Raw genomic sequence first — 72089 nt, forward strand, 5'->3', positions numbered from 1 at the left:
TTTCTGTTAAATGCATGGCAATCAATTCTATCTCACAACTCTCAGGCAGATTAGTTTCTTTTGAAGGGCTCTCTATCTCCCCAACCTCCTCCACCCTCACCTCCAACAATACATTAATCTCACAGAGTCTCTTTGTGACTATGAATGAGACAATCTGATCAACTGCTTCTTTCCCAACTCCTATGTCAAGTTGGATCTTGAACTCCCCTTGCTGCAGTTGTGATTCTGCATCATTGTACAGTGTTGCTCGTATTTCATGTCTTGGCCTATCAGTGTTCATGATACTGCATGTAGTACATAGGGTCAAGAGTGCAAGAGTTTAGCTCTTTCCTTCCAACAACAGCAGTAGAATTGTACTCCAGCAAAACTTACAGAATCACGGCCCCCCATTTTCCCCAACTTACCTCATGCCATCAAACAGAGTATCAATCCTCATTCAACTGAGAGAATTCAGGAGGGCATGTCAGTGACAGCAGCATGAATGAGGTGTTAACCTGATGAAGTTCCCAAAGAGGGCTACTTGTGCCTAACAGCATAAGCAGCAAGTGATAGACAGAGTGAAGCAATCCGGGAAACAACAGAACAGATCTAAGATCTGCAGTCCAGCCACATCCAGTTGTGAATGAAGTCAGAGCACAGCTGGAGTTCTGAGGACAGTTCTCTTCAAGACATTAACCAACAAGAATGTCAGACTGGGTTAATTATCATAAAACTCAAATCTGTTTGATATTCATATATTTACAATCAGTTTTCAATTCACCAAATGTAGCTGAAGGTAAAGATAATCTTCAAGTGATTGTAACAGTGGAGACATCTGAATAGTTGGATCAGTAACTTAAAGCCTGTTGTGTTTAGATAGTAATAATTTTAAAGTGATTTTAAAAAGGTGACTTGAGCAGCTGATAATGTTGTTTTAATCTGAAGTTAATTTAGGATTAGTTAACAAATAAACACATGGTAGGGAATCCCAGCCCCATGGAATGCACATCCAGTTCCATGTGGGAAAACCAGGACACTTCTTGTCTGAGCGACAACCACAAGAACACGGACGTGACACGGGAAATGTCAGGAACACTCGTTTGACTGCGGTTAAAGTACTGCACACACTTCTGATCCCCTTATTCCAGGGTTGATGTGATCACACCAGAGAGGGTACAGAGGAGATTGATCAGAATGTTTCTACAATTGGAAAATTTCTGCTCTGAGGAAAGGTTGGATAGGCTGGGGATGATTTCCGAGGAGGATGAGGTGAGATTTAATTGAAGTGATAAAATGCTGAGGAATCCAGATCGAGTGGATAGGAAGGAGCTATTCATTAACTGAGAGGTCAGAAACTGGAGGATTTAGATTGAAACTAATTCCCAGAAAGAAGGGGAGGGGAGAATTCATTTCACTCAGAGATGGTGGGGAGCAGGAACTCATTGATGGGGTGGCAGAGGCAGTAACCAGCATCACATTAGAATAAAAGGACATGGATGTAACTGAGATGCTGGAACATGCAGGGCTGTGGACTAAAGTCTGCAGAATGGGGTCATTGTGATTTATTTAACATTTCTCCAGAATATTAAACTCAAGTCCAATTTGAGAATTTATGATCATCTGACCTGAATTCCAAATGTCCGAATAAATTTATCAGAAAGTTACAGCACAGATCGAGGCCACTTGGCCTATCCTGCATGTGTTGGCTGTAATAGAATGACCCAGGCTTTACAGCGTTCTGTACTCACCAATGAGAGCAACAATTTCAGACTGTGTACTCTGCCCTCTATGTGGTTATAATCTGTTTTTTCAATGTATTTCTTTCACAGCTGCTCACCTTGTTTCCTGGTTTCTTTCCCAGCCCTAAATCCATTCCCCATGGCCTTGAGGGACTACCATTTCTGCATCTTAATCTCTCCTGCCTTCCCCCGTGTGACAGACTGTCTTTTTGTCCTTGTCTCACTCCCACCTTGCTCACAACTTGTTACATTTCTGATGGTTCCCAGACCTCTGTGACTTCACTGCGCCCCCTGGGTCAGTGGCACGAGTTTTGAATTCTCTTCCTCATGAGATAATCGGAAATCTTTCTGGCTGCAATATCCTCCAGATTTTCTTTTGAAAATAAAAGAGGATTTGCGTCAGAGTCAAGTATTTGCGATCCTTCATTCACAATCCTGAGCACTTAGATATAATATGTGACCCTCCCACAGATGTGCAGGTTTGATGGATTGGCCGTGCTAACATGGCCTGTAGTGTGTAGGTTAGATGGGTTGGGTTAGCCATGCTAAATGTGGGGTTATGGAGGTAGGGTGGGACAGCAGGTCATTGCAGACTTGATGGACCGAATAGTCTCTTTGTGCGCCTAAGGGATTCTGTAATTCTAACTAGTTGTGATTGTTGTCACATTTTCCTAAGTCCAGGTTCATTCAACTCAGGTACACATGCTATCTTTTGTGTTTCTGTGTGTGCCCGAAGTGTTAGGTAAGGGGTAAATGTAGGGGTATGGGTGGGTTGCACTTCGGCGGGTCGGTGTGGACTTGTCCACAGTCTCCATGATTGTGCAGACTCAGTGGAGCAGCCATGGGAAATGCAGTGTTAAAAGGATGGAGTGCTCCAGGTGGGATGCTCTTTGGATGGTTGGTGGGGTTTGATGGGCCAATGCTGTCCTGCCACACTGTTGGGATTCTATTCTATGATTGAGGATAAAGCAGGGTGTCCTTGGAGAGCAGCAATTGGTATGTATCAATTGGTATGGGCATCGCAGGGGATACAGTGCTTTATCTCCACTGCTGCCCCCTCACCCCTAACTCTGATTTGGTCCCTTCCCACTCTGTCATTTGTAATGGTTTGCTTTGCCTGTAATGGGCTTTTTTTGTAAATATTTGATTGGTTACATGGGTGGTTTACTGCTGGTGATCATATATTAACAAAAACCCAAAATGGCGAAATGATGAACGTGGGAAGGTTGCTCAGCTGTGTGAGATAACCTCTGAGGGGGGGGGGGGGGGGTGGGGGGGGGCGCGGAGAAAGAACGCTTCACAGCTCAAAGGAGAACTGAAAAGAAGTTAAATCAAACCAAAGGTTCAGACAGGGAGGGAATATTTCCCTGCAGCTGGAATAACTGGAAAGTGATGGCGTCCGGGAATAGACAGGATTTTGTTTCACACGGCGTTTGAAAATTTTAAAAACTGCTATGTTCAGATAGTTTCATTTCTTTTCTTTTAGTTTTATTTATTGTGGATTAAATAGCTACAATATTTTAATATCATATTCACAAACCTTCTGTTAAAGACAAATGTGAAATAAAATCCATCAAACCAACCCTCACAGAAAACGGATGTCGAGGTGCAATCTCCTGGAGAATCCCTGCCTACTTATTCCTACGCGGGCTCCATGGCTATATACAGACCTGGAGATAGCAGGAGGCCATTCGGCCTTTCAATCCTGCTCCACCATTCAAGGGGAAACAGGTGACCATCCAGCTCAGTCTCCTTTTCTTGCTGCGTTCCAATCCCCTTTTATGACTTTATCTCTAAGAACTATATCTATGTTCTCCTTTGGCTTCACTGCTTTTGTTCCAGTGATGTTGCTGTGTTACTGTGTGGGTGTAGGCAGGGGTAATGTGCTGCCTCCTGGAAGACGCACTCAGCGTCCCTCTTCATCCTGCAGTAACAACAACTGGATTTCAGCAACTAGAGATAGAAACCATTTCCAGGATGTGGGCATCACTGGCTCAGCCAGCATTTATTCCCCATCTCTCGTTACCCTTGAGAAGATGGTCGTGAGCTGCTGTCTTGAACCATTCACAGTCCATTTGGCGCAGATAGACCGACAATCCTGTGAGGGAGAGTGTTGCAGGATTTTGGTCAAGTGATTCTCCATCTTTGGTTCTTCAAATGCTGGTTAACTTTATCATGATCGGCACATGAGTTTGAGATTTCAGTCAGCAAATCTTCACCATCTAGCACCCTGTATAAAGGAATATGTACAGGTTAGAAATTCAGAACAGACAATTCTAGCTTCTCTGGAATATCCTTTCCCCCTTTCTTCCGCCAAAGCTGTAATGCTCCAGCCCACTTATTACTCTCTCCCACCATTCTGCCTCTGCTGTCCCTAATGTACCTGCCCCCATTCTCATGGAGTGACTGGTAAACAGACCCATGCCACCACTTCCCGTCCCTGGATAGACTCTGCACCCTTTCTGGGTTCACTCCATTTCCCTTCAGTTACTGCAAGTCAATAATGTAACAGGAGAATAAATCAAAAGGAAACAGAAAGGGAGGTAGCAGATCCTGTACAGAAGAGGAACCTTCAGTCTGGGAGAATGGGTAAGACCCTTCTTTGTTTCCCATTGGTCGATTCCCAGCATTATGACAAGTTGGGGATGGAACTTGGGCCCATGTGGGTGTGGTGACACTTTGACCCCCCCAACCCATCAATACTACAAGCTGATACGTTCCTTCTCCAGGAAATCACAACGTCAAATGCTTTCCGCTAATTACCCCAAAGCACATGCTCCAAAATCCGCCCATATTCTGTACATGTGCAGTGCTAGGCTTCCCCACACACGCGTGGTCCCTGCCTCAGGGATTGTGGGAGATGTAGCCCCCATGAAGCCACTGGAGATATGTTTATTGATAGTGAATGAAAAGTGAGGGATGGAGGGTCTTGTGTATAGGATCCCCATTCAGACACGGGCTGGTACTGGATTTTACTGAGACATCTGCTTCCACAACCTGATTTCTGACATAAGGAACATTGATTTAGCCAATTGCGGAGTGGGGAGGTTAATAAGGGGTAGCAGATTTTATGCAGATGTAGCTCAGTGGTTAGCACTGCTGCCTCACAGCATCAGGGACCCGGCTTTTATTTCAGCCAGAGTCGACTGTGTGGAGTTTACACATTCTCAGCATGTCTGGGTGGGTTTCCTCGGGTGCTCGAGCTTCCTCCTACAGTCCAAAGATGTGTAGGTTAGGTGGATTGCCTATGCTAAACTGTCCACAGTGTCCATGTTTGTGTCGGTAGGCCATTAGCCATTGGAAATGCAGGGTTACAGGGATAGAGTGGGTCTGAATGGGATGCTCATCATAGGTTGGTGTGGACTCCATGGATGAATACCCTGTTTCTGCACTATAGGGACTCTATTATATTCTCATGAAGAAGAATGTACTTGTCTCAATGTGTTGCAAATCTGTGGAATTCCCTATTCAAAATGCGGTGGACGCCAGGACAATGAGTAGATTTAATGAAGCGATGCAGATGTTTATTTTGCAATGAGATGAAGGGTGAGAGAGAACAGGTGGGAAAATCCAGCTGAGACCGAGGTGAGCTCAATCATCACCGTATTAAATGGTGGAGCTGGTTCAAAGGGCTGCATTGCCTCCCCTGTGCCCAGGGCTTATCTTCTTACGGTAATAACTGGAATGCTGAATTAAAACTCACCATCTTCACCAAAGGAGATTTGGGAAAATGCAGGATAGTCAGGTGGATTAGCGTTCCAAATTTAGGTAGTGAGGAAGCATATAGGAGATAATGATTTTGCAATTTTAAACTGAGGGGGACAGTGATTTATAGTTTTCGACTGTGCAGTACATTCACACCGTCCAGAATACTCTGTTGTGAATATCTATCCTATACTTTACTACAAAGCCAAGGTCTTTGAGAATGAAATGCAAAACACCCAGGTAACATTGTCGCACCTCGTAATCTGATAAAAGACTTCTGATAAATCTGGTTGAATTTAGAATACAGCTGGAATGCCGGAAGATTAGATCCAATCCCAAGATCCAGTGCTTAAACAAAGGAGACTACAATAGGATGAGGCAGGAGTTGGCTAATGTAGACTGGAAGCAAAGGCTTTATGTATGGGAAAGTTGTCGGACAGTGGGGGAATACCAAAGCAATTTTTCAAAGTGCTCAGCAAAAGTATATATCGGTGAAAAGGAAGGACTGTAGGAAAAGGCGTAATCTGCCGTGGGTTTCTGAGGAAATAAGGGAGTCTATCAAATTGAAATAGAAGGCATACAAATTGGCAAAGACCAAGGAGAAACTAGGAGATTAGAAAAACTTTAAAGATCAACAGAAAGCGAAATGGGATTGGGGGAGAAAAAAGTGATGAGTAACTATCCCCAGGGCTGGAATAGCTGCTTACACTGCCAGAGGGGAACCTATTGTGTGTGGAACATATGGCCTCTGTAATTGTTGAAGCACTTAACTGTTACCATAGAGATAATCCTGATTAAATTAAAAATCACACCACACTCCAAAAGCTTGTACTTCCAAATAAACCTGTTGGACTATAACCTGGTGTTGTGTGATTTATAAGTTTGTCCACCCCACCCCACCACCGGCTCTTCCACACCAGAATCCTGAGAGATACCCCACTGAAGCTGAAGCGTCTGTCAGATACTTGAGGGAGCCACAGGGGTGTGGGGGTGGTGTGTGTGTTTTAACCACAAAGTGCTAAACTGAACTGGACTTTCTAACTGCCGTTGCCATGGAGATAATACTGAGAGACAGTCTCTATTCAAAGTCCCAAACCACAAAGGTATAAGAATGGGAGCCGTACATCGGACAGGCGGGGAGTTACCTGATGCTGCCTGGAGGTGTTTTGCTTGTACACTATCCATGTAACTGCCGTGTTTCATCAATAAAGACTCAAAGAAGACCTCTCAGAGTTCTGTGCCTAGTTATTCCTATCCAGCAGGGTTCAGGAAGATGAGGACACAGCAGTCAGTCTTCACAGTGGAGGATATGAAGAACATGCCAGTAATTGATAAGGAGACTGAGGAAGGTGAGGACCTAGATAATAACCATGATCGTGAAAGAGTTAGAGCTGGGCAAGCTAATGGAGTTAAAGGTACACAAGTCTCATTGCCCTGATGGAATCCATCCCAGGATACCAACAGAGTTAGTGGGAGAAATAGCAGATGCACTTAGAGTCATAGCATCCTGCAGCAGAGAAAGGCCCTTTGGCCCAAACTGGCCCATGCTGACCAGAATGTCCATCCACACTAACCCCATTTCCCTGCACTTGACCCATCTGCTTATGAACCTTTCCTATCCATGTATTTGTCCAAATGTCTTTTACCTGTTGTGAGTGTACCCACCTCAACCACTTCCACTGGCAGCTCATTCTATATTCATACAACCCTCTGTGTAAAACAGTTGCCCCTCAGCTTCCCTTTTATTCTTTCTACTCTAACCTTAAACTGATCCAATCAAGCCGTCCAATCCTTGAGTTCCTGGGAAAAAGACTGAGTGCATTCGCCTTATCCATGCCTCTCATGGTCTTATACACTTCTAGAAAAGAACCCCCTCAGTTTCCTCTGCTCTAAACATAAAATCCTCACTTCTCCAACCTCTCCCTATAACTCAGACCGCTGAGCTCTGGCAACATCCTTGTAAATTGTTCTGCACTTTTTACAGTTTAATAACTGAAACCTACATTACATTCATCATATTTCCAGTGTTTCCCCACAGCGCTGGAACCAACGTGACAATGCCAATGGATTACAATCCATGCTCGAGAATGAACTCCTTGACAACAATCCTGCTTTCATAGTGCTTCCCATGGTGTAGGTATCCTTGTGTCTTTAATGAACCATGCAGCCAGAAAGACTTGTCCTTCTACAAAGTAAAGTTGTGGCTTAATTGTTCCTGGGAAATGTGGCATGATTTTCCAGACTTTCAAAAGCAAATGAAATCTCTCTCCACACTCACCATGCTGACATGGACTTGGCAGTGTCTCAGTACTTTTCCAGTCACACTGAGATTTGAAATATTTGCCCACAGACAGAATGCACACCTTTCCTTCCAGATGAAAAGGCCAATGATATTCAGATCGGCACAGATCAAGTAACCATCAGATCTGAACATGAAGTTCAATTTGTATTTCTCATCTGCAAATCCACCCTTTCAGTACCATACAACAGAGCACACAAGTTACCACTGTTAATACAGGATGGAAATTCATAAGACAATCGTAGTATTAAACTGTAGTTTCCTTGTTCCCCCAAAGCTTTAAACCGCAGTCTCACAATTTCTCTCTTCTGTGAACTGAAATCCAAACCAATCCCCCCACTCCTTTCCTCCACACCCAGTTCTCACACACACTTTCTTCGAACTCAGTTTCCTAGCTCCTGATGAGAACCATCCTGCATACACTGCTTCCTGCTCACTCTGGCCAAGACCCATCTTACTAAAATGAGTCAAATTAGAATTTTAATTGCAGGCCCATCCTTGTCTCTTTCCATAACAACCCTGAATCTTCACAAAAGAGTTCTGATAACTTTCTGCAAAACGCTGCACCACTGATAGTCTGATCACATGTCAGGGTAGCAAGAAAGGGGCCACTCCCCTGGGTCCTGCTCCCAGAGGGATGAAGCTGCTAATGATAGATTAATTCCTCACACCCACAGCCTCCTTCCCAGGCACTGACCCATATTGCGCATACTCCCACAATTGCCAGCACTGCACCCGTGAACTGGTCTCCCCTCCTACAGCACGAGCTCCCGATCATACAGGAGTCTGGGTGATTGACAGCAGCTGCTGCCCAATATATCAGAATCCCTACAGTATGGAAACAGGCCCTTCGGTCAAACAAGTCCATACCGACCCTCCAAACAGTAACTTACACAGACCCATTCCCCCTAATAATGTAACTAATACTATGGGCAATTTCAAATGGCCAATTCACCTGCCCTGCACATCTTTGGATTGTGGGAGGAAACCCGCTCAGACACGGGGAGATTGCGCAAACTCCACACAGACAGTCGCCCGTGGCCGGAATCGAACCCGGGTACCTGGTGCTGTGAGGCAGCAGTGCTAACCACTGAGCAGTCTCTATAGAGTGGAGGGGGCGGGGCGGGAGGACTGGGTCAATGGGATTGTGAACAGTGAATGAAAGTGGAGGACACTGGGCGATGGACAGGTCAGTGAGGGACAGGATCAGTGCAGCAGCAGGAGGAGATCCTGGACAAACTGAGCAATGGGAGAGTCTGACAGGAGAGAAACTACAGGAAGGTTCTGATTGGAGACTCAGGCAGGGACAGCTGGGAGACTGTATGGCCTGGGGGCTTGGGCAGGTTTACTAATCAGCCTCTTCAAAGATGCTGTTTCTCAACTCTGAGACTGATCCTCCTAGTCCAGAGGTAAGGACACCACCATTTCCTGGTGGGCAAGGGATAAAGAGACTGCCTTTCAAAAGGAACTCACCTGTGTTGGTGACATTAACAAGACTCAATACAGAGTCACTGACAAAATGCTGGTGTACTTGAACTTCATCCAGAATATTAACACCTATAACTGGGCAACGCAGACCCCAATGTACAGAGTTAAATCCTGGATACTAATAACAGCTTTGTGCATGGGAAATCATATCTCATGAATTTGACTCAGTTTTTTTGAAGAAGTACCAAAGAGGATTGCTGAGGTCAGAGCATGGACATGATCTACATGGACTTCAGTAACGTGTTTGACAAGGGTCCTCATGGGAGACTGGTCAGCAAGGTTAGATCGCATGGAGTACAGAACTGGCCCGAAGGTAGAAGGCAGAGGGAGCTTTTCAGGCTGGAGGCCTGTGACCAGTGGAGTCTCACAAGGATTGGTGCTGGATCCACTACTTTTCATCATTTATATCCATGATTTGGATGTGAACATAAGAGGTATTGTAAGTAGGTTTGCAGATGACACCAAAATGGGAGGTGTAGTAGACAGTGAAAAAGATTACCTCAGAGTACAAGAGGATCTGGATCAGATGGGTGAATGGGCTGAGGAGATCAGTTTAGAAAAATGTAAGCTGCTGCATTTTGGAAAAGCAAACTTTAGCAGGACTTATACAGTTAATAGTAAGTTCCAGGGGAGTGCTGCTAAACAAAGAGTCCTTGGAGTGCAGGTTCATAGTTCCTTGACAGTAGAGTAGCAAGTAGATAGGATAGTGAAGGCGGCAGTTGGTCTGCTTGTCTTTATTGGTCAGAGCATTGAGTATAGGGGTTGGGAGGTCATATTGCGGCTGTACCGGACATTGCAAAAGGTGCCGAATCAATATACCATAGAATTCTGTTCTCCTTCCTATCAGATGGATGTTCTTAAACTTTAAAGAGATCAGAAAAGAAGTATAGCATGTTGCCAGGGTTGGATAGGCTGTTTTCCCTGGAGCGTCAGAGGCTGAATGGTGACCTAAAGAGATTTTTAAAATCAGGCTGGGCATGGATAGGGTAAATAGACAAGATATTTGCCCTGCAGTGGGGGAGTTCAGAACTAGGGGACTGGGAGGGAGGATAGGCAGGTAGACAGGGGGTGGGTGGGTGGAGAGGGGTGGGACTGAAATGGGTGGGGAAAGAGAGGGGGGACAGAGAGGGGTGACATAGAGACAGATGAGGACAGAAAGTGGGATTAGAAGGGAGGGGAACAGACAGGGGGAACAAAGGGGGGGGCGAATGACAGAAAGGGGAAACAGACCCGGGGGTGGGGGGAGATGGCAAGAGGAACAGGCCGACAGAGGGGGAAAAACAGGCCGACGGGTTGAGGGGAATGTGGACAGGCCGACGGGGGGGGGGTGGAGAGACAACCAACAAAGGAGGGAAGTGGGGGGGCAGAGGGAACAGGCCGACGAGTTGAGGGGGGAGAGACAGGCCGATGGGGGGGGGGGGGGGGGGGGTGGGACAGCAGACAGAGCAGGGGAAGATGCGGAGAAGATGGAGAGTTATTTTATAGATCTAAAACTCAACCCTGTTCCTGTTTTCTCCTCCTCATCTTAATTCCCTCTGAAAGTCTCAGAACAACTGCGTAGTTCTTGGAAAGTAGAGTTTCAGGGAGATCAGGTGCTCAACGTGGCATTTGGGACACTACCATTGAATGGAATGTGCTGATCAATAAATGTACTCTGGTTCGATTCCACTGTCTGTGTGGTGTTTGCACATTCTCCCTGTGTGTCTGCGTGGGCTTCCTCTGGGTGCTCTTAATTTCCTCCCACAAATCCAAAGACATGCAGGTTAGCCGGATTAGCTATGGGTAATGGCAGGTACAGAGTTAGGGTGGAATGCTGTTCCGATGGTTGGTATGGTTTCATGGGCCGAAAGGCCTGTTTCCACACTGTAGGGATTCTGTCACTGAGTATAGGGATTAGGAGGGCACGTTGTGACTGAGTAGGGCATTGCTGAGGCCAGTTTTAGAATACTGTATTCAATTGTGGTCTCCCTGATTTCAGAAAGATGTTACCAGAATAGGACTCAACGTCTTAATGACAAGTTCCTGGGAAGTGTTGACAGACAAACAGACCATGCAGTGTGGGTTGATAGTTCCTTGAAAGTGTGGTTGAAGGTAGACAGGTCGGTCAAAGTGGTGTTTGGTATGCTAGCTGTTATTGGGCAGTGCATTAAGTATAGGAGTTGGGAGATCATGTTTCGGTTGTACAGTTTATTGGCTCAGCCAAATTTGGAATCCCCAGACTGCTTTCAATTCCAGTCTCCCTGCTATAGGAAAGACGTTGGGAAACTTGCAAGAGTTCTGAAAAGTTTTTCCAGGGTGTTGCCAGTATTGGAACATTTGAACCATAGGGAGAGGCTGAATAGGCTGAGGCTATTTCCCTGCAGCACTGGACACTTTAGGTGGCTTTATTGAACTTTATAAAATTATGAGGAGCAATGATAGCAATGGTTTCTTTTTTTTCCCCCAGAGTAGGGGAGACCAAACAAATGCGAATCTTTTTTCCAAGGTGGAAATGACAAATTCTAGGGGAGAGATGGCAAGTTTAAAGGATGTGAAAACCGAAACCAACTGAAGATGCTGTAAACCAGGAAGAGAAACAGAAGTTTCTGGAAAAGCTCAGCAGGTCTAGCAGCACCTGTGAAAAGAAATTAGACTTAAGGTATCTTTAACTTTAACTGATTTTTCTTCACAGATGCTGCATGACCAGCTGAGCATTTCCAACAACATCTGTGCAAGTTTAAAGGGAGTTGTTTGGAGTATATACCTGAGAGGAACTTTATAAAGTGCGAGTCAGACCACATCTGGAGTAACGACAGAAGGTTTGGTCCCTTTATTTAAGGAAATACATCATTCCATCAGAGGCATTTCACAGAAGATTGACTGGGATGAACCCTGGTTTACAGGGATTATCTTTTAAGAAAAGGCTGAAGACGTTGGGACTCTACTCACTGGATTTGGGAAGAATGAGAGGGGATCTCATTGTAACATGTAGGATTCTTAAGGAGTTTGACAGGGTAAATACGGAGAGGATGTTGCCCATCATGAGGGAGTCTGGAACCAGATTCTGGGTCAGTCACGGAATCACGGATTCTGTTTTGGATTCGTCAAGTTTGAGGCAACACCGACACAGGTCAGGGGTTTCAGTTGCAATGGAGCTGGGGTGAGGTGGAGAGAAGCAACATTTTAAGAGATTGGAATTCCTGGTGTTTGTGATTGTGTAAATGTCTGATCATAAGGTCACCTTGGGGTCAGATATGAGAGCAATATTGTCAAGAGTGTGGTTCTGCCTCAGATAGCTCCCAGGGAGAGAGAGGGGCTCAGCAGTAAGGGAAAGTGATTTGTAATAGCAACTGAAGGCAATGGGTTTAACCATTGCAATGTTCCATTGCAGGAAATTGCAGCCAATCGCGTAGTGGGAGCGTGATGAGCAGTTTGATAACTGATTAATGGAGAGGGATGATGGGGAGGGAGGGCTGGGCATTGTCAGTGTACATGTGAAACCTAACACGGTGCTTTTGGACGATGTCACCTCCTGGCAGTATGTAGGTGAGAAACAGGAGGGACCAAGGAGAGATCCTTAAGGGACACCAAATACAGGGAATTCAGAAAGGAAAGGGAGAGTCGGGATGGAGTAGGTTTTTCCAACAACGGTGGGGTCAAATATTAGTTTGTAGCAGAATGGGAGAGAAGGACATAACCCGAAAAGACAGACAGACAGAACAAGGAACAATATCTGTGAATTGGGGAGGGGGGGGTGATGAGGAGGAGGAGCAGCCCAACTCCAAAAGCACTATTCCTACATCAGTGACATCACCCAACTCCACCCTAGTCTCAGCTCATTTACTGAAATACTCGTCCATCCCTGTGTTATCTCCAGACTTCATTATCCAAACACACTCCTGGCCAGCCTCCCACATTCAACTTACATATAATCTCAAGAGTATCTAAAACCCTACTGCCCAAGTGCTCACTTGTACCAAAACTTGTTGATCCATCAAAAGGCTCCTATTAACAAGCAACAATTTAAAATTCTCCCCCTTGATGTAATTCCTGGCTGTGAACATCCCTGTCTCCCTGCACCACACAACCTGTGAGATCCCGACAACTCATTTTCTTTCAGACTCCCAACGATGAGTTTATTCATTGCTTCACCTGTCTGGCTGTTTCTACTGTTGCCAAGGCAACACGGTCTGGAATTCCCACCCTAACCCCCTCAGACCTGCTTTCCTCCTTTAAGGTATTCCTGAAAACCTGCTTATTAGGCAATTCCTTTGATCACCTGACCTAATATCCCCATCTGTGGCCTTATGTCAGAAGTTCTCAATAGTATTTCTGTGGAATTATAGCCATGATAAAAAAAAAAACTGTTGTTGATTTGCACATGCATTGTCAACTCTTCAATGTTACTGAGTGAATAATCTCTAACAGCTCTTACCCAACCATATTGTGGGGGCACCTTCACCACACGAACTGCAGCAGTACTTTGAAGTCAAACATCACCTTCTCCACAGGCAATGGGGCTTTGGCACCGATCACTGGTATCTGTGGAGGGAGAAACACAGTTGATATTTCAGGGAATGCAAAATGCATTATAGGGAGGGAAAATGGTGCAGAATTTGGATTTTCAAATTTGTGTTTTACAACGTGCACTAAGTTCTGTAAAACCTCTCATCCCATACCATGAAAATTCCCTTCTCTTCCTGGTCAATATGTCTTTCCTTTCCCCTGCCCTTCACCTTCACACATTTCCAATGCCTTGGCCACAACAACACTGTGCTGTCAGTGAAGTTTATCACGTGGTTGAGTATTGTCCTGCCCCTCATTCACTCCGATTGGTTGAAGGACCAACTAGCACCTCTAGCTCCCGTTCCCCCACTCTTATTGGTCCTGCGCTGATATCAATAATCCGAGGCCCATTGTGGGCTGGAGCATGCTCAGTGCTTCCTGATTTTGTTGCTGTTCATCAGGTATGAAAGAGAGAGGGCTCATCTCAGTTTCTCCTAATGTCAGACAATAACAACAACTACCTGCATTGTATGGAGCTTTTCACATTGACAAATCTCCTAAAATGCTTCATAAATGATGGAAATGTTGATTAAAGAGAACGATTTTTAGATACATCTTTAAGGCAGAGAGAGGGAATTAGGGATGATATTCCAAAGGTTTGTGTCCTCGGTAGCTCCAATCGTGGAGTGATATAGGTGGGGAACAGCTTACAATGGAGACAGTTAGTGGCTAACCATAAGTTAACAACCTCATGTCATAGCCCTCCATCCAACACACCAGGCCTCGTTCTCACAGCCTGTCATTACACACTCCCTATGGTTAGCCACTAACAGTCTCCATTAACAGCTAATCACCCTCCCCCACTCCTTTACCCAACCGTTCTTCTCACTCTATCCCCACCTATCCTTTACTCCTTTTATCCTCCCACACACTAACTTCTGCACATAAACTGACTTTTTTTCTCAGTAACATCTGTTCTGTGGAAGGGACACCGGATCTTAAACTTGAACTCTGATTTCTCTTCACAGATACTGCCAGACCTGCTGAACTTTTCCAGAACCTCCTGGTTGTTGTTTCTGATTTACATCTTCTGCAGTTCTTTTGGTTCTAATTTACCGGGAGTTTGTAATTCATGTCCCACAGCCTCTGTCCCAGTCTCTGCTGTCTCTCCCAACCCCAAACAGTGACACTGCACCTGCACAGCTCATGGACAGGTGTTGTCTTGCTGGCCACACCCCTCATTCACTCCCATTGGCTGCAGGACCACACAGCCTCTCCTCCTATTGGTCTGGAGCTGCCGTCAATCAGCCGGGCCCCATTGTGATGAGAATGGAGGGCTAATCCCTCTTTCTGCCCTGGGATGAGCTTCATCATTCACAGTGAATGGGACAGTATCACAGAGCACAGGGCCTGGGGGCTATTCAGCCCATTGGGGCTGTACTCACTCCCTCTGGAGATGCTGCAAATCTGTCCCAAGTCCCCTCCCACGTGCCCATAGCCCCCCAAATCTTTCCTTAAAAAGTAAAATTCCAAGTCTGTTTCAGAATACCTGCTGAATCTATGTCGTTCAGACTGTTCCAGATGCTCAGAACTTACTGAGTAAAATAGTGTTCACATTTTCACCTTGTATTATTTGCCAATTACTTGAAAGTAGTTACTAAAAATTGTGACAGCGTTAACAATTCCTCTCTCTCTCTCTGCAAATTCAAGACCTTGGAACCAAATCTGCACCAGGTTAAAATCACTGCTTCACCTTCTCAGCTCCAAGGATAATTATCTGTGCTTCAGCTAGCTCTCCGCAAAAGAGAGGAATGCATCTTAATTTATTAAGATCAAAGAAACAGACCTTCAGTCCAATTCGTCCGTGCCAACAAGGAATCTTAAACTAATGGATTCCCATTTACCATCTATTGGCCTGTATCCATCAAAACCCTTTCTACTCATGTACCCAACTGGAAGCCTTTTAAATGTTGTGATTTTATCAGCCTCCACTACTTCATCTGGTAGCCCCTCCCATACACACACCACACTCAGCTTGAAAACGTTGCCATTTAGATCCCTTTTAAATCTTTGCCCTCTCAACTTAAACCCAGGTGCTCTAGTTTTGGACCCACCTAACCTGAGGAAATAGGACCCCCGCTGCTCACCTTACCCACGCCCCTCGTGATTTTATAAATCTCCATGAAGTCACCTCTCAGTCTTTGACTCTGCAGAGAAAATAACCCCAGCCTATTCAGCCTCTCCCTGTAGCCCAAATCCTCCAATCCTGGCAACGTTTTTGTAAATCTTGTCCAAACCTTTTCAAGTTTCACAACATCCTTCCCAGAACAGAGTAATTCAAACTGAAAACAGAATTCCAGAAGTGGCTTAATCAATGTCCTGTTGAGCCACAATATGACATCCCAGCTTCTGTATTCAATGCATTGACCAATAACGGAGAGCGTTAATGGAGTCCCATTTGCCAGCGGTTCACCCTTATCCCTCTAAATCCTTCCCCTTCATGTACCCAATCAGATGCCTTTTAAATGCTGCAATTGTACTAGCCTCCACCCCTTCCTCTGGCAGTTTATTCCATACATGCAATGCCCTCAACATGAACACGATGCCCCTTAGATCCCTTTTAAATCTTTTCCCTCTCACCTTATGCCTGTACCCTCTAGTTCTGGACCCACCGAACTTGGGAAAAAGTCCCTGACTGCTCACCTTATCCATGCCCTTCATGATTTTATAAGATCACTTCTCAGACTCCAACCCTCCAGGGAAAATATTCCCAGCTTATTCAGCCTTTCCCAATAGCTCAAACTGTCCAACTCTGACAAAATCCTTGCAAATGTTTTCTGAACCCTTTCAAGTTTCTCAACATTATTCCAAGAACAGGGAGATTGGAACTGAATACAGAATTCCAGAAGAGCTGTAATCAGTGCCCTGCCCAGCCACAATATGACTTCACAACAGCCGCATTCAATGCATTGACCAACAACGAGGAGCGTACCAAATGCTGCATTCACTCCCCCGCCTACCTGTGACTCTACTTTCAAGGAACTATGAACCTGCATTCCAAGGTCTCTTTGTTCAGCAATATTCCCCAGGACTTTACCATTAAGTGTATTAAGTCCTGCCCTGATTTGCCTTTCCAAAATACAACAGCTCACATTTATCTAAATTGAACTCCGTCTGCCATTCCTTGCTCCAATGGCCTATCCGATCAAGATCCTGTTGTATTCTGAACTAATCATCTTCACTATCCACTACATCTCCAATTTTAGTGTCTTCTGTAAACCGACTGACCATACCTCATATATTCACATCCAAGTCATGTATTCAAGGGCCCAATATCCATCCTTGCAGCACATTGCTGCTCACAGGCCTCCAGTCCGCAAAGCAACCCTCCATCATCCTCTGTCTCCTACCTTCAAGGCAGTTTTGTAATGGCTTGCTCTCCCTGCATTCCATGTTATCTAACCCTGCTAACCAGTCTGCTTTGTGGAACGTTGTTAAATGTCAATATAAACATTATTCACCGCCTGGCTTAATCAATTTTCTTTGACACTTCAAAACACTCAAGTTAGTGAGACACAATTGTGCATGTACAAAGCCACATTGACTCTCCCTGTTATTCACTACCTTTCCAAACAGATGGATATCCTGTCCCTCAGAATCCCTTCCAACAACTTGCCTGCCACTGACTTCAGGCTCACTGTTCTCTTGTTCCATGGCCTCTCCTTACCACCTTTTTAAAAATAATGGCACCTCACCTGTCGCTATCAACGATACAAATACCTCAGGAGAGGCCCAACAATCAGATCCCTAGATTTCCAGAAAGTTCCAGGATACACCTGATCAGGTTCCAGGGCTTTATCCACCTTGATGCGATTTAAGACATCCAGTACCACCTCCTCTGTAACATGGACACTTTTCAAGTTATCACTGTTTATTTCTCCAAACTCTCGAGCTTCCATATACTTCACCAGTAAAAATGACGTGAAATATTTGCATATCTTTCGCACCCCCTGTGGTTCCATAGACAGCCTTGTTGACCTTTAAGGGGTCCTATTCTCTGGTCCAGTTAATCTTTTGTCTGTGATGTATTTGTTTAATCCCTTTGGATTCTACTCCAGGACATCCCAGAAAGGCCGACTTCAAGGACCGTAATTTTCCTCTGACTTGATCAACAATGCCCTCCAACACATACCCTTCCCGCACCTCCGCCTTTACCCCACCCCTCCAGACACAATAAAGAATATAACCCTGCGGTCTTCACCTTCCACCCCACTAATCTCCAGATACAGCGCATTAACCTCTTATTTCTGCTACCTAAAGTCAGACCCCACCACCAGAGACATATTTCCCTCCCTAACCCTACCTGTGTTCCGCAGAGACCATTCCCTCTGCATCCCCCATGCTCGGTCCACACCCTCCCACCAACCCACCCTCCACACCCTTGATCCTCCCTTGCCGCCACGGGAATGTAAAACGTGCGGTCACTTCTCCCTCTGACCTCTGTCCAAGACCACAAAAAGATCTTTTCTCAACAGGCAGAGATTTGCCTGCACATCCCAAAACCTCATCTACTGCATCTGGACATGATGGGAAATTTAATGTGGTTCATCCAACTAACCTACACATCTTTGGACTGTGGGAGCAAACTGGAACACCCGAAGGAAACCCTCACAAACACTGGGGAGAATGTGCCAACTTGAACACAGGCAGTCGCCTGAGGTTGGAATCAAACCCAGGTCCCTGGTGCTGAGGAAGCAGCGCTAACCACTAAGCCACAATACTGTGGATCTTCTGTGCTGATGTGCTGCCCCACTGATACCTCAGTCAATCACCCTGCCTCATGTCCTAAGTGGCAGTGATGACGGAGTGAAATTATCACTAGACAGTTAATCCAGAGACCCAGGTAACGTTCTGGGGACCTGGGTTTGAATCCCATCACGGCAGATTTTGGAACGTGAATTCAATAAATATCTGGAAAAAAATAATCTAGTGACGACAAGGAATCCATTGTCAATTGTTGGAAAAACCAATGTGGTTCACTCATGACCTTTAGGGAAGGAAAATGCCATCCTTACCTGGTCTGGTCTGCATGGGACTCCAGACCTATAGCAACGTGGTTGACTCTTAACTGCCCTCTGGGTAAACGCAGCAATAAATGCTGGCCGAGCCAGTGACAGCCTCATCCTGTGAATGAATAAAGAAAACAGGTCAGGTTTTGTTCCTTCTCTAGTAGGTACATCCTACAAACTGAATCTGAAATGTTCTCGTACACACTGAACAAATACCTTTCCATCCAAGCCCTGAACACTACAGCACTCCGAGGACATGTTGGTAAAGTTAAAACCCCTTATCATTGCATCCATATTATTCTTACAGATAACTGAGGTGTCCTGGTAAAATTGTGTCTCAATTCCCCGCTGACCATTGGGAGAGAGTCGATAATACAATCCCAGTAAGATGGTAATCCCTTTCTTATTTCTCAGGACCAACCAAATAACTTGCCTGGATGTACTCCCAGGAATATCCTCCCGAAGCCCAGCCATAATGTTATCCCTAATCAAAAACACCTCTCTCCCTGCTCTGTTGCCCCCTTTCTTTCGCATCTGTACCCTGGAACATTAAGCTGTTCATCCTATCCATCCCTGAGTGATGCCTCTATAATTGCTGTAATATCCCAGTGCCATGTTCAAAACCATACCCTGAGCCCACCTGCCTGACCTGTCAGGTCTCTTGCACTGAAATAAATGCAGTGCAACTGGTCCGTCGCACCTCATTCTGTGACTTGCTCTTGCCTGCCTTGACAGTCTGACCTGTGAACAGTACCAGCCTCAGACTCACCTCCTTTCTCACTATCTCTTTAGGATTACCCCGACTCCCTCACAGGTTTAATACCTCCCTAGTGGCACTAGCAAATCTCCCTGCTCGTCAGGACCCCATGTTTTCCCCTTCCGATGTCATTGGCACCAATGTACAATGTCCTCCCACTGGTTATTTTCTCTTTTGAGAATATTCTGCTCCCTCTGTGAGACATCCTTGACACTGGCACCAGGGCAGTGCCACCCCATTCTGATGTCTCACTGTCAGCTGCAGAAACGGCAGACTGTGCCCCTGACTAGAGAGTCCCCTATCACCATCGATCGTGTGGAACTGGATATACCTCACGTTGTGTTCGAAGCCAGTCTCAGTACCAGTAACTTGGCTGTCAGTGTTACATTCCCCTGAAAGTCTATTACCACCTACATTTTCCAAACCAGTATACTTGTCTGAGATGGGGATAGCCACAGGAGACTCCTGCAGTACCAACCTACCCCTCCTAGCTTTCCTGGAGGTAACCCATCGACCTGACTGGATCTGCAGTATCCTGCATTCCTGAGACTGCCACCTATCACACCCCACCCCCACCCCGGCTCCTGTCAATTCCTCACTGCCTTTAATCACTCCTCCACCAATCCATGCAATCCAATAGGATTTGCAATCACACTTCCTGCAGACATAATCATCAGGATAATTGAAACTCTCCCTAATCTCTCACATCCAACAGGAACAGCACGCCACTCTACAACAGGCCATCTCTCCGCCTTAACAATCTACAGACCAAGACAAAGGCACAGTCTTACTGCTCGAAAAATACTGCCCGAGAATAACTTAATGCTTACGTTTTATATCTTAGACTTTTAATCAAGAGACACTAAGACATTAAAAAGAAATCCTCACCTTACACAGTATAGCAGATTTAATAAAATAAAACCGACTAAGATTGATATTTGAAGAGACTGAAACTTACTTAGCTGATCCCCAGCTCTGAGTACTTCCAAGGGTGAGGTCTCTCTGAGGGCAGCTGTGAAATGTCTCTGTTTCTCTTCTCTGCCCACTCCATTTCCAGAGAGGTTTTTAACTTCTCAGCAAGTCAGCTCAGAGAGGTCACTGCTTGGTTTTATTCCCTGGGGGTTGCCCTTGCTGCCCAGACCAGTATTTATTGGCCACCTTTACTTGTCTTGGAGAAAGTGGTGGTTAACCTCCTCCCTGAAATGCTGCAGTCTATGTACACCACAGTGATGTTTGGACAACAATCCCCCTCTGGCCCCACAACCCTCCCTGTCTCTGTAATCCCCCTCCGGCTTCAGAAATTACATGTCTGTGGCATAAGATTTTTATTTGGATTCATTTTTGTTTAATAACCAACCCCGCCCCCCCCCCCAAAAAAAAAGTGAAATATTTCGCCCCAAACAAATTTCTGTTGATTGACCTTTTGGAGAGGCTGACACATGGACGTTGCAGTATTTTATCTCACATTGTACACGCAGAATGATGGAAATTTCTTTTAAACATTGCTAAAAAGGGAGGCAATGGCTTAATGGTATTCCTGCCAGATGAGTGATATGTACAGTGTTCCGATGATTAGGGATAGAATCCCAACATGGCTGATGGCAGCATCGGAATTCAATACAATCTAGAATGAAAAGGCGAATGATGACCATGAAACTATTGTCGATTGTTAGAAACCCATCTGGTTCACTAATGTCCTGTAGGGAAGGAAACGGTCATCCTCACCTGGTCTGGCCGAAATGTGACTCCAGACCCACAGCAATGTGGTTAACTCTCAACTGCCCTCAGGAAAAGTACTTTAAAAACTGATAACAAATACTCCGCAGGTATCACTTAAAAACTGGCTGTTCCCATTGGGACTGTGAATTTCTGAAAGGCCTGAACTAAAACGGAGTTTCAGCTTCACCTTCTCCCTGTCTCCCCTCGCTCTGTTTACACCCAACTCCAGAACACTCTCATTGAGCCAAGCAGCCCTCACAGTGCAGCCCTGTCATTTTCATTGTCTGCTCACACCTACACTGCCCTCAGCCTCCTGTACTGTTCCAATGCATCTGAATGGGAGCTCAGGGACAGCACCTCATCTTTCAGCTCAGCCCTTTGTAACCCAGAGTCAACATGGACCTCAGCAGTTTCTGAATGAACAGACAGTTGTCAGAAGCTGGAACATTCCACCTGAAAAGGTACTGGAATTTGAGTCCAAAAGGACTTTTAATGGGAAGTTTGCAGGTAATTGAAAATATGAAGTTTACAGGTTAACATCATGAAGTGGGTGATTGGGTCTAAATCTGAGAGTTCTTAGAAAGAGAGAAGGTGTAATTTGGATAAATCTGTGCTCCCTCTCAGGCCAATATCTCCTTCCTCAGCTGCAGGGCCCAGAACACAGCACACACCCAAAGGGTGATCAAACCACGAATTTGTACATCTTTCTGCTTAACAAAAATATTGGAGATATTTTCCCACAAACAGATCAGACAAACCTTTCTCCTTCCACAGTTAAATGCCAATGATATTCAGATCCTGATGACTCCATTGACTGTAAAAACTTGCTTTTGAGATCCCAGCCTCAATTATTCTGATTTAATATCCTATGAAATGAATTCACGAAACAAAACTCACAGTCAGTGCAGGAAGAATATAACATACTTTTTTCTTGGTATGTGCTTGATGTGTAAATGCTTCTCTTCAAGTTGCACGCCCCCCCCCCCCCAATCCTATGAAGGGGACATGCACATGTGCCTCACTGTACCTTGCCCCTAATAAAGATGGCGGCCATATCCCAGGACCTTTCACCACCTGAGGGCTGCAGCCATTTTCCCATCTGCTGTAAACGCGGAATTAAGAGTTTCTAATTCAGACTTATGAACCGCACAGAGGGTAATTAAAACTTCCCAGTCTAAAGTGACTCATTATCTCCCTGCCTCCGAGGCCACTCTCCCCTTCCCTGTTTCCGCCTCCCACATTCACCGACGGCCGTGTCACGTGGCACTGCATCAGCAGAGTTACTGGTGACGTGTCATCCCACTGGCCACGCCCCTCATTCACTCCCATTGTTTGGATGACCAACTGGTTCCACTTGGTCCACTAGTCCCACCACCTTTTCCTATTGGTCCGAAGCTTCCACCAATCAGCTGGACCCCATTGTGAGGTCAGTGGTGGGATCCTCCCCCTGTCTGAATCAAACCCAGAAGGTGTATGGATGGTGTCAATCAGGAACAACAAGCAGATGGTGCTGGGAAAGCTCAGCAGGTCTGGCAGCATCTGGGAACAAATCTGTCCAGTGGCCCTTCCTCAGATCCGATGGGAGCTGGGAAAATTAGAATCCTGACAGTGTGGAAACAGGCCATTCAGCCCAAAAGTTCCACAGCGTTCCTCCGAAGGGTATCCCACCCAGACCCATTCCCCTACCCTATTACTGTATATTTATCATGAATAATGCACCTAACCTATACATCCCTGAGCATTATGGGAAATTTAGCTTGGCCAATTCAACTAATCTGCAGATCTTTGTACTGCAGGAGATAGGGGTTAAAGAGTAAATAATAGGCAGGGACAGAACCAAAGAGAGACCAGAACATTTGGAAAGACAAAGGAGTGGATTACCATCTGGCTGGGGGGGGGGGGGGGGGCGTTGGGTGCATAGCTGTTAATGGAGGGGACAGGAACCTGTGTCTGGCAGCATCTCAGTGGAGGTGGCAGAAATGGCGACTGATGATCTACATTCTGCTGCAAAAACAGACACCGAGCTTCCAGCTGCCTGCCACTTTAACACACGAGCCTGTTCCCTGGCCAACATCTCTGTCTCATGCTTACTGCAGTGTTCCAGTGAAGCCAGAACATACCAAATGGCACCATATTTCAAGGACTGCAATTTCCCCTCCCATGTGGTCAATACAATCCACTATATCTCCTCCACTTCCCGCACCTCTGCCTTTGAAACCCACACCTCCAACTTCAACAAGGATAGAACACACCCCTAAGTCCTTACCTTCCACCCAGATACAACACATCATCCTCTGTCATTTCCATCATCTACAATCAGACCGCACCACCAGATTCTTAAGGGGTTTGACAGAATAAATACTGATGTGTCTGAAGGTAATTACTGAGGAGGGAGTTTGAAACCAGATTCTGAATCAGTCACAGAATCAAGGGTTCTGTTTCGGATTCGTCACATTTAAGGCAATACAGACACGGGTAAGGGGTTTCAGTAGCAATGGAGCTGGGGTGAGGAGGAGGTAAGCAACGTTTAAGAGATTGGAATTCTTGGTGTTTGGGATTGTGTCGATGTCTGATCAGAAGGTCAGCTTCGCGTCAGATATAACTGCAATACTGTGAAGAGTGTAGTTCTGCTGCATAGTTCCCAGTGAGAGGGAGAGGCTCAGCAGTTAGGGAAAGGAATTTGTGAGGCAATGAGTTTACCCACTACAATGCTTCATTGGAGGAAACTGCCACTACCTGATCGAGTAGTGGGAATGTGGTAAGCAGTTTGATAACTGAGTAACAGTGGAGTAATGGAGAGGGATGATGGGGAGGGAGAGCTGAGCATCATCAGTGTATATGTGCTTTTGTACAATGTCACCTCCTGGCAGTATGTACGTGAGATACAGAAGGGACCAAGAACACCAAATGCAAGAAATTCAGAAAGGAGTTGGAGAGTGGAGATGGAGCAGGATTTTGGAAGAGAAGGACATAAACAGAAAAGACAGAACAAGGAACAATGTCTGTGAATCGGTGAGGGGGACTGATGAGGAGGGGGAGGAAAGAGAGTTGGAAAGGCTGTAGTTTAGTGAGATTAGCGTAAAGGGTCAAGGTGAGCTCTGATAAGGCTTGACATGAGATTGGAGAAAGATGTAGGTTTAGGACAAAAACCGGGAACACCACGTGAGGCAGTTTGACTCGATGGGCTAGTGGGAGGGAGGGAAGCTACAGATCAGATAATCTCAGTCTTAGTGACAGAGAAACTCCATGTGCTCCAAACTCTTGTTGTTGGAGAGAAGGATGGAGGAGACAGGATGATGGACAGTGTTTCACAAAGAAACAAAACCTGGGTAAGTGATATTTAAAGCAAGTGAACAAACCTAATGTATTTAACTTTTTCCAAAATATTACAACAAATGACTGAAGTCCTGGTTCGAATCCCATCTTGGCAGATGGTGGAATCGGAATTCAAGAAAAAATAACTGGAATTAGGAATCTCCTGATCTCCATGAAACCATTGTCAATGGCGAAAAAAATCCTGCCAACCTGACAGTGACCCAGCCAGCTACTCACTGTATTAATCACTGCAAAGTCTCAACACAGGAATGAAACTGGATGGACCACTCGGCATTTAAGAAGGCACCAGAAAATACAACCACAGGATCAGCCCTCTCGATGGTGCAACGTTCTCCTCACTAACATCTGGATTTTGGTGCCAAAATGTGCAGAGCTGTCTCACCGACCAATCAAGGAAGAGCCTGACATAGTCATACTCACAAAATCAACCCTTACAGACAATGACCAGACACCACCATCACCATCCCAAGATATTGAGATTGTGGTGATGGAAAAGCACAACAGGTCAGGCAGCATCCGAGGAGAAGGAAAATCGATGTTTTGAGCCTAAGCCCTTCATCACCCTGACCTGCTGTGCTTTTCCAGCACCAGACTCTTGACTCTGATCTCCAGTCTTCACTTTCTCCTGAAATCTCTGGATGTGTCCTGTCCCACCGGCAGGACAGACCAGGCAGAGGTGGTGGCACAGTGGTGTACAGATAGGGAGGATTTGCCCTGGGAGTACTCAGCATTGACTCCAGAGACCAGGATGTCTCACGGCTCCTGCTGATGACCACGTACCATCCTCCCTCGGCTGATGAATCACTTCTCCTTCATGTTGAACAACATTTGGAGGAAGCACTGAGGCAATAAAATGGTGTCAAATGTACTCTGGACACAGGATTTCAATGTCCACAATCGAGACTAGCTCTGCAACAGAATTACTGACGGAGCTGGCCAGGTCCTAAAGGGTATAGCTGCTCAACTGAGTCTGCAGTGGGTGGGGAGGGAACCAAGAGTGTAAAACATACGTGATCTCATTGTTATGAATTGACCAGCGGCAGATCCATCTGGCCATGACAGTATCAGTACGAGCGACCATCACACATTCCTTTTGGAGACACAAGACTTGGCTTAAAGTTGAAAAGAACCTCCATTGTGTTCAGTGACACTATCACCGTTCTAATTGGGACAGACTTTGAAGAGATGTAGGATCTCAAACTGGGTATCTCTGAGGCACTGTGGGACATCAACAGCAGCAGACTGTACTCCAGCACAATCTATAATCTCATGGGTTTGTAAATCCTGATCTCACCCATCACAATGGACAGGAAAGGAGGGCATGCCATGAGCAGCACCAGGCAGACTTAAAAATGATGTTCCAACCTGGTGAAGCTACCAAACAGGACCATCTGCATTTCAAACAGCATCAGCAGCAAGCAACAGAGCTAAACAATCCCACAACCAATGGAACAGATCGGAGCTCTGCAGTTCTGCCACACCCAGTTGTGAACGGTGATGGACAATTAAACAACTCACTGGAGGAAGTATCACAGATATCCCCACCCTTACTGATGGAGGGGCCTCACACACCCATGCACCAGATAAGAGAACAGCATTTGCTGCAATCTTCAGCCAGAAGGGCAAAGTGGGATGATCCATCTTAGTCTTCTCCAGTGGTTTCTAACATCACAGATGTGAGTTTTAAGCCAGTTCAATTCAGTTTGAATAACATCAAGAAATGGTTAAGTAGTGCAAAGGCTATGGGCTCTGCCAACATTCTGGCAATAATACTGATGGTTTGTGCTCCAGAACTTGCCACCCACCAAGTCACGTACCGCTCCAGCACTGGCATCTACCGACAATGTGAAACATTGCCCAGGGATGTTCAACACAAAAAAACAGGGCAACCCAACCCAGGCGATTTCCCTCTATCAGTCCACACTCGACCAGCAGTAAAGTGATGGAAGATGTCATCAACAGGACTACCAAGCAGCAGCTGCTCAGCAACAGCCAGCTGAGTGACACTCATTTTAGGCTCCACCAGGACCACTCAGCTCCCGATTGTGTTACCGCCCTGATTCACAACCTGACAACTAACTGAATCCCAGAGGTGAGGTGAGGGTGACAGCCCAGTCCCACTCTAAGACCACTAATTCTAGCTGATTCCACCCTTGTCTCAGCTCATATACTCTCATCCATCTTGTGTTATCTCCAGACTTCAGTATCCAAACACACTCCTGGCCAGCTTCCCACATTCAACCTGTAATCTCAAGAAAAACTAAATCTCTGCTGCCCAAGTACTCCCTCTACCAAAACTTGTTGATCCATCAAAAGGCCCCTATTCATAATCAACAACAGAGCCACAGAGATGTACAGCATGGAAAAAGACCCTTCAATCTAACCCGTCCATGCCGACCAGATATCCAATCTAGTCTCACCTGCCAGCATCTGGCCCACATCCCTCAATTTAAAATTCTCACCCTTGATTTAATTCCTGGTTGTGATCATCCCTAGCTCACTGCGTCACACACCCTTTCAGACCTCGACAACCCATTCTGTTCAAGATTCCCAATGACTTGTTAATTCATTACTTCACCTATGAGACTGCTTTTACAGTTGCCAAAGCAACAAGGGCTGAAATTTGCAGCTAAAACCTCACAGGTCTGCATTCCCCCTTTAAGACATTTCTCAAAACCTGCTTATTTGGCAATGGTTTTGGTCATTCTTCTCTGGCCTTATGTCTGAAGTTCCCAATAATATTTTTGTGAAATTATAAGCAGAATAATAAAACTACAAACTGTTCTTGATTTGGACATTACCTTCAAATCATCACTGTTGCTGAATGAATACTCTGTAATGTCTCTTACCCAACCACATTGTGGGAGCACCTTCACCACACAAACTGCAGCTGTACAAGAAAGTCAAACATCACCCTCTCCACAGGCAACAGGGCTTTGGCATTAATCACTGGTTTCTGTGGAAGGAGAAACACAGTTGATGTTTCAGGGAGTGCAAAATGGATTACAGGGAATGAAAATGGTGCATTATTTGATAGTTAGAAATGGAAGGAAAATGCACTTCCTTATTGGGGAAAAAAATTCTTGACGGTCAAAGATTTTCCAGAAAAAATTTAATAAGCAGCACATGGTCAGGGGCTGGCGGCAGTGAAAAATTACCTTACAAAAATGTCTGTAAAAGTAATAGTAAAATACTAAACAGACCAAATATACACCCATTGTTCGAGACTGAGGAAGCTAGATATTGACAGTGGTCATGAGGGAGCCCAGGGATGAAGCAGAACAGTATAAGCTGTTATGATCCCACAGTCATAGAGATGTACAGCACCGACACAGACCCTTCAGTCTAACTCATCCTTGCCAACCAGGTATCCAAACCTAGTCTATTCCCATTTGCCAGCACTTGGCCCATATCCCCGTAGATGATTCCTAATCATATCATGTGTCTATTTAGATGCCTTTAACATGTTTTAATTGTACTAGCCTCCACCACTTCCTCTGGCAGCTCATCCCACCTACTGCCTGAAAGAGTTGTCCTTTCGGCCCCTTTGAAATTTTATCCGTTCACCCAAAAGCAATGCCCTCTACTTCTGGACACCACTACTCCAGGGAAAACACCTTGTTCATCTACCCTATCCATGCCCCTCATGATTGTATAAACCTCCATAACATCACCACTCAGCCTATGGCACTCCAGGCAAAACAGCCCCAGCCTTTTATGCCTCACCCTGTAGCTCAAATCCTCCAACCCTAACAACATCCTTGAAAGTCTTTTTTGAAACCTTTCAAGTTTCACAGCACCCTTCTGATAGGAGGCAGGCTAAAAGTGGCCTAACGAATGTCCTGTACAGCAACATCACCTCCCACATCCTATACTCAATGCTCGAACCAATAAAGGAAAATATACTGAACACCTTCTTCATCATCCTATCTGCCTGCAACTTGACTTGCAAGGACTATGAACCTGCAGTCCAAGGTCACTTTGTTCTGCAAGACTCTCCAGAGACTTGCCATTCAGTGTACAAGTCCTGCCCTGATTTGCTTTTCCAAAATGCAGCACCTCACATTTATCTAAATTAAACCCCATCTGATCAATATCTCATTGTAATCTGAGGTCACCTTCTTCATTATCCACAACACCTCCAATTTTGTATGACCTGCAAACTCATTTACGATACCAAATCATTTAAATAAATGATAAAACAAATCCCGAAGTAAACATCCATTTCTCGGAGTTTGAATGTGCTCTGTGTAAATCCTGTCCAATGACTCTGTACCAGAGAAAGGCTGCACATGCGCCTGGCTGCACCTTGCCCCCTACAAACCTGGCGGCTCCACACGTGTCCAGTGAATTCTTGCCCCGAATAAAGATGGCGGCGCGCACCCATTCCTGCAGCCACACTGAGGCAATTCCCCGTTTACTGAAAACACAAGACTGGGACGTTCAAATTTGTGTTTTCCGACGTGCACATTTTGTTTGTAAAACCTCTCCGCTCATACAGAATCTCTCTCACCTCCTGCGGTTCCACAGACAGCCTTGATGATTTTTGCAGGTACCTATTCTCTGCCTGGTTACTCGTTTGTCCTTAGTGTATTTGTACAATCACCTTTGATTCTCCTTAAGCCTATTTCCTGAAGCTATCTCATGTCCCCTTTTTGCCCTCCTGGTTTACCTCGAGTATACTCCTACTGTCCCTATACTCCTATGGGATTCACACAAACACAGCTCTCTGTACCTGCCATATACCTCCTTCATTTTCTTGACCAGGCCCACAATTTCTTTCGTCAGGCAGCATTCTTTACACCTCCCAGCCTTGCCCTTAACAGGAACATACTGTCCATATACTCTCATTGTCGCAGGCCTATGGAGGCAATGGCAGATGAGGATACAGAAGCAATCATTCTCAGTAAAGAGGTAATGTTGGGAAAGATAACAGCCTAAAGGTAGATGGGTCTCCTGGCTCTGATGGAATACAGCCCAGGGACTAAAAGAGATGGGGGGGAGGTGGGGAGGAAAATAACAAATAGACCTCGTGATAATTCACTAAAATTTGTTGGATTCTGGGATGGTATTAACAGACTGGAAGCTGCAAATGTGGTGCCACTATTTTTCAAGAAGAACCAGTTAGCTTAACTTCTGTAGTGGGGAAAATGCTTGAATCTCTCAAGGAAGTAGTGGTGAGATATCTGGGTAGAAATGGTCTCACTGAGCAGACAAAGCATGGATTTATGAAAGGCAGGTCAAGTTTAACGCATTTACTGGAATTATTTGAGGATACGACGAGTGCGTTGGACAAGGTGGACTCGGTGGATGTGGTGTACATGGATTTCCAGAAGGCATTCGATAAGTTGCCAGATAAAAGGCTGCTGTATAAGGTAAAGATGCATGGCATTATGGGTAATTATCATTGATACAGAATGGGTTAACCAACAAAAAATAAAGAATGGGGATAAAGGGGTGTTTGGATTAGTGTTGGCACTACAACTATTTGCAATTTACACAAATGTTTTGGAGTTGAGGACCAAGTGTACAGTGTCAGAGTTCACATTTGATACAAAGATGAGGTAGAGCAATGTGTGCAGAGGCCACTAAGTCTGCACAGGGATACAGATCAGTTACGTGAGTGGATCAGGGTCTGGCAGATGGAGTTCAATGTTGGGAAATGTGAGGTCATCTATTTTGGTCGGACTAACAGCAAACTGGATGATGAAATGGTGAAAATGTGCACCATGCTGCTGTGCAGAGGGAGCTGGGTGTCCTTGTGCATGATTCACAGGAAGTTGGTTTGCAGGTGCAGCAGGTAATTAAGGCAGTGAAGGGAATATTGTCCTTCCTTGCTAGAGGGATGGTTATGCTGCAGCTGTACAGGGTGCTGGGGAGGCCACACCTGGAGTACTGTGTACAGGTTTGGTCTCCTTACTTCAGGAAGGATGTACTGGCACTGGAGGGAGTACAGAGGAGGGTCACTAGTTTGAGTTGGGAGTTGAGGGTTGGTGTATGTGGAGAGATTGAGAAAACTGGTTCTATAATCATTGTAATTTAGAAGAATGGGAAGTTGGATAGGAAACAATAAAATTATGAAGGGAGTAGATAAGACAGAAGCAGGGAGGCTATTTCCACTGAGGGCAGGTCAAACTACAGAGCATAACCTCAAAATAAGGGGGAGCAGGTTTAGGACTGAGTCCAGGAGGAGCTTCTTCAGCTAAAGGGTTGTGAATCTGTGGAATTCCCTGCCGAGTGCAGCAGTTGATGTTATCAACTTGAATAGCTTTAAGGCAAAAGGTAGATTTGTGAACAGGAAAGGAATTAAGGGTTATGGTGAGAGAGCAGGAATGTGGAGCTGAGGCCATGGAAAGCTCAGCCCTGATCTTATTGAATGGCAGAGCAGGCTTGAGGGGCCAGATGAAAGTTCTTGCCTTGGGCCATCAAAATTGACCTTTGTCCAATTCAGAACCTTAACTTTTAGATCTGGTATATTATTTTCTGTAACTATTTTAAAACTATTAGAATTATCAGAGACTCCCAACAGTGTGGAAGCAGGTCATTCGGCCCATCACATTGATACTGACCTGGAGAGCCTCCTAACCTCCCCCTGTAACATTTCATTTCCCAGGGCCAGCCAACCTGTACATCCCTGAACACTGTGGGCAATTCAGCCTGGACAATCCACCCAACCTGCACATCTTTGGACTGTGGGAGGAAACCAGAGCCCCCGGATGAAATCCATGCAGAAAACCCCAATAAGGTGATCATCCCTGAGTGATGCCTCTGTAATTGCTATAATATCCCAGTGCCATGTTCAAAACCATACCCTGAGCTCATCTGCCTTCCCTGTCAGGCCTCTTCTATTGAAGTAAATGCAGTGCAACTGCTCAGTCCGACTTCATTCTGTGCCTTGCCCTTGCCTGCCTTGACTATTTGACTTCTGAACTGTACCAGCCTCAGACATATCTCTTTCCTCACTATCTTCTTGGGTTTACACCCACTCCCTCACTGGTTTAATGTCTCCCGAGTATCACTAGCAAGTCTCCCTGCCTAGGTATTAGATATCTTCCAATTCAGGTACAATCCATCCTTCTTATGCAGGTCAACTCTACTCCAGAGGAGATCACAATGATCCAAAAAACGTGAATCCTTTTCCCCTGCACCAGCTCCTTAGCCACTCATTGAGCACTTTCTCCTCCTCTGTAACAAGGACATTTTTCAAGATGTCACCATTTATTTCCCTACATTCTATATCTCCCATGTACTTCTTCACAGTAAACACTAATGCAAAATACTTGTTTCCTATCTCGCCCATCGCCTGCAGCTCCACACAATGGCTGCCTTGCTGATATTTGAGGGTCTCTATTTTCTCCCTAGTTAGCCTTTTGTTCCTCATGTATTTACGAAAGCACTTTGGATTATCCTTAACCCTATTCGCCAAAGCTATCTCACGTCCCTTTTTTGCCTCCTGATTTCCCTCTTAATTATATTCCTACTGCCTTTATACTCAAAAATTTTTTGGATTGGAATAAATGCAAAATATAACATCCTGACAAAACAAACGAGGGCAGGACTTACACTCAATAAAAGTAGGGCCTTGAGTAGTGATATGGGAACAAAGAGACCGAGGGCTTCACATCTTTGAAGTGTGTGTTCCATGTGGACAGGGTGGTTAAGGAGGAGCTTAGCACACTTACCTTCATTGTTCAGACCTTTGAGTCCAGGAGTTGGGACGTTATGTTGAGGATGTACAGGGCGTTGGGGAGGCCTCTTCTGGAATACTCTGTCCAGTTCTGGTTGTGCTGTTATAGGAAGGATGTTATTAAATTGGAGCAGGTTCAGAAGAGATTTACCAGCATGTTTCCATGAATGGAGGGATTGTGTTCTAAGGAGAGGCTGGATAGGCTGGGAATTTTTTTCACTGGCGTGCACGAGGTTGAGGGGTGACTTTATTAAGTGTAGATAAGGTGAATAGCCGGGGGTGGGGGGTGGGGGTGGGGGGAACGAGGGGGATTCAAAACTGGGGTTCATTCATTTTGAGAAAAAATTAGAAAGATTTGAGAAAAGACATTAGGGTTTTAAAAAAAAAATTATACGTGTGAAATGAACTTCCAGAGGAAGTGGTAGCTGTGAATACAATTACAATATTTAAAAGACCTTCAGATAAGTACATAAATAGGAAATATTTGGATGGATGTGGACCAAGCAGAGGCAGGTACAATTAGGTCAGTTTGGAATTATGGTCGGCATGGACTGGTTGGACCACAGGGCCTGTTTCCTTGCTGTATAACATTATGACTCTAATCCTCACTAACTCTAAATTCCTCCATCCTCAACTCTCCCGATCACTGTCACTTCATCCAGCCTCACAACTCTTCTTTATTTATATAATTCCTCACCAGCCACAGAACGCTCCCTATCTCATGTCCTCCAGTTTCTCAGATCTCTGCGATATGTGCCTTTCTTTAGTTCCAGCCTTGAGGATGCCCTCATTCACTCCGATTGGTTAGAGGACAAACTGGTACAACCTGGTCCTCCAGTACTACCCTCTGCCCCCCAATGGCCTGCGCTGACATCATTCATCGGGGCCAATTGTGAGGTGAGTGGTGGTATCCTCCCTCTCTCTGCCCTGGGATGAGCTTCAGCATTCACAGTCAATGGGGCAGTATCACAGAGCACAGGGGCTGGGGCTATTCAGTCCATTTGGGATGTACCCTCTCCCTCTGGAGATGCTGCAAATCTGTTTATGAATAACTGCTGAGTCTGTTTCCAGCTGCGATTCAGACTGTTCCAGATACTCAGAACTTACTGAATAAAAAAATGTTCACATATTCACATTATTTGCCAATTACCTGAAAATAGTTACTAAAATTGTGACATTGTTAACAATTCCCCTCTCTCTGCAGATTAGATATCCTAGAAACAAATTTACACCTGGTCAAAATCACTGCTTAACCTTCTCAGCTCCAAGGACAATTATCTGTGCTTCTACTGGCTCTCCACAAAAGAGGAACATATCTTATTTTCATTTATTAGTGTCCTAGGGATGTACAGCACAGAAACAGACTTTTGGTCCAATTTATCCATGACAACTAGGAATCCTCAACAAATGGAGCCCCATTTGCCAGCTATTGGTCCGTATCATTAGAATTCTTCCTATTCATGTACCCAATCGGATGCCTTTCAAATGTTGTAATTGTATCAGCCTCCACTACTTTATCTGGCAGCTCATTCCACACATACACCACACCCAGCATGAAAACTTTGCCCCTTAGATCCGTTTTTAATCTTTGCCCTCTCAACTTTAGCCCATGTGATCTTGTTTTGAACCCACCTAACTGGGGGGAAAAGACCCTGGCTGTTCACCTTATCCATGCCCTTCATGACTTTATAAATCTCCATGAAGTCACCTCTCAGTCTTTGACTCTCCAGGGAAATTAACCCTGACCTATTCAGCCTCTCCCTGTAGGCCACATCCTCCAACCCTAGCAAAGTCTTTGTAAATCTTGTCTGAACTCTTTCAAGATTCACAACATCCTTTCCAGAACAGGGAATTTCGAACTTAAAACATAATTCCTGAAATGGCTTAATCAATGTCCTGTCCAGCCACAATTTGATGTCCCAGCTTCTGTACTCAATGCGTTGACCAATAAATATAAGCATACCAAACACCACCTTCACTAGTCTGCCTACCTGCGACTCTACTTTCAAGGAACAATGAACCTGCACTCCATGGTCTCTATGTTCAGCAACATTCCCAAGGACTTTACCATTAAGTGTACAAGTCCTGTTCTGATTTGCCTTTCCAAAATCCAACAGCTTACATTTGTCTAAATTGAGCCCAGTCTGCCATTCCTCGCTCCAATGGCCCATCTGGTCAAGATACTGTTGTATTCTGAACTAACCTTCTTCATTGTCCACTACACCTCCAATTTTGGTGTCTTCTGTAAACCCACTGACCATATCTCATATATTCACATCCAACTCATTTATTTAAGGACCCAATATCTATTCCTGCAGGACAATGCTGCTCACAGGCCTCCAGTCCACAAAGAACCCTCCATCACCACCCTCTGTCTCCTACCTTCAAGCCAGTTTTGTATCCAAATAGCTAGTTCTCCCAACATTTCATGTTATCTAACCTTGCTAACGAGTCTGCTTTGTGGAACATCGTTCAGTGTCCATAAAGACAACGCCCACAGTCTGCCTTCATCAATCATCTTTGTCACATCTTCAAAAAAACTCAATCAAGTTAGAGAGAGAGAATTTCCCACACACAAAACCATGTTAACTAGCCCTAATCAATCCTCGTCTTTCCAAATACATGTAAATCCAGTCCCTCAGAATCCCTTCCAACAACTTACCTACCACTGACGTTAGGTTGACTGTTCTCTTGTTCCCTGGCCATTCCTTACCACCTTTTTTAAATAATGGCACCCATCTTCCAGCACCTCACCTGTCAAAACAATGATATAAATACCTCAGGGAGGGGCACTGCCAACACCTTCCTAGCTTTCCACAAATTTCTGGGATAACCTGATCAGGTCCCAAGGATTTATCCATTTTGCTACTGTTTAAGACATCCAGTACTTCCTCGTCTGTAATATAGACACTTTTCAAATTATCACTATTTATTTCTCCAAACTCTCTCGAATAGAATAGCATAGTATTTCTCCCACCTCCTGTTGTTCCATAGATGGCCTTGTTGATCTTTAAGGGGTCCTATTCTCTGTCTGGTTATTATTTTATCATTAATGTATTTGTAGAATCTCTTTGGATTCTCGTTAAACTATTTCCTAGAGATATTTCAAGTCCCCCTTTTGCTCTCCTGATTACTCTCGAGGATATTCCTGTAAAAACGTGATCCTGTACTCCCAATTCCTCCACCTCTACCATATCTGCTCCCAGGAGAAGCAATTCCACTCCAGGACATCCCAGAAAGGTTTCCTCTTTCAAGGACCGGATTTCCCTCTTACTTGATCAACAATGCACTCCAACGCATATCCTCCACTTCCTGTACCTCCACCTTCCCCCCCACCCCTCCAACCACAATAAGAATATAATCCCCCGGTCCTCACCTGCCACCCACTAATCTCCATTAACCTCTGCTATGTCCGCTACCTACAGTCAGACCCCACCACCAGGGATATATCTCCCTCCCCAGCCCTTTCTATCTTCCGCAGAAACCATGGGATCTTTGGTGCTGATGTGCTGCCCCACGGATACCTCAGTCACTCACCCTGCCAAATGGCCTAGTGAGATTATCACTAGATGGATAACCCAGACACCCAGATAACGTTCTGGGGCCCAGGGTTTGGATCCCGTCACGGCACACAGCGGAATGAGAATTCAATAAAAATTTGGAATTAAGAATCTATTAAAGACCATTAATCCATTGTTGATTATTGCGAAAAAAAAAACCTCATCAGATTCGCTAATATCCTTCAGGGAAGGAATCTGCCATCCTTACCTGGTCTGGCCTACATGTGACTCCAGACCCACAGCAATGTGGTTGACTCTTTACTGCCCTTTGGGCTCAGCCAGTGACACCCTCATCCTGTGAATGAATAACAAAGAAGGTCAAGTCTTGTACACAACCATACTATTCTTACAGATAAGCGATCTCTTAGTAAATTTGCTTTTCAACTCCCTGCTGACTATTGGGGAAGTTGGGGGGGGGGGGGGGTCAATAGTACCATCCCAATAAGGAGATCTTCCCTTTCTTATTTCTCAGTTCCACCTGTATAACCTGCCTGGATGTACTCCCAGGAATACCCTCTTGAAGCCCAGTTGTAATGCTATCCCTAATCAAAAATACCTCCCCCCCTGCTCTGTTGCCCCCTTTCTATCTTTGCTATAGCATCTATACACTGGAACATTAAGCTGCTGGTCCTATCCATCATTAAGTCATGCCTCTGTAATTGCTATAATATCCCAGTACGATGTTCAAAACCATACCCTGAGCTCCTCTGCCCGACCTATCGGGCCTCCTGCATTGAAATAAATGCAGCGTAACTGCTCATTCTGTGCCTTGCCCTTGTTTGCCTTGACTGTTTGACGTCTGAACTGTACCAGCGTCAGACTTAGCACTTCCCTCACTCTCTCTCTGTGTTTACCCACATTCCTTCACTGGTTTAATGCCTCCTGAATAGCACTAGCAACTGTTCCCTTCCAGTGCCAGTACAATCCATCCTTCTGATGGAGGTCAATACTACTCCACAAGAGATTCCAATGATCCAATAATGTGAACTCTTCTATTCCTATGTCATTGATACCAATAAAAACAGCCTCCCCTCAAAATGGTTATTCTCCCCTTTAAGAATATTCTGCTTCCTCTCTGAGGTATTCTTATACAAAAATTACACATTCGAATAATAAAACTTACACTCTTCAGGTCAGCATAAAAGGATTAGATGACACACTGAAGGTTTGGGGAGACCTTTTGAGAGAAGGCGATGATTCAAAGGAGAATTTTTAAGCAGCAAATGGGATTGGTCTGGAACACAATACTCACACACACAATGCGAATATCCAGATCCTGATATACCGAGTAATTCAACCAGAGTTTAGCAGAATATTTACTGAGATCACCATCTGAACGTCCACCTGTAATACAAGTTTATAAAATCTGTCACTATCAGTTCAAGTTAGAAACTCACACCATCCCCTCCTCGTGGCCCAGGATTACTGTACATATTACCTTTGAGGACATCAGGAGTCAACTCAGAGGGAAATCTGTGGGTTTCTAGGAGATTCCAACTTGAGATCTTATGTGACTGAACACATTGGAGAAAATGATCCAAGCGCCAGTGAGATATGGGGAACAAGAATTACTTTCTTTTCTTTCATTCCATGCTGCCGCTCTGCCTCATCAATAAGGCATGGGTGTGAAAGGCTAATGCCTAACGATGGGCAAGTTGTCTCCATCCTGACCAATGGGTAGGAAGATCCTCCCAATCACTCCAAAGCGTATCCCTAAAAAGATAGCAACTCTGCCTGCTTCCCACTGCCCAGTGCTCCCAATAAATGTTTGGAAGAATGGGAAGGGGGGATATCTCCTAGAAAAGGCATAACTGTAAAGGTCTAAGAGGATTATGAAAAGAGAGAGATGCACAGGAGAAGGGGGCAACAAGTTGCCAGATGGGGTGTAACTTGGGAAAATGGGAAGTTGCTCATTTTGGAGGAGATAATAAAAGAACAAAGTACTATTTAAATGGTGGAAACTGTAGAAAGCTGCACAACAAAGGGACCAGGGGTAATTGCTCAGGAAACACAGAAAGCTACCACACAGTTACAAGAGGGAATCAGGAAGGGGAATTGAATTTTTTTGTTTCAAAAGTTTTCAGTATTAGAGTTTGGAGTATATACCTGAGAGCACCGTGTGGCAGTGCTGGTGAGACCACCATATCAACAGTAATGAAAGCAGTTTTGGTCCCTTTAGATAAGGAAATGTGTCACTTTATTGGAGGCATTTCAGGGAAGATTCAATGAGATGATCCCTGGTTTGGAGGGATGATCTTTTAAAGAAAGGGTTAAAAGGTTGGGACTCTACTCACTGGATTTTGGAGAAAGAGAGGTGATCTCATTGAGACAGATGGGATTCTTAAGGGGTTTGACAGGATAAATACAGAGAGGATGTGTCTGAGGGTAAATACTGAGAGGGGAGTCTGAAACCAGATTCTGAGTCACGGAATCAAGGGTTCTGTTTTGGATTCAAGTTTAAGGTGACACAGACGTGGGTAAGGGGTTTCAGTAGCAATGGAGTTGGGGTGAGCAACATTTAAGAGATTGGAGTTCCCGGTGTTGTGATTGTGTGGATGTCTGATCAGAAGGTCACCTTGGGGTCAGATAGAACAGCAATATTGTGAAGAGTGTCGTTCTGCCTCAGAGTTCCCAGTGGGAGGGAGGGGCTCAGCAGAAAGGTAAAGGTAAGGCAATGGGTTTAAACGTGACAATGTTTCATTGGAGGAAATTGCAGCTAATAGAGTAGTGGGAATGTGATAAGCAGTTTGATAACTGAGTAACAGTGGAGTAATGGAGAGGGATGATGGGGAGGGAGAGCTGGGCATCGTCAGTGTACATGTCAAACCTAACACAGTGGTTTTGGATGATATCACCTCCTGGCACTATGTACGTGAGATACAGGAGAGACCAAGGATAGATCGTTGAGGGACACCAAATGCAAGGAATTCAGAAAGGAAAAGGAGAGTGGAGATGGAGCAGGATTTTCAAACAACGGTGAGGTCAAATATTAGTTTTTCACAGAATGGGAGAGAAAGACATAACCAAAAAAGACCAACAGACAGAACAAGGAACAATATCCATGAATTGGCGAAGGGGAGTGATGAGGCGGCAGCGGAGGAAAGAGAGTTGGAAAGTGAGTTTAGCGAGATTAGGGTAAAGGGTCAAGGTGAGCTCTGATAAGGCTTGACAAGAGACTGGAGAAAGATGTAGGTTTAGGACAAAAACCAGGAACACCACGTGAGGCAGTTTGGCTCAGTGGGCTAGTGGGAGGGAGAGAAGGAGCAGATCAGACTATCTCAGTCTTAGTGACAGAGAAACTCCATGTGCTCCTCACTCGTTGCTGGAGGGGAGGATGGAGGAGACAGGACGATGGACAGTGTTTTACAAAGAAACAGAACCAGGGTTTTATCCAGAATATTAAAACAAATGTCTGAAGTCCTGGTTCGAATCTCATCTTGACAGATGGTGGAATCTGAATTCAAGAAAAAAAAAAGTATTAGGAATCTCCTGATCTCCATGAAACCATTGTCATTGGCGAAAAAAAATCCTGCCAACCCGACAGCGGCCCAGCCAGCAACTCACTGTATTAATCACTGCAAAGTCTCAACACAGGAATGAAACTGGATGGACCAGTTGGCAACTAACAAGGCACCAGAAATTACAATCACAGAATCAGCCCTCTCGATGGTGCAACATCCTCCAGACTAACACATGGTTTTTGGTGCCAAAATGTGGAGAACTGTCTCAGACTAGTCAAGGAACAGCCTGACATAGTCATACCCACGGAATCATCCCTTACAAACAATGACCAGAAACCACCATCACCATCCCTAGATAGAGAGTGTGGTGCTGGAAAAGCACAACAGTCAGTCAGCATCCGAGGAGCAGGAGAATCGACGTTTCGAGACTAAGCCCTTCATCACCCTGACCTGTTGTGCTTTTCCAGCACCAGACTCTTGACTCTGATCTCCAGTCTTCACTTTCTCCTGAAATCTCTGGATATGTCCTGTCCCACCGGCAGGACAGACCAGGCAGAGGTGGTGGCACAGTGGTGTACAGACAGGGAGGATTTGCCCTGGGAGTACACAGCAATGGCTCCGGAGACCAGGAAGTCTCATGGCTCCTGCTGATTACCACGTCCCGCCCTCTCTTGGCTGATCAATCACTTCTCCTTCATGTTGAACAACATTTGGAGGAAGCACTGAGGCAATAAAAATGGTGTCAAACGTACTCTAGGTACAGGATTTCAATGTCCACAATCGAGACTAGCTCTGCAACAGAATTACTGACTGAGCTGGCCAGGTCCTAAAGGATATAGCTGCTCAACTGAGTCTGCAGCGGGTGGTGAGGGAACCAACAAGTGTGTAAAACATACTTGATCTCATTGTTATGAATTGACTAGCTGCAGATACATCTGGCCATGACAGTATCAGTACGAGCGACCATCACACATTCCTTTTGGCGACACAAGACTTGCCTTAAAGTTGAGAAAAACCTCCATTGTGTTGAGTGACACTATCACCGTTCTAATTGGGACAGACTTTGAAAAGATGTAGGATCTCAAACTGGGTATCTCTGAGGCACTGTGGGACATCAACAGCAGCAGAACTGTACTCCAGCACAATCCGTAATCTCATGGGTTTGTAAATCCTGATCTCACCCATCACAATGGACAGGAAAGGAGGGCATGCCATGAGCAGCACCAGGCAGACTTAAAACTGAAGAGCCAACCTGGTGAAATTATCAAACAGTACTACGTGCATATCAAACAGCATCAGCAGCAAGCAACAGAGCTAAGTGATCCTACATCCAATGGAACAGATCGGAGCTCTGCAGTTCTGCCGCACCCAGTTGTGAACGGTGATGGACAATTAAACAACTCACTGGAGGAAGTATCACAGATATCCCCACCCTTACTGATGGAGGGGCCTCACACATCCATGCACCAGATAAGAGAACAGCATTTGCAGCAATCTTCAGCCAGAAGTGCAAAGTGGGATGATCCATCTCAGCCTTCTCCAGTGGTTTCCAACATCACAGATGCGAGTTTTAAGCCAGTTCAATTCAGTTTGAATAACATCAAGAAACGGTTAAGTCGTGCAAAGGCTCCGGGCCCTGCAAATATTCTGGCAATAATACTGATGGCTTGTGCTCCAGAACTTGCCACCCACCAAGCCAAGTACCGCTCCAGCACTGGTATCTACCGACAATGTGGAACATTGCCCAGGGATGTTCAACACAAAAACACAGGGCAATACAACCCAGCCAATTTCCCTCTTTCAGTCTCCACACTCGATCAGCAGTAAAGTGATGGAAGATGTCATCAACAGGGCTACCAAGCAGCAGCTGCTCAGCAACAGCCAGCTGAGTGACACTCATTTTAGGCACCACCAGGGCCACTCAGCTCCACATTGCGTTACTGCCCTGATTCACAATCTGGCAACAAGCTGAACCCTAGAGGTGAGGTGAGGTGAGACAGCCCAGTCCCACTCCAAGACCACTATTTCTAGCTGATTCCACCCTTGTCTCAGCTCATATACTTTCATCCACCTTGTGTTATCTCCAGACTTCATTTTCCAAACACACTCAGGGCCAGCTTCACACATTGAACCTCCCTGTAATCGCAAGAAAGTCTAAATCTCTGCTTGTTGATTCATCAAAAGGCTCCTAATTTTAATCAACAGCATACAGCCATAGAGATGTACAGCAAGGAAACAGACCCTTCGGTCCAACCCGTCCATGCCGACCAGATACCCCAACCCAATTTAGTGTCACCTGCCAGCACCTGGCCAATATCCCTCAATTTAAAATTCTCACACTTGATTTAATTACTGGCTGTGATAATCCCTAGCTCCCTGCACCACACACACTTTGAGACCTCGATAACCTACTTTCTTCGAGACTCCCAACCATTTGTTAATTCATTACTTCACCTGTGTGGCTGTTTCTACAGTTGCTGGAGCAGCATGGTCTGAAATTCGCAGCCAAAACCTCACAGGTCTGCTTTCCACCTTTAAGACATCCCTCAAAACCTGCTTTTTGGCAATGCTTTTGGTTACCTGACCTAATATCTCCATCTCTGGCCTTATATCTAAAGTTCTCAATAGTATTTTTGTGAAATTATAAGCATGATAATAAAAATAAAAACTGTTGTTGATTTGGACATTATCTTCAAATCATCACTGTTGCTGAATGAATAATCTATAATGCCACTTACCCAACCACATTGTGGGAGCACCTTCACTACACAAACTGCAGCTGTACAAGAAAGTCAAACATCACCCTCTCCATAAACAACAGGGCTTTGGAAGGAGAAACACAGTTGATGTTTCAGGGAGTGCAAAATGGATTACAGGGAATGAAAATGGTGCAGAATTTGATAGTCAGAAATAGAAGGAAAATACACTTGCTTATTGGAAAAAAATAATTCTTGACTATCAAAAACATTCAAGAAAAAAGTAATCTGATAATAGAGCAGTACATGGTCAGGGGCTGGGCCGCAGTGAAAAACTCATTAGCAAAGGGTCTATAAAAGTAATAATACAGTAGTAAACAGACCAAAAATACACCTATGGTTCGAGACTGAGGAAACTAGATATTGACAAAGTGGTTATGAGGGAGCCCAGAGGTGAATCAGAGCAGTCTTGGCTGCTATGATCCCAATGACTCTATACTAGAGAAAGGCTGCACATGCGCCTGGCTGCACCTTGCCCCCTACAAAGATGGCGGCAGTGCACGTGTCCAGTGAATCGTTGTCCCGAATAAAGATGGCGGCGCTCACTCAGGCCCGCAGCCGCGCTAAGGCAATTCCCCGTTTACTGTAAACACGGAACTGGGACGTTCAAATTTGTGTTTTCCGACGTGCACAATTTGTTTGTAAAACCTCTCCGCTCATAGCAACACAGTTTTTCTTCCGTTTCCCTGTTTATTTCTTTCCTTACCGTATCCTTTCTCTCCATAACTTCCCGAGCATTCATTACAGCGACTCCGCTCCGCGCGCGAGGGTGATCACATGGTTTAGTTTAGCTCCGCCCTTCATTCACTTTGATTGGTTGGAGGACCAACCTCCGGCCAGGTCATCCAGCTCCGCCCACCATCCTTTCATTGGTCCGGTGCTGACATCAATCTCCCGGGGTCGTTTCGTTAGCTAGAGCATGCGCAGTGCGTCCTGCTTTAGCTGATATATTGGGTAATGTGATGGGAGATTCTGGATTAGTGGTGCTGGAAGAGCACAGTAGTTCAGGCAGCATTCCTGGTGAAGGGTTTTTGCCCGAAACGTCGATTTCGAAGCTACTTGGATGCTGCCTGAACTGCTGTGGTCTTCCAGCATCTGCAGTTATTGTTTTTACCGATGTGATGGGAGAGTTTACTGAAGATAAGAATTTCCTTATTGTGAGCTCTGCAGTAGATTTCCTTTATTCATGGAGGGAATTGCATTCCTACTCATGTCTGTATAGCTGTGATTGATGAATCAATGCCATCTGAACTAGAACATCTGAGATCTTTAGCACATTGTATCACGCTCTTCTTTGGAAATAAAAAAAACATGAAATGGAGCCTCAAGGAATCGGAGTAGGCGTAGGGCATTCATTCCCTTCAGCTTGTTCCCCCATTCCATAAGATCATGGCGAGGCCAACCCAGACCTCAACACCTCTTTTATGCTTGATCTGCATAGCCCTCAACTGCTCAATATTTCAAAAATTGATCTGCCCTCTTTTAAAATAATTTGAGATAGAATCACAGATTCCCTACTATGTAGAAACAGGCCCTTCAGCCCAACAAGCCAGAACAACCATGTTACTCCGAAGAGTAACCCAACCATTGCCCTCCCACATTTAACTTTCACAAAAGTTTGGGTGAGAAAATTCTAGCCATTCACAGAGAAAAAAATCTTTACTTTTTCTAAAATGAATGTTCCCTTTTGTAATGTCCCCTGGTTTGAGACTTCACTGGTGCTAGAAGATCTCGTCAACATCCACCCTGTCAAGCTCCTCAGAATCTTGTTTCCATAAGATCACCTCTGCTTATCTATTCTTTACACGTCAACCCTTTTGTCCTCGAAGCAGCTAAGTTTCTTTTTTATGGTCTCTGATGTTGGTTTATCCTTTATTAAATATGGGAGCTATCATTGTATACAGCACTGCAAGTGAGGACTCGGCAACAGCCAGTGTGGTTAACCAATCTATGCTAATATATTACCCCGATACCATGACCTCCTAAATTGTGCAATTAACTTTTATGTAGCATCTTATCATTTGCATTTTTAAAATCCAAACACAGAACATCATTGGATTGCCCTTTATCAGCCCTGCTTGTTATCTCCTCAATGAACTGTTGCAAATTTGTCAAATATAGTTTCTCTTTCACAAAACCCAGTCTACCATGTTTAATGATAAGCTTTTTTAAATGTCCTGCAATTTCTTACTTTAATATTCGACTCTGTAGGTTCTTTCAGTAGATTTGCTTAGTATGATTCCCCTCTCTTAAATCCATGCAGACTCTGTCCAATCCTGTCACTATTCAGTAAGAAACTTGATTGTACTCCAATATAGTTAGTAAATGTATCTGTATTTATTTTTAAAAATCGATTACTTATAAATGCTGGATCATGTAATAATCAATGAATTTGTGACTCTGAATTTGGGTTATAATTTTTTTTTGTTAATTGCTTTTCATACTGTGTTATGCAGACAGCACCAAGTGATCACTCTTAATTGTGAGTAACTTTGAAAATAATATATTTTAAAAATGACATCTCAAAATGCTGCCTCATTATTGTGCAAGGAGGATTTTGCATTCAATAATTTGCAGATAAAATTGAACAGCTTTTTGCTGCAATTTGCCCAGACTGAAGATTACACCAAAGTGGCAACTCTGCTCTCAAATTCTTACTTGACACTGCCCAAGGCGATACTGATGGGACCTCACTTTGCCATTCTTGTTCACCAGCTTTATTTCCAGGTTTAATCCTATAATCATTCTAGAGCTTGTAGTTTTAGACAACTTCTCTTTTCGGTACATATGTAAATATCATACTGAAATGTTGCACTGAATGGTACCAAATCTGAAATTAGTCTCTAATCTGATAGTAACATGCTCTGACCCTTCTACATATGTATTGGCATAAGTCTACGCCAGTTATTTTTCTGAAGCCTGTGATTCCTGATGAAGGGCTTATGCCCGAAACATCAACTCTCCTGCTTCTCGGATGCTGCCTGACTTGCTGTGCTTTTCCAGCATGACACTTTTCGACTCTGATATCCAGCTTCTTTGGTCGTCACTTTCTCCTTTGAGTAGATTAAACCAAGAATAATTTTTGTTGATCAAAGTGCAATAGGAACCAATTCATGAAATTCAGATATCTCACATTTACCTTAACTATGTGAAGGCTAAGACATTACTAAATTATTGTCAGTAATTGAAACCGTGCTGACAAACTTGTGCAGTATCAGTGCCTCACCTTTAGAGTGTTTCCAGATATCGCGGAACTGCAGTATTTTGTGTTGCACTCAGGTATATGTTGTTTCTTTGTGAAAGATTACAAAACTAACTTGGGTGAATGATTTCTTTCACCAATGTTGGGAGAGAAAAAATGTCAGTATTTCAAGTGCTGATAAAGTAAAATAAACTGATAATCAGTAGAAAGTGTTTAAGATGGATATGGAGCAAATGCTGGCAAATGGGACTAGATTAATTTTGGATATCTGGTCAGCATGGGCAAGTTGGACTGAAGGGTCTGATTTTGTGTTGTACAACTGTGACTTCATTCTCTCAATTATTCAAGAAGTTGAATACTTCGAGGAGGAAAAGGAGAATTTATGCAGAGAATGCACTTGAAATGATGATTGAGGTATATCAAACTCACATTATTTCATAACCTTTTCCTCTGGGTTCTTCAATGAACAAACTTGTTTTGTTATCTGAATAACTGTATCATGTGATTTGTTTCGCACAAAATATTTTGTTAGGATCTAGTGATCTATTAAGAAGTGTTCATTTTTAAAATTTAGGCAGCTTGATTATTAAGCAAGAAAAGGTTAGCGTTTTACTCCCACTGAATCATTGCTCGAAAAAAGGTAACAAGCTTTTTATCTGTTCTGGGCACTGAATATATGGAAGTCAATGCTGAAGGAAAAAATCCTCATCGGTAATGTTCCCACATATGTGGAGTAATTGCTTCTAGTCACTCTTCAGGCTTTTGAGGCTAGGAAAGAAATTAGTTGGCCAAAGTTAGCAACTTCATTTGGATGGACTATGCTCATTGGGGAAATTTGCAGGATCTGTAGAAGGAACACGTGTTTCAGAGTGTATGTAATAAACCTGACCGTTGTTATTTTTTTTCACAGAGCTTGGGACCCGACTGGAGCAGCAATGAAACTCATATTGTTTTTTAAATTTCCGAGCTTGCCAAATTATTGTTGGTAAATGCAGGTGACTTTATCAAAGCACATTTCACACTTCCCAGCTAGGATTTTGGTCCCAATTCTGCCAGTCCATCCATTCCTATGGATAATGGGTATTTTAAATGTGAGCACTCCATTTAACTAATTGAATAGAATACTTCAGTGGTTACGTCGTCTTGGATTCTTAATTTCAAATTACTCAAATGTGATTTTTTTGTCCCCCCTGAATTTGCCAAGCACTGGGAAGTTCTGGAATATTCCAAATATTTACAATAAATGCATTCACACTATTGAAGGCAACCTGGCAGATTTGAATACCATTCAGGTAGTCAACAACAATACATAAAGTTACTTATGAATTGCTTACTGGACACCAACGCAAGCCAAGTACTATTGAAACCACAGATTGTCTCCCAAGGATTCCCAAAGGTAAACAGTGCATTCCAGATATGCTCACTATCACCATCTGGGAGCAGTCTCCCAAAGTGCTCCCAGAATTTAGAAAGCACACACACTGCCCTCCAAAGCTAAATCTGCTGTCACAGGCTTCACTCGTGTTGCATACAGTGGCATTTACTGTCCAGTTCTTTAACGTGACATGATTTTACAAACAATTTGTAGAAGTGAATGGAAAGTGTGATGTTTGCTTGACCTATGTATCAGACTGAAATGAACCTTTAGCAAGATGTGGGAACTTTCCCACAAACTTTGTTTAAAAAAGCAAAGAATATGCTCTGAGATTTAAATGTTCAATCAGGTTTAATAAAAATCCTTCCAAAAAAATTGAGAGTTTGACTTCAGTTCCTTTAAAGAGACATGCTCTTGGCCTTCAATTTTGTGACATGTGATCATTCTTTGGTAAAGGTGGCTGTGTACAACACTGCACGATGTTGTGCTGAAGTGCCAAATTCGGTGGATGAGATTTATTCCTGGTGTAACTCAGCTAATTTTGAGATGGAATGTTACTTTGAGTTAAATCTTGTTTTTAAACTGAGGCGTGCTTCTGTAACTCAAGTGTGGACACCATGCTCATGTTTACAATGCACTTTTGCAGATTAGTATTTTCCAATCTGTTTTATAAATAAAGTTCAAAATAAAAAGCACAACGTCGGAGAACCGCAGGTCCAGCAGCATCTCTGAGGGGAATAAAATATTGTAAGCTCCAAGTCTCATGACCTTTTGTCCGTTCAGACGAAGAGTCAATGAATTTGAAATGTAACATGTTTTTCACTTCACCAATGCCCTCAGAACTGCTGAGTTTCTCCAGCACTTTGTTTCTGGGGTTTCGATCTCCAGCACCTGCAGTTTATTGTTTTGTTACAGATCCTATGATTTGACTTGAGGAGCGAGAGGCAGCAACTGTGATCAACGAGGATATAACTCCCCAACCATGATAAAAAACACAGTTCTTTATACTTTGCAAAACACTACTGTAAATAAGAAATGCAGTTAAGCTAAGTGCATGATGGCATACCACCTGCCTTGTCTCAAACTTGCTACTCATCTTTGAGGACTACTCTGTCGGAATTGTGTTTGCTCGCTTCCTTTGAGATCACAGTCTACAAATGTCCCAGTTCCAATTCCCGGGCCAGGCCCAGTTACCACATTGCAGTGGGGTGGAGAGCTTTGTGTCAGCCTGAGGTTTTTGTTAAGAGCAACACTGCAGGTTGAAGTCGACTGTTTTGACTAATATTGCGTCATCAAACTTGGAAGAAATCCTTCCGAATGTATTGATTAACTGGACTGAGCCTGTTTACATGCAGTCCTGTTAGTAGTGCTGTAATATTCTAAAGTTAAGAATCACACAACACCAGGTTATAGTCCACCAGGTTTATTTGGAAGCACACTAGCTTTTGGAGCACCGCTCCTTCATCAGGTGATTGTGGAGGGCACAATTCTAAGGTACAGAATTTATAGCAACAATTTACAGTGTGATGTAGCTGAAATTATCCATTGAAAAATACCTTGATTGTCTGTTGAGTCTTTCATCTGTTTGAATACCATGATAGTTTCATTTCTTTCATGTGTAAATCACAAAACCTGCTTTTAAAAGTTGCATTCCTGACAGTGGCCCACCAAATCACTCATTGTATTAATCACTGCACAGTCTCAAGAAAGAAATGAAACTGGATGGACCACATTACATCTACCAATGCACTGGAAAATACAACCACACAATCAGCCCTCTTGACCCTGCAACTTCTGCCTCACTGTGGGCCAACAGCAGTAGCAGAACTGTACTCCAGCCCAATCTGAAATCTCATGGCCTGGTATATCCCCCACTCAACCATTAACATCAAGCCAGGGGAATCAACCCGAGTTCAATGGAGAGTTCCCCAGGGCATGCCAGGAGCAATACCAGGCATACCTAAAAATGTGCCAACCTGGTGAAGCTACCCAACCTGCATGCCAAACAGTGCAAGCAACTCCAAATAGAACTATGTGATCCAACAATCAATGGATCAGATTTGAGCTCTGCAGTTCTGCCACACCTAGTCAGGAATGGTGATGGACAATTAAACTCACTGCAGGAAGCATCACAGATATCCCCACCCTTACTGATGGAGGGTCTCACACATCCATGCAACAGACAAGGCAACAGCATTTGCAGCAATCTTCAGCCAGCAATGCCAAGTGGATGAGCCTTCTACATTGGTCCCTGACATCATAGATGTGAATCAAATTGGTTGAAAACTTATTTCAAATCAGATCAAGAAATGGAGAAGTAGTGTAAAGGCTGTCAGCCCTACCAACATTGTGGCAATAATACTGATGGTTGTGTTCCAGAAATTGCTGCCCACCAAGACAAGTACTGTTCCAGCACTGGCACCTACTGACATTGTGGAACATTTCCTAGGGATGTCCAACACAAAAACGAAGGACAGAGCCAACCCAGCCAATTCCCCTCCATCAGTCGACACTCGCTCAGCAGTGAAGTGATAGAAGGTGTCATCAACAGTGCTGTCACGCAGCTGCTCAGCAATAACCTTCTGTGACACCCAGTTTGGGTTCTGCCAGGACCACTCAGTTCCTGAGCTTGTTACAGACTTGATTCACAAACTGATAAACAGCTGAATTCCAGAGGTGAGGTGAGGGTGACAGCCCAGTCCCACTCCAAGACCACTATTTCGACTTCAGTGATATCAACTGACCTCACCACAGTCTCAACTCATTTACTGAAACTCTCATTCATTTTGTTAACTCTAGATTTCATGACCTAAACCCACTCCTGGCCAACATCCCACAATCCCCCTCCTTATAATCTCCAGAATATTGAAAGCTCTACCGCCCAAGTGTTCACTTGTACCAGAACTTGCTGATCCATCAAAAGGCTCCCATTTATAAGCAACAGCAATTTACTTTCACACCCTTGACTTAATTCCTGGCTGCAATCATTCCTATCTTCCTGCACCACACACCCTTTCACATCTCAATAACTCATTTTAGTTTAGACTCCCAATGATGTGTTTATTTTTGAGTTCAGCTGTGTGACTGTTTCTATAGATTTCAATGGAGAGTTCCCCAGGGCATGCCAGGAGCAATACCAGGCATACCTAAAAATGTGCCAACCTGGTGAAGCTACCCAACCTGCATGCCAAACAGTGCAAGCAACTCCAAATAGAACTATGTGATCCAACAATCAATGGATCAGATCTGAGCTCTGCAGTTCTGCCACACCTAGTCAGGAATGGTGATGGACAATTAAACTCACTTCAAGGCAACACGGTCTGGAATTCCCACCCTCTAAGATCTGCTTTCTTCCTTTAAGTCATTCCTGAAAAATTGCTTATTTCACAAAGGTTTGGTCACCGGACGTAATATTCTCCATCTGTGGCCTTATGTCAAAAGTTCTAAATTTTATTGTGAAATTAAAAACGTGTTGATTTGTACAGATATCTTTAACTCTGCACTATCTCTGAGTGAATAAACTGTAATGTCTCCTACCCAACCACGTTGTGGGCGCACCTTCACCATACCAACTGCAGCAGTACAAGGAAGTCAAACATCACCTTCTCAACAGGAAACAGAGCTTTGGCCTTGATCACTGGTATCTGTGGAAGGAGAAATACACATGATGTTTCAGGGATTGCAATATGATTTATCGGGAATGAAAATGGTGCAGAATTTGACTGTCAGAAATGGAAGGAAAATCCACTCACTTATTGGAAAAAAGAACTCTTGACTGTCAAAGATATTGTGGAAAAAAATAACCTGATAATGGGGCATATGGTCAGGAGCCAGGCAGCAGTGGACAATCCATTTACAAAGAGGTCTGTGAACGTAATAGTAAAATACTACACAGAACAAAAATACACACGAGAGACTGAGGAAGCTAGATAACAAACAAATGGACATCAAGGAGCCCAGAGATGAATCAGAGCAATGTTCACTTTTATGGTCCCACAGTTCGAGATGTCTAGCACAGAAACAGACTCTTCGGTCCAACCCATCTATGCCAACCAGATATTCTAACCTAATCTATTCCCATTTGCCAGCACTTGTCCAACATCCGTCTGAACCCTTCCTATTCAAATGCCTTTGAAATGTTACAATTTTAGTTGCCCTTTAGGCTCCTTTTGAATCCCCCCCCCACCTCCCACCCTAAACCTATATCCTCTAGTTCTGGGCTCCACCAACCCTTGTCTATTTACGCTATCCATGTCCCTCACGATTTTATAAGCCTCTATAACATCACACCTCAGCCTATGACACTCCAGGGAAAATTACCCCAGCCTATTATGCCTCTCTTTACAACTCAAATCCTCCAACACTGGCAACATCCTTGAAAATCAATTCTCAAACCTTTCAAGTTTCAGTACCTCCTTCTGATAGGAGGGAGACCAGAACTGCACATAATATTTCAAAAGTGACCTAACCAATGTCCTGTCCAGCTCCTTTACTCAATGCTCTGACCAATAAAGGAGCGTTGCTCCAAAAGCTAGTGTGCTTCCAATTAAACCTGTTGGACTATAACCTGGTGTTGTGTGATTTTTAACTCTGATCAATAAAGGGAAGCATACAAAATGCCTTTTTCACTGTCCTATCGACCTGCAACTCTACTTTCAAGGAACTATGAACCTGCATTCCAATGTCTCTTTGTTCAGTAAGACTCTCCAAGATCTTACAATTCAGTGTGTGAGTCCTGCTCTGATTTGCTTTTCTAAAGTGCAGCACCTCACATTTATCTAAATTAAACCCTATCTGCCACTCCCCAGCACATTGTCCCATCTGATCAATATTCCATTGTACCCTGAGACAACCTTTATCACTGTCCACAATACCTCCAATTTTGGTGTCACCTACAAACTTACTAACTGTACCACCTCTCTTCACATCGAAATCATTTAAAATGAATGACAAAACAAATCCAGAGAAAAAAAAAATCAATTTCTCTGGGTGTGAATATGCTCTGTGTAAATCCTGCCCCATGTCTCTCTACCAGAGAAGGCTGCACATGCGTCCCACTGAACTTTGCCCCCTACAAAGCTGGCGGCTGCACGTGTCCAGTGAATCATTGCCCCGAATAAAGATGGTGGTGCTTACTCGAGTCAATCGCTGGATGAGGCATTTTCCCGTTTACTGCAAAAACGGGACTAAGTTTCAAATTTGTATTTTCGGATGTCTATAAACCCTCTCAAACCTATACCAACACCATTTCCCTCCCGCTTCCTGCTGTTTATTTCTATCCTCACCAACAGCTCTCCTTTCGCACATTCTGAAACGACTGTGAGGATGATCACGTGGAATAGTCTAGTCCCGCCCCTCATTCACCCTGATTGGTCGGAGGACCAACTGCCTCGCCCGGTCCTCCAGCTCGGTAACTGCCTTTCCATTGGTCCGCCGCTGACATCAATCACCCGGGGCCTATTGTTGGCTGGAGCATGCGGATTGCTTCGTGGCATGTTGCTGTTCATGAGTTACAAGAGTTAAAAATGACATCATCTCAAAACCACCTGATGAAGAAACAGCAAACCTAGTGCTTCCAAATAATCCTGTTGACCAATAATCTGGTGTTCTGTGAATTTTACTTTTGTCCATCCCAATCCAACACCAACACCTCCAAGTCACGAATGAGGGAGGGATGTATAACATAAGGACTAGGAACAGTAGAAGGCCGTCCTGCCCTTCGAGCCTGCTCTGCCATTCAATAAGATCATGGCTGATCATTTCGTGGACACAACCATTTACCCACGTTCTCACTGTGTCCATTAATTAATTACATTTTTAAAAATCTGACCTAGCTTTAAAAACATTTTCTGAACTAGCATCAACTACTTCCCTGGGCAATGAATTCCATAGAAGTCAAGGAGTTCCTTCTCAATTCAGTCTGAAATTTGCTGCCTCTAGTCTTGTGGTGATGCCCTCTTGTCCTAGCTTCACCTGCCAGTGGAAACACCTTCTCTACTTCTATTTTGTCCATTCCATTCATTATTTTATCTGTTTCCATTCTTCTGATTTCCAATGAATATAATCCCAATCTACTCAGTCTCTGTTAAGACAACCCCCTCAACTCTGGAATCAACCTAGTTAACCTCCTCTGTACCTCCTCTCGTGCCAGTACATCCTTTCTCAACTAAGGTGATAAAAACTACATGCAGTACTCCAGGTGTGGCCTCGCCAACACCCAAATACAGCTGGAACGTTACGTCTGCTTTTAAACACAATCCCTTCAGCAATGAAGAACAAAATTCCATTTGCTTTCTGAACTGATTGTTGTACCTGGTGACCAACCTTCATGCAGAAGGATGCTCAGGTCCCTCTGCAGAGCAAATTATGCAACTTTTTAACATTCAAGTTTTTTTTTAAATGTTAGTACAACCAAAGAGTATAAACTTGATATTTACAAACATTCTATTTCATTTGACAGACCATTACCTACTCACTCAATGTATCTCTGTTCCTCTGCAAAGTTTCCCAGTCCTCCACACACTTTGTTCCGCTACTCATCTTAGTCTCATATGCAAACTTTGACACCCTACATTTGGTGCCAACTCCAAATCATCTGTATTAATTGTAAATAATTGCAGTCCCAGTACCGATGCCGGAGGCACACTACTTATCAATGATTGCCAGCCAGAATAATACTTATTTATCCCCACACTTTGCTTCCTATTAGTCAACCAATCTTCTACCCATTACACCATGCACCCTTATATTATGCAACATCCTATTGCACAGCATCTTGTTGATGGTCTTTTGGAAATCCAGGTACACCACATCCACTGGATCCCCACTGTCCACCTTTCTTGAAATGTCTTCATAGAATTCCAAAAGATTGGTCAAACATGACCTGCCCTTCATGAACCCATGCTGTGTCTGTACAATGGGACAATTTCTATTGAGATTCCCTGCTATTTCTTCCTTGATAATAGACCCAAGCATCTTTCCCACTACAGAGAATAAACTAACTGGTATATGATTCCCCACTTTTTGTCCACCTCCTTTTTAAAACAGTGGCATCACCTTTGCTGTTTTCCAATCTGCTGGGACTGGCACAGATTCCAGTGAATTTTGGAAAATTACTGCCAGTGCATTTGCTATTTTTCCTGGCATCTCTTTTAGTACCCTGGGAGGCATTCCATCAGGGTCAGGAGACTTTTCTATCATTAGCTCAATTACCTCCAAACAGTCTAAAACTAGCTGTTCCATAATAATGATAGTTTCCAAATCCTCACCTACTATTGTCTCTTTGCTAGCTACTGGAAAGATATTAGTATCCTCCACTGTGATTTCCCATAACTAAATGCTTCTACTTATTTTCCAAAGGACCAACATTTACTTTAGCCATTCTTTTCTTGTTATATATATTTATACAAACTTTTGCTCTCTGTCTTTATAGTCTGTGCTAGTTTATTTTTCTCATGTTCTATATTACTTTTCTTTATAGCTCTTTTGTGGCTTTCGGTTGACCTTTAACGTTTTCCCAGTTCTAGTTTCATGCTGTTTTTGGCCACTTTGTACACCTTCTCTTTCAATTTGATTTTCCAGAATAGCAACCCAATTCTCCAAGCATTTCACATACTCTTTCATCTTGCAACGGCACTCTCGAGCTGTTTCCCTGTTTTTCATGAGGCAGATCTCACCTTTACGAGTGGTTTCTTCACCATTCTGGGGCTGGCTTTGCAGGACTGGGGAAGATGCCATAACCATTCCCTGGTCAGCAGTGGAGTTAGGAGTTGTATGAATCTGATAGGTTTGGACATCTCCAGCAGCACCTTGTACAACCACTTGGCTGCCCGGCACAAAGATTTGCAGTCATTCAGGGCTCTGTGCATACTGTATAATGGCTGCTCCAACCTTGGCTGTAGCTACGTTGGTCATTGTTAGTGTCTGGAGCCCTTGCACTTCATCTGTACCATTGTTGCCCAGCTGAATTGCTCCCCCCTGTGTAATAGCAATGTATTGTCCGCTGCTAGTCTGATAGATCGGTGTCTGCATCGTCGTTGTAGTAATGGTTGAGACAGTCTCTGCTTCTGATTTCTCCTCATCGATTTCTTGGCACACTGGGGGATCAGAAGAAAGTTCATTCAGGATTTTCTTGTATGAAGGCCATCTCGATAGAATTTCTCTACATTTCTGAGAGTTAGTCATTCTATCCACAGATTCCTGGGAGTCCTTATTTTCAAGTATAGTAGAAATCTGAATAGTCTGAACTTGAAGGGACTGCGTGACTGAGGAATGAGCTGCTTGGACCTGAACAGTCTTCCCATTCGGCAATTGCACTAAAGTTACTGCTGGACATGTTGTTGATTGGATCCCAGGCATGGTTACCTGCATGGTCACATTATATATTAATGATCAGGATGAAGGGACTGGGGGTATTCCAATGAAGCTTGCTGATCATACGAAGCTAGGTGGACAGGCAAGTAGTACTGAGGAAGTAGGGTGGCTGCAGAAGGATCTAGACAGTTTGGGAGAGTGGTCCAGGAAATGGCTGATGGAATTCAATGTGAGCAAACACGAGGTCTTGCACTTTGGAAAAATGAATACAAGCATGGACTACTTTCTAAACGGTGAGAAAATTCATAAAGCCAAAGTACAAAGGGATCTGGGAGTGCTAGTCGAGGATTCTGTAAAGGTAAACATGCAGGTTAAATCCGTGATTAAGAAAGCGAATGTGATGTTGTCATTTATCTCAAGAGGGTTGGAATATAAAAGCAGCGATGTGCTACTGAGACTTAAAAAAGCTCTGGTTAGGCCCCATTTGGAGTACTGTGTCCAGTTTTGATCCCCACACCTCAGGAAGGGCATACTGGCACTGGGGTGTGTCCAGCGGAGATTCACACGGATGATCCCTGGAATGGTAGGTCTAACATATGAGGATTGGCTGAGGATCCTTGGATTGTATTCATTGGAGTTTAGAAGGTTAAGGGAGATCTAATAGAAACTTACAAGATAATACATGGCTTGGAAAGAGTGAACTCTAAGAAATTGTTTCCATTAGGTGAGGAGACTAGGACCAGTGGGCACAGCCTTAGAATTATAGGGGATCAATTCAGAACAGAAATGCGGAAACATTTCTTCAGCCAGAGAGTGGGGCCTGTGGAATTCATTGCCACGGAGTGCAGTGGAGTCTGGGACGCTAAATGTCTTCAAGGCAGAGATTGATAAATTCTTGATGTGACAAGGAATTTTGGGCTACGGGGAGAATGCGGGTAAGTGAAGTTCAAATGCCCATCAGCGATGATTAAATGGCAGAGTGGACTCAATGGGCTGAATGGCCTTACTTCTACTGCCTATGTATTGTGGTCTTATGGTCTAAATTGATCACTTTCCTCAGATACCCATTGCTGAGTATGCCTTTTCATACAGTCCTTCCTTTTCACTGGAATAGACCTTTGTAAAATGTCTTTGAAAATCTTCCACTGCTCATCAACTTCCTACCATAAAATTTTTGTTTCCGGTCTACTTTATCCAGATTCTCTCTCATTCTATTTTAGTTCCCAGTGTTCAAGCACAGGACCCAGTTATTAGATTGTATCTTCACACTCTCCATATGTATTCTAATTCAACCATACGGTGATCGCTTCTTCCCAGGGGATCCCTAACTCTGAAGTCATTAATTATTCCTGCCTCATTGCACAGGGCCAGATCTTGGATAGCTTACTCCGTTGTCAGTTCCATTTCATACTGTTCAAGAAAACTATCATGGATACACTTAATGAACAGCTCAAGGCTACCTTGAAAAAGCTGGTTTGACCAATCTACATGTAGATTAAAATCACCCAGGATAACAGCTGTACCATTTTTAGAGGCATTAATTATTTATTTGTTTATTGGCCATCCCAATGTGATGTTATTATTTGGTGGCCTATACACTACGCCTATCAGTGACTTTCTTGTTAGAATTTTTACTGCAGCATTCCTGTTTCTCCTAATATATGGCAAGAACAACAACCACTTGCATTGTATGGAACTTTCACAATGGCACATCTCCTAAGATGCAATGAGGCAGGAATAATTAATGACTTCAGAGTTAGGGATCCCCTGGGAAGAAGCGATCACTGTATGGTTGAATTAGAATACATATGGATGATCAAAACATTGATTAAAGAGAATGATTTTAAAGTACATCTTAAAAGGAGGATAGAGAAGGTTAGGGAGGGTATTCCACAGACTTCTGCCCTTGACAGCTCCAACTGTGGAGTGATGCAGGTGGGGTGGGTTGGAAAGGGAATGTGCAAAAGGAAAATGGAAGAGCGCAAGCAGTGCATAAAGTTTTAAGGACAGAGGAGGTTCCAAACTCAGTCTGTCTGTCATAGAGAGTACGGCTGCCTCAAGGATTTTGAAGTACTGTAACAGATTTATGCATGTCATGACTATAGTGCTAAAAGAGATTTCTGCTGTCTTAAACATAGTGACGGATCTTATATTGTGGGCTTATGAAACATCACTGATCTCTACCAAACATGTCCGAGGTAGAGTCAGGGCAATAATAAGATGCTGCAACAGGAGGGGAACAGGTAACTCCATACAAAACCCGACTCCTTCTCACTTATTTTCACCTCCAAAACTGAGGGATTTCCAGAAAAGCACCTTTATATCCCACCAAAACATTTTACCCCACAATCGTGGTATATGGCTGTGCACAAGGAAGAGTGGAACACACCATGTTGGGACCCTGAAACACTTGGTAAAGACTAAAATCATGTGAGTATTGAGATTGTATTGTATGCGTTTTCTATTGTTTTTACTCGGTTCCTGACTTCCCTTGTTTTCCCTCATGAACCTGTTCAAAGTTGTTTTTACACACACCTACATCACCTGTGAATTGAACGCCCGCCTCTCGGTCGAGGATTTGGGATATTTTCACCGCATCACAAGCCATCGACTCCGACTTCCCTTGTCCCTAAATGTTTCTGTTGCTTAGCTGCTGAGTCGCGCCTCAATCAACACTGCAATTGGGAGGAAGGGGCGGAACTACAGGACAGAGCAGCGTCTGGACCTCCAACCAGAGTGAGTGAGGAGCGGGGACAATGCATTCTCGGGAGTGAACGCTTCAGGATTGGTCAGAAAGTAAACTGTTTTGCAGGTGTTCAAAGTTTGGGAGAAGATTTGTAGCTCGGGTGCTCATTGTTATGGTTCTGTTCGCTGAGCTGGGAATTTGTCTTGCAAACGTTTCATTCCCTGTCTAGGTGACATCCTCCGTGCTTGGGAGCCTCCTGTGAAGCGCTTCTGTGATGTTTCCTCTGGCATTTATAGTGGCCTGTCTCTGCCGCTTCCGGTTGTCAGTTCCAGCTGTCCGCTGGAGTGACCAGTATATTGGGTCCAGGTCGATGTGTTTGTTGATAGAGTCTGTGGATGAGTGCCATGCCTCTAGGAATTCCCTGGCTGTTCTCTGTTTGGCTTGTCCTATAATAGCAGTGTTGTCCCAGTCGAACTCATGTTGCTTGTCGTCTGCGTGTGTGGCTACTAAGGATAGCTGGTCGTGTTGTTTCGTGCCTAGTCGGTGTTCATGGATATGGATCACGACATAGTGGAGCACGAAACTCCTCATAAAACAATGTGAGATTTTAAAGAAATCGTTAAGATGTAAATCTGACAATATACATATTTCCAATCGATTTACATAACTCGAGTAGCAAACTTATTTTCAAACTCCCGGAACGATTGGTAATTTACATATCTGACCGGTATGGTTAAAATGGACGAAAAAATCTATATGCATATTAACCATCTCAATGGTTGTAATTCGACAGAGCCATTATTAATGTCTAATATTTCGCCCATAATTCTGTGCAGTTATGACCATTCTCTATAAACTCATTGATAACCTCCGACGCACGCGTAGTTTGGTTTGTATGCAGAGCATGCGCAGTGTCTCATTAACCAGGACACAGCGAGTCATGGAGCAGCTTTCTCCGGATGCGACTACGATCGGCTTCAGAGAGCGGCGTGTGGGAGACTCACTGGGAGAAAGACTTCATAAGACGCGGATATAGGTGAAAAAACCCGAAAAAGACTATCCAGGCTCGGATAAGGAGATGGTGGTCTCCGTCGGGAAAGCGGCCCAGGGCCACGGCCGCCATTTGTTTTAGAGAAGAGGGAGCGAAGGCCTCAGAGCCGCCATCTTGAGAAGGTCAATGAGCAGGAGGGCGGGGCTATCGGGGTCGAGGACAATCGGAGGAAAGACCCACCTGAGATCACTTCACTAAAGACATGAATGCACACGGTGGATTTTTCTTAACATCAGCAATTGTTTAATACTTATTCACAGGTTTTTAATTAAATCTTTTTTGAAGTATTTAATTCATATCAATCATTTGCAATGGTGGGATTTGAACCTGTGTCAGCGCACATTTGCTGATTTTCTGGATAAATTGTCTCACAATAATGCCCCTCGGCTATCTCTTCGCCTGCTCACATTCTGCGCATTCGAGTGCAACATAAATCAAAACCCTTTCTTCCTGCACAATTGTTTGATCTTGCACTCTGGTGATATCACTTCGTATCTCTCCATGTGGTATCCCTCATTGTGTGGGTCTAATCGCTGCCTCTGTCAATGTCCCTCGCTCTTGCAGCTTCTCCAGATCCTGAGCAAACAGAATTCTCCACTCCAGATAGACGATGGAGACTGGGATGTTCCAGATTTCTGTTGGACTCAGTGCCATTTGACATGTGTAGCCCTCACTGCATCAGTCTAATTTCCCATTCTGTCTATCTGTCTGTAGGTACTTAGGAAGGTCCTGATCTAATAGACTTCCCAGCTGCTGGATGTCTCATCCATCCCTCATTGAAGGTGGTTTGTCAGCCAGAGAGACACAGGGCAGGGAGATCTGGAGCCTTCAATAAATCCTGCAGTGAGGTAAGATCACTCTCAGTGCACAGAGCAGAGAGCAATGAGAGGATTCCAAACATCAGCTAACAGGACATGTCAAGCTATAGTGCTGGAGGGGAGCACAGTACAGACACACCCCAGGTTCAGTCACCGCCTTTACTGCAAGTTTTCTTGTACTAAGACAACATCGGGAGTGTCACAGTTATCAATCCAAGCCTGTGCTGTCTTAATGAGCATCAATACAAAAGCGGAGAAAGCAGACCTTCCACAAGAGGGTGGGAATGTTCCGTTCTGTGTTCCCCCTCCCGCTTGTCTTGTGGATCAGTGTCTTCAATCATTCTAACGCCAAAAACAGTTCCTATCTCTGTTCTTTCCTCTCCTCTTACCAATCACTTCACACATTTGAAACCTGCTCCCATCCAGACTACCATCCATATCTCTCTAACTTACTTCAGTCTCGACAACATGCCTTGTCACGATAGTCCACTCCCCCAATAACCCAAGACTTAGGGTCTGTTTCTGTGCTGCATGACTCTCTGGCTGAAGTCATCAATGCTGACCAGGTTTCCTGAACTGAGTGTGTTGCATTTCCCTGCATTTGGACCATGGCCCTTCAAACCTTCTCCCCTCCATGTTCCTGCCCAAATGTCTTTTCCATGTTGTAATTGTTCTTGTTTCTCCCATGTGCCCCTGGCAGTCCATTCCCTATATGAACCGTCCTCTGTGGAAAATGTTGCCCCTCAGCTCCCTAAGTGAATCTTTGCTCTCGGTCACTCCTCATGCCTTACCCATTCTGCCGGGGGTACACAACCCCTCCCCGGTACAGATTTCCCTCAGGCTTACCTATCCCGCTGTGGGAAACAATACCGCTCCAGTACTGAATCTTTCGGGCCTTATCCATCCTGAAGTGGGACACAACACCTCCCTGGTACAGACTCCCCTTGGGACATACCCATCCTGCTGTGGGACACAACCCCTCCCTGGTGCAGACTGCCCTTTAGGCCTTAACCATCCTGAAGTGGGACACAATCCCTCACCGGTACAGATGGCCCTCGGGCCTTGCCCATTCTGCTGTGGGACTGAACTCCTCCCTGGTAAAGTCTAATCTTGAGCCTTGCCCACCCTGCTGTTGGACACAACCCCACTTGGGTACAGTTTTCCGTCTGGCCTTACCCATCCTGCTGTGGAACACATTCCATCCCCAATACAGACTGTCCTCAGGCCTTGCCCATCTTGCTGTGGGACCGAACTCCTCCACGGTACAGTCTATTCTTGAGCCTTACCCATCCTACTTTGGGATGCATACTCTCCCCGGTACAGATTACCCTCTGGCCTGAACCATCCTGCAGTGGGACATGACCCATCCCCGATACAGACTCCTCTCGGGCCTTCCACATCCTGCTGTGGGACACAACCCTCCCAGGAACAGACTCCCCTCTGGCCTAACCCATCTTGCTGTGGGACACATCCCCTCCCCAGTACAGAGTCCCCTTGGGCCTTACCCATCCTGCTGTGGGACACAACCCCTCCCCAGTACAGAGTCCTCTCGGGCATTACCCATCCTGCTGTGGGACAGGTTGACAATTTTATTGAATAGAATCCCTCCAGTGTGGAAACAGGCCCTTGGTCCAGCAAGTCCACACTGACCCAAATACTTAGAAACAGTGATCGCTGAATTGGTTAAAAACTCTGCAGTTACATTGGGCAGTTTAAAAGTTTCGCTGTATTGGTAATATATTCCTTTTCTTCAAACAGGTAACATTTTTATTAAAGCAGCAGATGTTCATTGCGAGAGTGTCTCTGTTAAACTAAAATCTGTTCTGTTCTCTGTGTAACAGGCTGTTATTGTGTGCGATGGACTGTCACTAACAGTGTAATTGACCCATGAGTCCTTGATCAGGTTTCCTTTGTCTGTAAATCTAGTGATCAGTGAACTATGCATCTGCTCTTCTTAGCGAAAACAAAGAATCATTTCTCAATGAAAAAACAGCACATCACAAGGCTACTTCATGGATTTTTGGCACACACCACCGACCAGTGTATCTTTTAAGTCTTTTTTTCTGAAGAATTCTGAACTCGATCTGTAACTCTGACAGTATCTGTATTGCTTGTCAGTTGGTGGAGAATTCCGCCTCTTTGTTCTGAGCAGTTGTGATGCAGGCGGTGGCTTCATTCTGTCTCTGCCAAGCTTGTTTTCTCCTTCTGCTGTGATTCTGGGAGAATCCTTTCTGCAGGTTAGAATATTCAATAAGTGAACATTGAATGATTTTGACTCTAACAGAGTAATGGCCTTGTTTTCATCTAATTATTCACTTTCCATTTCCTGGTTGTGTTGAATGTTACAGAAACAGGCTCTGAGCAATGTTTCCATTCACTTGTGTTGGAGTCACTGACAGCCACATGGTCAGTCAGTTTCAGGCTGATGGATCAGTTTCTCTGTCCTATTAGATGTTGGTCACTTGCTCAGTTTCCGATGGCTCACCTCAGTGTCAGTCCATCAGCTGCTGAAACTCTCCATCCAGCATTTGTTCCCTCTCACCATGACTAATCCAATACAGTCCCAGCTTGTCTCCCACATTCACCTCCACACACTCATGATCACCTCAGATTCTCCTGTCAGTATCCTTACAGCGAGTCACGTAGGTCATCCACCTCCATTTCACACTGCTCTACATTACATTACATTACAAATGTAATTTCAGAATTCCATTCATTGCATTTAAATACACCCCTGATCTTGTCCTGTCCAAACATCCAGGTTCCATCAGGTAGGTGGGTGCCCGCGTGGTTGGGTTGGAGCAACAGCAGGACATGCTGAGGATCGTACAGGGGGCAAAGATGGGGTAGGATGCAGAATGTTTAAGGAGCGAGCGCTGGTGTATTGTTGGGGATAGCTTCTCAGGGGAGTAGCACAGCGGTAGCCAGGTCTATAACACCACGACTCAATGGCCTGAGTTATCGGGAGAGGTTGGACAGGCTGGGACATTTTTCTTCAGAGCATAGGAGACATAAGGGAGATCTTATAGAAATGTATATGATCATGAGAGGCATGGATAGGGTGAATGCATTCAGTCTTTTTCCCAGGGTTGAAGAATTGAGGACTAGAGGGCATCAGTTTAAGGTTAGAGGGGAAAGAATAAAAGGGAACGTTAGCAGCAACTTTCTTACACAGATGCTAATTCTCATACGGAATGAGCTGTCAGTGGAAGTGGCTGAGGCAGGTACATTAACAACATTTAAAAGGCATTTGGACAAATACATGGATAGGAAAGGATTAGAAGGATACGGGGCATGTGCAGGGAAATGGGGTTGCCATGGATGGACATTATGGTTGCCAGGGATCAGTCTGGCCCCTAGGGCCTCTCCCTGTGCTGTCGGGCTCTATGACTCTATAACTGACTCTGCTGTAGAACAAGGTCGGGCAAAATCCAAGAGAGCAAAAATAGGAGGAGAACCACTAGTTGGGTGTATAGACAGGTGTTACTGTGGCTGCGTCCGAGACTCCAGGATGGGGTGTTGTATCCCTGGTGCCTGGGTCAAGGATATCTCTGAGCATTTGCTTGAAATTCTGAACTGGGAGAATGGGAGGCCAGAGGTCATGGTGCACATTGCTAACAATGACACGGGTAGAAAGAGAGACGAGATCCTGAGGAGTAAGCACAGGAAGTAGGGTGACTGAAAAGCAGGACCTTGAGGGTAGTAATCACTGCGTTACCACCAGTACCATGTGCTTGTGAGACAAGGAATTGAAAGATAGCAGAGATGAATGAATGGCTGAAGAGCTGGTACAGGGGGAGAATTTCAGGATCTTGAATCATTGGGATCTCTTCTGGAGCAGGGGTGACTTGAACAAGAGGGGAACTGATATCCTCACAAGGAGGGTTGCTCCTGCTACAAGGGAAGGGTTTAGCCGAGAATGGCAACGTACTGGGAATCACATCAGCAGGGCAGCAGGTGGGGGGAAGGAAGGTCAAAAGATGTAAACGAGTCAATCAGAAAGGAAATACAGAGAAATGAACACCATAGTACGAATGGGCTGATTGTGTTAATTTCAACATAAGGCGCAACATAACTAAGGTAGATAAGCTCAGATCCGATATTGTGGGCATTCCAGAGATTTGGTTCGGAGAAGGACAGGACTGGCTGCTCAAGATTCCAAGGTTTCATTCTTTCAGACGAGATGGAAAGGAGGGTAAAAGAGGTGGAGGAGTTGCATTACCAATCGGGTGAATGTTACGTCTGCACTCAGGACATACTGGAGGGGCTCGTCCACTGAGGCAACATGGATAAGAAGGAGGCAGTTGATGGGATTATACTATAGGACCCTCAATCTGCCAACGATACCTTGAGATACAAATATCTTGGCAGATTATGGAAAGAGGCAATAACAACAGAGTTCTCAAAGTGACTTTATCTTCCCCATCATTTGCTGGCAGTACTTTAGAGCAAGAGGCTGAGACGGTGCAGAGTTTATTAAGTGTAACCAAGAGGGTTTTTTGAAATAGGAATGTAAAGGAGGGGGAGGGGCCATAGTGAACCTTATATTGCTGAAAGAGCCTGGCCAGGTGACTGACCTTTCAGTGGGAGACCATTTTGGAAACAGTGATCACAACTTAAGTTTTTTTTTTAAGGCAGCTACGAGTAAATGGGATGTTTCTAAATTGTGGGATTGAAAATGATGTCAGTATTAGGAAGGAGCTAGGCAGTGTTAATTGGGAGGAGCTGTCATCAGACAATGCCACATTGGGCACATGGGAGTTAGATAAAGGCTTGCTGATCGGAGTTCACGACCAGCATGTTCCAGTAAGGAGGAGGGATAAGGCTGGCAAAGTAAGGACCCCTTGGATAACAAGGGAGGCTGGGAATTTAGTCAAACGGGGAAAAAAACAAGCCTATGCAAGATTTGGGAAGCTAGAATTGGACATGGCATGTGAGGAATGTTTTAAAAAAAACAAAAGCCGGAAGGAACCTGAACAGGGAATGAGCAGAGCAAGGAGGAGCCATGCCCTTCACAAGTAGGGTTAAAGTGAATCCCAAATCGGTCTGGAGATAATTACCCACAAGAGGATATGAACATGGATCGTTACAGCACAGTACAGGCCTTTTGGCCCTCAATGTTGCACCGACCTTTGAAAAAATCTGATGCCTATCTAACCTACATCTTTCCAATATTACCCATATGTATGTCCAATGCCCATTTAAATGCCCTTTGCTTCAGCGATTCTACTACTGTTGCCGGCAATTAAGTCACCTCTCGACCTTCTTCTCTCCAACTAAAACAGCCTCCATTCCCTCAGCCTTTCCTTGTAAGACCTTCCTTTCATACCAGGTCATATCCCAGTAAATCTCCTCTGAATTCTTTCCACAGCTTCCACATAACTAGGAAAGAGGTCGGGCCAGTCAAGACGAAAGGAAGGAACTTTTGCTTGAAGTCAATGGCAGTGGACGAGATCCTAAATAATTACTTTGCGTCAGCATTCACCCAGGAAAAGGATATAGAGGATAATGAGATTTGTGTGGAGCATGCTAATGTGCTCGGACATTTTTGAGGTCGAGAAAGAAGCGTTAAATTTCTTGAAGAGCATGAAAGTGGATTAATCCTGAGGACCCGATGTTAGCTACCCCAGGTTATTTGAGAAAGGCAAGAGAGGAGATGTTTGGGGTCTTGGCCATGATTTTTGAGTCCTCGCTAGCCACTGGAAAGGTCGCAGAGGACTTGTGAGTAAGCTTATGGTTTTCCTCTCTTCAAGAAGGGAAACAGGGACAATCCAGGAAATTATAGCCTGGTGAGTCTCACCTCAGTGGTTGGGAAGCTTTGGACAGAATTCTTATGGATAGGATTTATGTGCATTTGGTAAAGAATGAACTAATTAGGGACAGTCAGCGCAGCGTCATGAGATGCACAGGGTTGACGGTCAAAATGTTTTACCCAGAGTTGAAAGATCTTTCCTAGAGAATGTGCATTTAAGGTGAGAGGGGGAGAGCTCAAAGCAAATGTGAGGGGTAATATGTTTTCCACAGAGAGTAGTCGGAATCTTGAACATGCTGCCAGGGATGGTATAGGACGCAGATATGAGAGGGGTGTTTAAGGGATTTTTGGGTAAGCATGTGAATATGCAAGGATATGGAACAAAGATAGGCAGAAAGGATGAGTTTAATTTGGTGTCACATTCAGCATAACATTATGGGCTGAAGGGCCCGTTCCTGTGCTGTACTCTTCTTTGTTGTGTTTCTTTTGTTACAACATGACGGTGAACCCCTCTGTTAATTAAACCAAACACCCAGAAAAGTTCACCTCACCAAATAATCTTTTAAAGACTGAGTGACAGAAAACTCACAAATTCCAGTATTTAAAGAAAATAGCATCAATTTATTTTTAACTTGAAATGTGAATATTAAACAACTATTCATAAATCTAAGCTCTCCCTTTCTCTTCACTACTTATTATCTGCCTCCAGCTCTATAACTATACGTTCTTTCAATAAGACACTTATTAAAATTACATCAATTTAATTTCAAACCCACACAGTGACTCGTGTCTTTTGTGTCTTTCTGCTTATGGCGGAGGATCTCCCTGGGTCATCGTTGTCTTCATTTACTCTGAGTATGTTTCATTTGAAAAGGTACCCTTTGATTGAGAGACTTTCCTAATTTATTGGCGAGCAAGATGTTAACTCTCCCAGAGAGCAGTTACTCTTTGACCAGTTTTTAAAATGTCAGCATTTTAATTGCCCCCATTAGATCATCTCATTGGCTTGTGGCTGGCAAAACAATTAATTCAAACTCGATTGGGTTTTGGAATCTTGAGGTATAATTTAAACTGATAAGTTAAATTTGAATTATTATCAAAACAGCAACCAACTCAGGTCTATATTTCACAGCCAAATGTTACATTTGTTTGCTTTCCCAGTACACTCTGGGATTGCTGGCCAGTCATATACACAGGTAATTGTAAGCCCTCATTTCAGCAGAGCGTTCTCTCTCTCGCTCTCTCTCTCACCTTCACCTTTATAAAACTTTGAGCATTATCTTATCAGCAAGTTCATTTATTAAAGTGACAAGCAGCAGATGGTTTACATAACCTTTTTGGCTTAATATTTCAATTTCAACATAAAACAATGGCTTGTGTTTGTGAGAGGATCATGTTGCTGTGTGCAACAGACTGTCACTAATAAGATTATGCTCCCAATAACGCAGATTTCCTTTGTCTGTAAATTCTGCACGAAGTGATTTAAACACCTGGAAAGGGGTTTGGTTTTACAGTGTGATTTCCATTAATGCACTTAGTGGTCATCAGGCAGACAGATGGACACAGATAGGTGCAAATTTGTTTTCTTCCCTGAAGGAAGCACACGCTGCCATCAGAGTGTTTGTAACAGAAGGGCACTGACTCATTCCTGGGACTGGAGGTTGTTTATAAAGTGGGACTAAATGGGTGAGTACTGCATGTGAATAAGAGGTGTTTTCATTGAACTGGATATTATGACCAAAGAGATTGGCAGGGTTGATGTTGGCAGCTGTCTCTGCTGATAGGAATCTACAATGGGTCACAGTCTCCGGACTGGAGAGCAGCCTGAGTGACTGAGATAAGGAGAAATGACCTCACTTAAACACCTGGGAATCTGTGATCATTTCCACCTCAAGAATGGAATCAGTGACTACATTCCAGAGAATAATTTGCAATGTTTGCGATACAAAGTGGATCAAAAGATGTTGCAGAAACTGGGTGAGTTCGGAAAAGTTAACGATGATGTTACTAAAATGAACACAAATGCTGTGGCTGCTGGAAATTTGAAACAGGCTGGCCGCAACTGTAGAGAGAGAGAAGTAGAGTTAATGTTTTACATTTGATGTAACTTTTAAGCGGAACAAAGAATGTTATTAAGCTGTGGTCAGACTGCTGGGGCCAAATGGTATCGTTCTGTCTGTGGTTGAAGTTTTTGTTGGAGAAACAATCCCCTCATTTGCTTGACTGTGGCACTGTGATTGCGCTATTGAAACAGCAAGGACTCTTTCTGGGTCTCATTGATGTCTGGATGTAAATTAGGGTCCATTGTTCATCGCTGACTCTGTAGGCAGTTCTGATGGGAATATTCAATTTAAAATGTTGATCTTGCAAAACAGGAAGATTTTCTCCCAGACAGGGACTCAGACGTCCATTACTGATCCTCACTGACCATCACAGGACTCAAACTGAGAGATTTATTTTTGTGACTGACACAGTCAGATGTGGTATACAGTAGCTCACACAGTCCTGTCCTTCCACACATCCCGGATTCTGGACTCTGAATCAGAGGATCTTGACGGAGAAATCCTTCCAACAGATGGGACAATCCAAGAGAAACCCAATATCCACATTTTCCCTCAGGGGGAGTCCCTGCAAAGTTGTCGGTCAGGATCAGAACAGATATTTCTTTAATACTTACTCAGTTACTTGCTAGGACAGAGAGATTCACTGGAGGCCCAGATTGTCAGCTTGAAGAGTAGTCACTGCTTTGATGTGGGAAATGGAAGGGTATCATTTGGATTGTTCATTTCACCCATTTGTAGAGGGGGCTATAGATTTCATTGTGAGTGGGAGCTTGAGAGAAGCAGATTTATCGTGGTTGTGGGGATGTTTATACAAACTTTCAGGAAAGGTTTAATACACCGGAGGAATGTGTCAGTGTTTACAGGGGGCTCCGAGAGGGGTGGGCAGGGGGAATGTGTCAATATTTAGAGGGGCTCCAAGGTGGGGTGGGGGGGAAATGTGTCAGTGTTTACAGGGGGCTCCGATGGGGGTGGGGGGGGAATGTGTCAGTGTTTACAGGGGGCTCCGAGAGGGGTTGGCATTGGGGAATGTGTCAGTGTTTACAAGGGTCTCCGAGAGGGGTTGGCATGGGGAATGTGTCAGTACTTAGAGGGGGCTCCGATGGGGGTGGGCAGGGGGAATGTGTCAATGTTTACAGGGGGCTCCGATAGGAGTGGGCAGCGGGAATGTGTCAGTGTTTACAGGGGTCTCCAAGGCGCTGGGTGTGAGTATACCTCTATTTACAGGTGGCTCCCGTCCCCTCACCCACCCTGAACACCGTCAAAACCCGCTACCATCAACCCCATCCGAAACCGACCCCCCCCCACCCCGACCAACGCCGTTGCCCCCAACTCCGTGCAATGCCATTCTCCCCAACCCCATCCCCCCAACCCCGTGCAACGCCGTTCCCCCCAATCCTGTGCATCACCGTTACCCCCCAACCCCAACCAACCCCTTTGCCCCAAACCCGTTGCAACAACACTGTTGCTACCAATCCCAGAGTGTCTAAGGGTATCCTCAGAGTGTGTGAGGGAGTCCCCAGAGTGTGACAGGGAGGGTCCCAGGGAGTCCCAGATTGTGTGAGAGAGTCTCATGGTGTGTAAGGGAATACCCAAGTGTAAGAGAGAATCACAGAATGTCCCAGAGTGTGTGTGCGTGAGAGAATGTCACGTGAGAGAGCGTTTGACTGAGTCAGTCCCAGGCTGTGTGCGTATATCTCCGTCACAGTGAACCCCTCACATTCACTTCATCACCGTCACACTTACACCCTCACACTCACTCCATCACTGTCCCCCTGACCCCCTCACACTCACCCCATCTCTGACCCCCTGACACCCTCACAATCAATCCATCACTGTCACCCTGACCCTCTCACACTCACTCCATCACCGTCACCCTGACCCCCACATCCACACTTCTTCACCGTTGTACTGTCCGACTCACACTCACTCCATCACACTCACACTGAACTCATAACACTCACTCCATCACCGTCACCCTGACCCCCTCACACTCACTCCATCACCGTGACCCTGACCCCCTCACACTCACTCCATCACCGTCACCCTGACCCCCTCACACTCACTCCATCACCGTGACCCTGACCCCCTCACACTCACTCCATCACCGTCACCCTGACCCCCTCACACTCACTCCATCGCCAACAAACAGACCCACTCAACTCACTCCATCACCATCAGCCCGACATCCTCCATCGCCCTCACCCTGATGCCTCAAACTGACTTCCTCACAGTCATCCTGAACCACTCATACTCACTCCATCACCATCACCCTAACTCTTTCACCCTCACTCCATCACTGTCACCCTGACCCCCTCACACTCACTCCACCACGGTCACCATGATCCCCTCACACTCACTCCATCAGTCACACTGACCCTCTCACGCTCACTACATCACCCTAACCCTGGCCTCCTCATACTCACTGTATCACCGTCACCCTGACCCTCTCAAACTTACTCCATCACCCTCACCCTGACCCCCTCACACTCACTCCATCACCCTCACCCTGACCCCCTCACACTCACTCCATCACTGTCACCCTTATCCCCTCAAACTAACTCCATCACTGTCACCTTGACCCTTCACACTCACACCATCACCCTCACCCTGACACTCTCACACTCACTCCATCACCATCACACTGACCCTTTCACACTCACTCCATCACCATCACACTGACCCTTTCACACTCACTCCATCACAATCACACTGACCCCCTCACACTCACTCTATCAGTGTCACCCTGACCCCCTCACACTTACGCCATCACTATCACCTTGGCCGCCTCACACTCACTCCATCACCGCCACGCTGACCCCCACATACATGCTCCATCACTGTTGCCCTGGCCCCCTCACACTCACTCTATCACCGTCACTCTGACCCTTTCACACAACTCCGACCCCTCAAACTGACTTCCGCCATGTCACCCTGACCCCCTCACACTCACTCCATCATCCTCACCCTGACCCTTTCACACTCATTCCAACACCGTCACCTCAACCCTCTCACACTCACTCCATCACCGTCACCTCAACCCTCTCACACTCACTCCATCACTGTCACCCTGACTCCCTCACTATCATTCCAAACTGGTTAATCTGACCCCCTCACACTCACTCCATCACTGTCATCCTAACCCCCTCACACTCTCTCCATCACCCTCACCCTGACGCCCACACACTCGCTCCATCACCCTCACTCTGGCCACCTCATACTCACTCTATCACTGACCATACTCCGTGAAATTTTCCCAGATTCTCAGTTGAGGATTTTTGCTGCTGGAAGTTACCTCAGAAACCCTGTTGATTCGTAATGTGTTGAGCGAATCGCAAAACAGAAAGCGGAACACAAACAAAACTGGCATACTTAATGCAGTTTCAGACACAGCGAGCATGAATGCTAAATGCGAGACAGTCCGGGGGCATGAGCCATAAAGTCATCACACAACTAACAACAGGGCAATTCCAAAATACTCTTTCAAACATACTGGAGACTGAGTGCACCACCACTTCCCAGACGATGCTGAAAAGAGAGAAAGAAAGGACATAATAAGAATGGGCCATAAAAAGTGAACAGGTGCAAAGTCACATGAAACGGGTTCCATGATCCCTCTCCGACTCACAGCTTCTGGGATGTGCCCGGCTACAATGTCAATTTTCGCAGCAGATAATGATAGCCCATCAATCCAGACAAATTTCAATGGTAAGCTGAGTCTATCTTCTCAGACTCTTGTCAGCTACAAATGTATCTGTGAGTGCGTGAGAATATATGTTCGCTTATGATTTGGTCAAATAGCCATGAACTGCTTGACATTACTGCAATTTCGATTCTTGCTTTGCTAAATGATTTCACCCATTGCTCGAAACAGGACGACTTTCACGTCTACACAGAACACGAAACACACCGGACTACAGGGAAAATGCACAAAGCTGAGCAGGCCGTGTTCCACATCATACCGTGCAGCATAGTTTCAGTCACTGTGTCTGTTTTGCAGAATTAGAGTCCCAAAGAATGCTCTCCACCCTAAAACCGGAGGTAGCACTACAATCCGAGAACGACAGATTACATTGTGAGGATGCTCTGACCTCGGAGCCAGTTCGAGATGCCACTTTCCTTGCCTTTTACCTTAACCGTGCAATCTGCTGTAGAGATGTTCACTCCTGGACATGAGCCACGTGGATACCAACTGAGTCGGAAACCTGTGTGGGAATCGATGAGAAGCGACTCAATAAATTTTGCTAAATTCCATGGTGCTTATTGGAAATGGAGTTTCTGTTCACCTCAATCTAAAAGGCAGTTTCTGAACAGAGTAACAGAAGTCAAAAGGTAATTACCTCACCCCACCCCCACTCCGGAAGAGGTGCTAACTGCCCTTGAGTGCTTTTTGTTCTCGATGTGAAGAGCTCTCACGCCTCTGAGTCACCTTCACGTCTCTGGTTGCTGAGTGAGTCACAAAGAAGGAGTTTCTCCAGAGCTGCAACGGCCTCACTTCCCCACTCGACTTCCCCGTTTACATTTTCCTGCTCGTCAGTGATTTAAAGGAAACCAAATGGATGCTATGTCATTCGGTAGCCTCTCTGCCGATTCCTCTGTTTCAGTTCCAACGTGGCTTAGATCTCGGGGCGCACCTTAATACTAGCGACGCTATGGAAGCACAGGTCCAGAGGTTCCTCTGAGAGTGTAATTTCTTTCATTGCTGTTGCTGATTGAATGAGCCACTAACGTGCGAACTGCTCCAAAACATGATTCAGGACCTCTGGTGCCAATTCTCGCACGTTGCACAACG

At 44.7% G+C, this 72089-nt stretch overlaps 1 long non-coding RNA gene across 5 annotated transcripts; it reads right to left on the reverse strand.

Moving 5' to 3' along the window:
* Positions 1 to 3209: 3209 nt before the first annotated feature.
* On the reverse strand, positions 3210 to 42882 carry LOC140454063 (uncharacterized). Of its 5 annotated transcripts, XR_011952585.1 has the most exons (10): positions 42747 to 42882; positions 37076 to 37167; positions 36032 to 36118; positions 34926 to 35017; positions 32259 to 32363; positions 27426 to 27532; positions 21999 to 22106; positions 18771 to 18879; positions 13625 to 13731; positions 3210 to 3948 (listed from the first exon to the last, which is right to left on the reverse strand). It is a non-coding gene; the product is annotated as an uncharacterized lncRNA (long non-coding RNA). The 5 variants fall into 5 exon arrangements; XR_011952583.1 differs by lacking the exon at positions 34926 to 35017; XR_011952586.1 differs by lacking the exons at positions 34926 to 35017; positions 42747 to 42882 and adding an exon at positions 42023 to 42291.
* Between the last annotated feature and the right edge of the window lie 29207 nt (positions 42883 to 72089).

Source organism: Chiloscyllium punctatum, chromosome 28 (assembly GCF_047496795.1).
Source record: "Chiloscyllium punctatum isolate Juve2018m chromosome 28, sChiPun1.3, whole genome shotgun sequence".
NCBI lineage: Eukaryota > Metazoa > Chordata > Chondrichthyes > Orectolobiformes > Hemiscylliidae > Chiloscyllium > Chiloscyllium punctatum.